Source organism: Alosa pseudoharengus, unplaced genomic scaffold, assembly GCF_046254945.1.
Source record: "Alosa pseudoharengus isolate Yale_2024_CS ecotype anadromous, Long Island Sound unplaced genomic scaffold, YU_APseudo_1.1 YU_APseudo_1.1_scf_12, whole genome shotgun sequence".
NCBI classification, from domain to species: domain Eukaryota; kingdom Metazoa; phylum Chordata; class Actinopteri; order Clupeiformes; family Clupeidae; genus Alosa; species Alosa pseudoharengus.
In genome coordinates, this window is record NW_027468587.1 from 14,631,993 (window position 1) to 14,704,081 (window position 72,089).

Below are 72,089 nucleotides of genomic sequence, written 5' to 3' on the forward strand. Positions count from 1 at the left end.
TGTTACAATCATGTCAAGCCTTAAATGGAAATCACGGATGGAACTCACCTGAGCATGTCTATGGCTTGTGTATGTCTATGGCAATTTGGCCAGTTCAATCTCTCAAATTATTGGAAGCCATCATTCAATGTTGTTCTATATAGGGGGTGTAAATTGGCGGTGATGGTGGGACAATTCAATGCTAGTTGCCGTGGTGACTTGATGAAACTCCATTTGCCACGAGAGATAGAAGGTGCCACCGCACAGCGCAGAGCTACACTGAGCAGATTGTGTTTCACATCACTTCCGAGCTTCCAGTTACGCCTCGCTTCAGATAGGTGTGAGGAGCTCAGATCCATACTGTTTTTTTAAACCAGCCTGGAAAGCAGGTTGGCAGTAGCTGAAAGCCCCTTCTCTTAAAAAAAAAACAAATAGTGAACATCAGCGTCAGGGACGACGAATTGAAAAATGCCTGCATTATGTTTGTAGTAAAGCCAAGCAGATTGCTGTTCTTTTCAGTCTAAGCAAACAGAGGCCATGTACGTGCGAGTTTTTCCATGTTCATACACAGTCGCAGAGTTATTTCACATTATACGTTTTTTTCATGACTCAATCTTATAACTAATTACAACGTTAACGGCAAATGATAAAACATGCTCACAAAAAGCAGGTCTCTGCAGCTGCAAGGTGTCATTAACTAAAGCCCTTCAGTACAGACAGACTCTCACAGAAATACACCCCTGTGAAATGGGCGAAATGAAGTACTCACACGTAAGGTGGGGGGTATGTGAGTGTGTGTGTGTGTTTCCTTTTCTCTCCCAAATGATAGGTGCTTCACGCGACGTGTCTCTTCAGATCTCTCGCTCGTTCCCAGGCGGGGCTGGGGGAATTGTGTTTTGGTAAGAGAATACACAGCTGCAGGCACACACACACACTGGCAGAGGTGAACCATGCAGAAGCCATCTGTGAGTGTGTGGGGTTTTTTTTTTCGGTGTGTGTTGTTGTCTCTGTGTGGGTGTGTTTTTCATTGTGTGTGTGTGTGTGTGTGTGTGTGTGTGTGTGCGTGCGCGAGTGAGTGAGTGTATTTCTCTGTATGTCTGTCTCTGTGTGTGGGTGTTCTTGCCCTAAGGGTGATCTGCAACATGAACAGCCACCATGGATAGCAGCCACATCTGGGCCAGATTCATGCCAGACCTGAGGTAGGACCACCCCCCAGTCTAGGTCCGTGAGAGCGACCCCCCCCCCCACCCACACACACCACAGCCAACATTCTGCTGATACCTCAGCAGTCACATACACTCCTATGCCACCACAGAGTAACACATCGCAAGCTTTAGCAGTGAATATCTAGTCACTTCTAAATACACAACTCATGAAATATACTGTATGCTTTTTTTCAAAAACCTAGACATTTATGGAAATGAATTTACATGAATTATTGACTTTTGTTCACGCATCCAAGTAAATTACATTCTCTGGGGGTGCAGTGTGGCGAGCCAGTGTGTGAGTGAGCAACAGACATCGGCACATTCTCTCCAGGGAGCTTCGCTTTATTGAACATTTAATATTTACCTTAAATAACTGACATTGGGCTTGATGACACATACAGCACAAAAAACAGTAAGAGGCAGTGGTTACCAACTCTGATTCTGTATACAGAAAAATGGCAAAGATGAAAGCTTCAACGCTTTCTCTGCAATGTTCATTTTGTGCATTTTTTTTCCAGCAAAGCTGCTATTCCTGACCCCTCTCAGTCATACTTGAGTGCTTTGAAGTCAGGCATTTCTGGAGATGGTCGTTAGCTGAACTTAATGGTGGTCCATTAAAGTTTATCCATCAGGCCTAATTGTGGGGCCAAGCCATTTGACATGGTACCATATCTTTATAATTGTCTGCTTAATGCTCTGTGGGGAAAAATGTATGACAAAAAACTCCCAGTCGTCTGGAGGATTACGGAGGGGTTGTTGAGATTGTGCGACATTCCTTTGTGCTTCCGATGTCTCCGTTTGAGGATTTAGGTCTGGAGAGGTGTAATTTGTCTGTGATGAGGCATGCTTGTTACGGGTGAGGAATGAGTATGTGTGTGTGTGTGTGTGTGTGTGTGTGTGTATGAAAGAGTAAATCCGTCCAGGCATCATCCCAAAGTCTGTAGTGAGTGACCCTCTCGATCAGTATACACAGTTCCACATTCCTCTCCCAGATCAGAGAGATTCTAGTACCTTTAAGGAAAATTGAGGCAATTCCCTGTTCAGCTAGCAAGTATTATTGAATATAAAAACAAATGGAATACAACTCTGATTCAATGCTGATATCATAAAATTACATGGCAAGTTTTAGAAAATACAGCAACACATCAACAAGCATATCTGTCTTGGGTTGAGACAAAGCTAAAAAAATGGGCAGAAACAAGACTTTTGAGCAAGAGAATGAAGCTATAGCATATATATCTGACATTTCCATCACTACACAGTGTACCAAGTAAGTACACTTCTCATAATAATGTTCAGTAGTCTACTAAACCAACCCTTGTCCAGGATAGTCCCTTACTGATAGAGAAGAAATGTAAGAAAAAAAAATGTTTAAAAACCTCTCACTGATGGCTTTGTCTGCAAATGCCTGTGTCATGACATTCCAATCCATGCAGCACTGAACAACATCAAAAGATGACTAAACACATTAGCAGAGACTTCACATGGTTTTAGGTATGAGTTGCTCTGAGTCACAATCCTCTCTTGAAGCTCAGTTCAAGTCCTGTCTGGTGGAAAAGCGTTTTGGGGAGGGGGGATTGAATACCTCAGAGTCTATGATGGGGAGGGGGTTAGGGGGTCAGGCGGGTATACGGGCAGCCACTTCACACACTGGAGGGGCAGTCATGCAGAGTTTGGGTGTGTGGTCTGAGCTCGAGCCCGGGTGTCAGACATCTGAGTTGAGACTGAGGTTGGCCAGCCGCGGGTCTGAGTTGATCTCATACCTGTAGTGGTAACCCTCCATGTGGTCCCTGCAGGCGTCCCGGATGTTGTAAATCCACCGCTTGATGCCCTTTCTGTTCAGGTAGAGCACCAGCAGAAAGATGACCCCGATTAGTGCCAGCACCATGCCCAGAAAGACATAAGATGTCTCCAGTACCCCCTCCAGGTCTCCATTGAAATTACACGTAAGCTCAGAGGACTGAACCTCTAGCAGTGAATCCCCCATGAAGTAACTCGGGCTATTACAGGTAATGTTTTCCTTATCCAAAACCTGATCGTTTTTCCTCAACCACTCCTGCATGTCCACGATACTGCAATCGCATACCCACGGGTTGCCAGTCAACCGGATCCGTAGGTTGGGGTTGTTGCTGAAGTCGGCAATTGTTCCATTTGATAGCTCCTTCAAAGCGTTTTCCCGTAAATCCAATAGACCTAGGAGGGGGTTTCTCAAAGTCCCGCTGCTTACAGACACGATGGAATTGTTGCGCAAATCCAAAAAAAGTATGTCCAACAGACTAGAGAACATGTCGTCTGGTAGCAAAACCAAGTCGTTGTTTGACAAATCCAGTTTGGAAAGCTTCGGAGTGTTGTGCAATAGACGAGATATTTCACCGGTGTACGAGTAATTGCACAGGGATCTGCTCAGATTTAGCGTAAGCAATGAGTTATCGGCGGCTAACGCGTCTGCACTGAATTCTCGTATCCTGTTGTTGCTGAGGTCAAGCAGACTTAAGTTTGGGATATTATTAAATACCCGAGAATCTATCTCCTCTATACGATTCCCAGTCAAATGGACATTGGTAAGTTGTTTGAGTGGGCTAGGGAAGGAATCCGAGGAGAGACGCATAATGTTATTGCCCGTTACAAACAGTATCTTGGTGTCCTCAGGTAGGGGTTTAGGAATTGCTTTGAGGTCTTGGTTTACGCATTTTACTGTTGTATTGAAACATACGCATTCGCTGGGACAGGCGGAGGACGGAGCGAATCCGATGACATGGAGGACAACCATTACAGATATACTCCACGAACAGAGATTGAGCTGCTTTCCTTCAACTTTTCTTTTAAGCGTCAAATCCAAAAGGCGCATGGTTACCTCTATTCAACAGGCCTAATAGAGAGTATGAACGACTATCGATGCCTGCTGGTGTATTAATTCCAGCCCGTTTTGTGAGCTCAGTTCTGAAGAGTTTGAATGTGTGACTGAACTACATCGAACTCCAGATGAAAACAGTTCTTCCTCCAAGTTTTAAGTGTTGGCGAAGTTCCAAGACATTAGGCTATCAAAGCCTCAAAACGCATACATGCAGGTATAAAAAAAAATCTCAAAAACATTAATACACCAGTCTCAAATTACCTCGTCCAAAGTCGACCCTTTCCTCATCAAGACCGAGAATTTTCCACGAATCGCCGATAAAGACTCTTTTCATTCAGTTGAACACGTCTACGCTGTTTACGCCCGTTTGTAGTGTGCCGTCTCAGAGCAAATTGCTAGCAAATTTCACGGAAGTAAGTTGCGGATCAGTGCACAGCTCCCCCAAACCTGGCATTCCATTGAACGTTCTTTAGTCATTCTCCAAGGCGAGTTCAACATCTCACACTAACGCTCAGTACATCCCTGCGCAGTTTTTTTTTTAAATAAATACTTTCCCCCTCGAAGCCTCAGTGGAAACCACTGCTTGGACCGTACCATTGCAGTTTGTGTGCAAGGGACATTTTGATAGCGCTTAAAAATCACACATAAAGCCAAACCGTTAACCACAGATATGTTGTTAATGTTCAGGGGGGAAAAGTGTTGAAATTGATTTTTATCTTAAGCCTATTTCAACATTATGTTGATGTCATCAGTTTGTGGTGAAAACCCAAACCACCCTAACAGACAAAATCCATTTACTTTAAACATCTGTAAGACTTTGACATGTTGCCTTTACTGTTTACCTTGTATCTACCAAATTAATTATCCTTTCAGAGTCACAATTTGTATATGCTTAAAATGATATTGGCAATTATTGTAGCTTGAATTGGACAGTAAGAGGTCTCAACTGTTGAGAGGGGGGGGGGGCTCATGTGTTTGTACAGTCTTTGCTCTGTAAATGTGTGTGAAAGAATACTTTCCTTTAATTAGAGGCTATCATGGCTAAATCATGAGAACAGGTCAGGAATGGATTTGTTTAGGAATCAGCGGGTAGGCGTATGGCTGAATGAACCTTCAGTGGGTCAGTTGGAACAGTCTTGAGTAGCATAGTACAATGCTATTTTGAGTCATCCTGTGTTTTCCATAATTAATTTTCTTTCCGCTTTTCCCCCTCCTCCACCCAGATAGCAAAATCAGATTGGCGGATAGCGGACCGCTGGTGGTATGCCGCTGGTGGCATGCCACCTGTGGTCCGCTGTTGGACCACCATCTCTTTAAATTTAACTTGTCATGAATATTAGTTAATAAAATGATATATGGAGTATAACTGAACAAATGAAAAATATTTTAGACCAATAGTGGCAAAATATTTTTTTTTTTCAGAGAACTGATGAGCAAAATGCCAGCGGACCGACAGCTATGCCCCCAATGGACTGAAAGTGGTCCGCCAGCCTCTTGCTATCTGGGCAAGATAGTTGAATCTCCATATTGCCCTTTCTAATCTAGGTGTTTTTTTTTTTAATCAAAATCCTCAGCATGCCATCAACAGGACTGTGAGAAACCTCAACAACAGAGGCTGAAACATTTGCTATTCAGACCCTTTTTTGTTCATAATGTGATTTCTCTTCCCCTTTCTTCCCCTTCCATTATGTTAAAGGCATCCTATAAATGTTTACTGTAGTATAACAGCTTCAAAGTAATTTTGATTATAAACTAACATGTAGACATGCAAACCTGCAGTACCTTGAATGTCCATCAGGGGCTGGTTTCGAAAGGCAGGCAGTTTCCATAGACCCCTAGCCTAGAAATCTAGACGCACCCTAGCGGCGGCAAATTAATTTGCTCAGCCTGTACGTCTAGTATCAAACCATAGGGATTTCTATTGGCTGACGCCGTGGACATTATCCAATCACAGCGCTCTATTTTGTTAGAGAGTCTTAAGGCGGGCTTAACAGGATGACGACAGTCCTGCCACGGTGAACAACAAGGAAGGCGAACGAAGAGCGGTTGTTTGAATCGGCGTTGGCGTCAACTTTGGAGGAGTTGGACTTGTGCTTTTCTTTGAAAGTTGAGCAACACAATGCACTTAAGTCATTCCTTTCGAAGAAGGATGTATTTGCCGTTTTGCCGACCGGATACGGTAAAAGTTTGATATATCTGATTGGTCGTAGCGCTGGCCTATTGCATGCCTAGGCAGTTTGAAAGACAATTATCTGCCCGCCCCTTGGATTAAGCGAGGTGAATGGTTCGATTCCAGACTATACATTTCAATGATATAGGATGGCCCGCCAGGCTAATAGACACCATATTAGAGGTACGAAGATTTTCACCTAACCATTACAAAGCCAATTTGAAGGTAAACAAACTTGTAATAGGGGAATCATTCACCTATCAAGCCATACAGCATAGGCATAGCGAGTCGCTAACGAGAGAACCAGCCATGCAACTTCAAGAACAGCGCCCCAAATCATCTTGCGAGAATCATGAAACATTACATTACATTACATTTGGCTGACGCATTTTTAACCAAAGCGACTAACATTACCTTGTCAATAGATATAGCTCTTTGGAGATGTTCCCTTTCGTTAATCCTTCACGTCACAACGAAAGCATTTCTATTGTGTACAGGGGGAACAAGTCACGAGAAGTAGGTTATTTACTAGCCTCGTAAGACCATCCTGATCTCGCGAGCTTCAGGTTTTCACTCGCAGATCAGTCTGGCAACTTTCCGATAGAGAAAATTTGGAGCAGTTCACCAAACGAACGGCCAATCAGCGTTGGTTTTGAGGCGGGTTTAGGTGTGACGCAACGAACAACATAACGGCATCCACAGATGAGATGAGCATAGCTATCGCGCAAGTTTTATTCAAATTAGAAAGTATTCCCAGGTGAAGCTATGAGTCTCAGCCATGCAGCTTGGAGGAATGAACGACACAGACATCCTCCACGGCCGATTCAAGTTCATAATGGAGTAATATACTTTCTTCAGAAGTGTAGGGCCTACCGTGAAAACTTGATGGGAATTGCCGTTGATTAGGTTCATGTCACATACAAATGGTAAGTTAAAAAATCTTAACGTTAGTTACGTTACCTAACTTAATTGTATAAACGAAGACATTAGAAGAACACTTTGTTCATCTAATTGGTTGATTTGGCCCGTCGATAACCAACATAGGTGGTGATAGACAGATGGTTTATCCAATCAGCTAACCAGTATTTCCGCCCCTTCCCAAAAGTTCTCCAACGGATAGTTCCAAGATGGGCATGCAGAGCAAATGTGAAGCATCCATCTGGCGGAGTCAGGTTAGTTATTTACAACTGAAGATTAAAATATAAATATATCGCGAATCTAGGGGGAACGCTACAGTCGGCAAAAAATACCTGAATCTGCATAGTATACCTTTAAAATGTCCAACCTCACAGCAGAAATGGATATACTTACAGGATGGTTCCAAAAACGGTTTTGGGCTCTGGTCATGAAAACTGTGAGTGGGGGAATTCTTTCGTATCACATCTGTTTAAAGGCATCTTATGCAAGTTTACCTTCATAATAACATTTGTAAACAAATCCACGTATCGTGTCCAGGTGGAAGAGGGTCAGCCATAAGTGGTATTTACGACAGATGTGTGAAATACAAACACACACAATTGTAGGGGATAAACAATTGTGATTGGATCCTGGGCTTTTGGTGATTTGGAAACAACCATCAATGGGATCCTTTCCAGATGGACCTGCAGAGCAAATTCTAATTAGTCAAGTTTGTGTGGGTTCACCCAGGCAAGCATTTGGATACCTTTAAATGCTAGATTCAAATTCAATTTTATGTTATATGAATAAGCTGAAAGTTCGAAACAAGAGATATGGCAGATCAATTGCGTCACTTATGGCTGTGTTTGGTATAATCTGTTAGACTTTATTCATCACTTATATTTTTTCGTAAGGTAAAAAGAAATAGACACTGTACTATCCAATAATAACAATACAATAAAACAATTATTGTAACAAACAATGATGTCTGGCATGATGTTTGAGTTGTTCGTCAGCCCATTAGCCTGGTAGCTTACGTCAGCTATGACATGATGGTGCCCATAGGTTCCTATTTAGCTTCAAAACCACTCTTCAGAAAAGCCATGGTTGAAGTCACAGAGGGTTTGTCCACCTATACAGTCTATTACAAACTGAATGACAAATTGATTTGCGCAATAGCCTACTATTTTCATGAAATGTGTAATATTATTGTTAGTTTAGATGCACATGCCCTGAGTGGTATTTATGATAGTTGTGTTATGGTTATGGTTATAATTATGGTTATGGCATTTAGCAGACACTTTTGTCCAAAGCGACATACAAAAAACAACAATACAAGTTTTTTTATAAACCTAAAATTGTTAATGCTAAAATGATGTCATGGCCATGGAGAGAAGTAACCGTATTAGTTGAATAAGAGGCTTGAGGGCATCTGGGGGAGATCCCATGGGGAAAGCATTAAAAAAAAACAAATTGATGTTTTGTTGGATTGGCACTACTACCAAAAGCTGCACTCGAACGCGACACACTGGGCACATTCTCAATTTTCTAGGCAGGGCTACCAGGCGAGTTCCTGTGTTTCTTCAACATCACACAGAACACAGCTTGCTTCCAAACAACTGTTATAACATGGTTATAGATATGTAGTCTGCAAATATTTATCAGCATACTGCACAGCCTCATGAACAGTTTGGTGAAATTGTTCATGAGGCCGTGCAGTATGCTGATACATATTTGCAATATAGCTATAACCATGTTATAACAGTTGTTTGGAAGCAAGCTGTGTTCTGACACCAGCAGTTTGACAGATGATTTTTAATGTGTTTTCTCTGTGCATATTTGAGAAGGCCTACCCAAATACCCCAGCTATGGTTCATTTGAGTTGAGACTAGAATACAGGTATGTAGACAAAACAAAAAAAACATGATCTATTCTAGAGCAGTGTTTCTCAAAGTTTTTCAGACCAAGGACCACTTAACCAATAATAAAAAAAAAAATCACGGACCACCTAGCTAAAAAAATCAGTAGACCTACTTCAATTACCCTCTTCGATTACCTACTTCAATGACCCTGCCTATCCTCCATGGCTAGAATCCAACAATTAGGCCTAGGCCTAGACTGAAAAACTGCCTTCTTTAACAGAACGTGTAGGCCATGTACTTGGCCAGCTCTACTTGGATCAGGTTGATGAGGTGGCACAGTGGTGTCAATCTAACAAAGCGCTTTCAGATATAACCTCCGGAGTACATGCGGAGGTTTGTCAAACGGAGGTCCTACCCTCGGATGATTCAGATATGATGCTAACCTGCGGACCTAATACTGACCTTATATGGACGTATGTGTGAACGACATACATGCACATTACAGAATCTCCGTGTGGTTGTCGAGTGAGGGGTGGGGGCTTGTAGAGTTCACAAGATGCGAGATATGACGCAGACAGTGTTGGGAGTAATGCGTTACAAAGTAACGCGTTACTGTAATTCCACTACTTTTAGTGGTAACGAGCATGTAACGAAGTATTTTTGTAAATCCAGTAAGGCAATTACAATTACTGAAATTTCAAAGAGTTCGTTACTTGCAGCTGTGTTTCCAGCGATTGTGTTTCATGTTTAGATTGCAGATGCATTCTTTACAGTTAATAGGAGCCTCCTCACATTCCTCCTTATTTCGGATTTATGCTAAAACACACAAGAGTGCATTACGCTACAATTTAAATGGGCATCTTAAAAGCCTTTTCCCTTTCGTTTCCATCTCATAAGCTCCACTACAGTAAAAGCGCATTGTTGTTTATCTCCGCTCTTTTTTTAGCTATTGCGCAAAAGCCTCGTTATATCAATTTCTCATTCTTACAACATAGCCACGCCACAACACCAATAGGCTACGGTAGCCTATATATAGCCTTGGCACAAGCAAGCACACGTTTAACTCAAGAGAAAAATGCAGAAACCTCCAAATAGCCTACCGTACATAATCAGCGACTTGAGTTATTTGCACAGTAGGCTATGTTTACATCGGAATTGACGTCCATGGTGTGGATTCATTTGTCTGCGACGGAACATGCAAATTCTCTCTGGAACACCTTATCAGCTGAAGAGTAACCTTCTGCATAGTGCGCGACAATCCCAAACTCTCGGATGCATTAGAACTTATTTCGGTAGGTCAGCACTTGTGCAGCGCAGGCTTTTCCCAAACTGGTGGAGCTTAAAATGCTATATAATACAACTGTGTTTTTATGTACATATATGTATTTTACATCTTACTTTATTATTGTCATTTATCATGTGTAAAGCACATTGAATTGCCACGTGTATGAAATGCGCTATACATAATATATCCCATTATGTGTGTGTGAGCAGACAATAACTGCTTTGAAAATAGGCCATTTAACATTGTTTCACATTACATCCCATTGAACGAATTCCATGTAGCCTACAGAAGGATTGCAATAATAATGATAATAATAACTTATTACTATATTGCAGAAGGCAAGTAGTAGGCAAGGAGTAGGCAGTGTACTGTACATATCTATCAAACCACCTAGATGGTGAGGGTGGCGCAAAACAAGGTCAGGGAGGCCTTCATGCATTGTAGAATGTTTTGTGGTCGGAAAAAGTTTGAGAACTCATGCACAAGGTTATTGATTTGAAGGCCTGTTGAAACTACAATAAATACGTCCAAAAATTAGGTTTATTGTGTGTGTGACTGTTCAGTACTGTTCATATTGACATTTTAAAAGCAGACTTAAAAGTAACTCAAAAGTTACTTTCTCTAGTAACTAATTACTTTTGATAATCAGTAATTGGTAACGTAATTGAATTACTTTTGAAAGAAGTAACTAGTAACTGTAACTAATTACTAATTTTCATTAACTTGCCCAACACTGGACGCAGAATATATGCGGCCGCTGCCTGTCACAGCTGCATTTTGTTTACAACGTGTAGCCTATGCATTATGTAGGCTAAAGAAGACAAATCTCTTGTGCGTAGGCTAATACTTGAAGTAGGCTAGTCAAGTAAGCAAACAGTATTTGTATGTGTGCTTCGAATAAACACATTTATCTGTTTTCAACGTTATGTACCAGAATTACTTGGCTATAACCCCACATCTGGTTTGCGTTGGAGAGAGAGCATGCACAAACTTTATGGTAGGCTACCAGCCAATTCAGTAGGCTAACTCAAGACTGCAAGGCCATCATACAATGTTTTTAAGCAATAAACAAAATACTAACATAACAGTGAAGTTGTTCGTTTTTTCATGGTTTATTTTTTCCAAAAGCATCCTCTCCCCATGTGTCTATTGCTTTTACGTAAGGAGCTTGTAACAAAGTTGGCTTTTCTTCGTTTTCATTTTCTCTAGGCATATAGCCTATGCTCAACAAATATCAGCGAGCTCTGCGAGGTATCAATGAACAGAAAACCTTGTTGGCTAACAATTTATTAAATACTCCTGTTATTGTCGTCAACGACGTCGCTGTAGGCTACTGCCTTTTCAGCGCCTTCTGCTTGGTGATTCAGTCTTTTGAATTCGTTTGGCCTTGCCATGCAGTTGTAGGCTACAACGTCTCTTGCCGTTCCCTTCATGTGTTCTATCAAAATGTTGTATGCCATCATGGACAGTAGCTCCGTGATGTCTGCATCTTTCCAGGTCGGAGATTTTCTGGACAGCATTATGCCACTCCATCATAACACTGGCATTTAAGTCAGATCTAACCACATGGACGCACGAAAGAAACGTCACCAACACGCCCTCTCACTAGGTGTGATCTTAACCGCATGTTCTACGCTTCATTCAGACACAGCACATTTACATAATGTCCGGAAGAAAATACTAGGGGGGGAGTAGTATAAACACCGGGTGAATTCGGACTTCCACATGACCGGTTATGTCGTTCAGATATACGGCCCCACCGTTTAACATCGGCAGAACCTCCGGTCTTACACGTATATCTGAAAGCGCTTACAGCTTGACACTGAATGTCAATAAAACCAAGGAAATGGTAGTGGATTACAGAAGGCAGCAGCAGAACTACAGTTACACCCCACTAATGATCAGCGGGCAACCTGTAGAGAGAGTCACAAGTTTTAAATACCTTGGTGTCCCCAATACTAAAGACTTGGACTGTTAACACTCAATATGTTCTGAAGAAGTCCAGACAACGACTCTACTTCCTTTGTCAGCTAAGGAAATTCAAAGTTTCTACATCCATCATGAAGGCCTTCTACACTTCAGCGGTTGAGAGTGTTCTAGCTGGTAGCATCATCACCTGGTATGGGAACTCCACAGTTAGAGATTGTATACTCTGCAGAGTAGTGCGCTCAGCTGAACATACTAACTCAACTCCCTGCTCTACAAGATATCTATTCCAGAAGAGTACTCCTAAGAGCCCAAAAGATTCTGAAGGACTCTTCTCATCCTAACAATGGATTATTCCTACCGCTGAAATCAAGAAGACGCCTATGTAGTCACAAAGCCAGAACTGAGAGACTCAGGAGAAGTTATTATCCCCAGGCCATCCGAACTCTGAACTCACACTATACTGACTTTGCACACATTCACTCCTCAGCACTCTCAAACATTTCCCAACCCTGAACTCACACTATACTGACTTTGCACTCATTCATTCCTAGCACTCATGGACCCCCCCCCCCCACACACACACACACACACACATACACCTACATGACTTTTAGCACTTTTACATCCCTCTCCCTATGCTATTATGAATTATGAGTTATTGTGAACTATGAATTATTTTCTTATTTCATCACACGTCAAAACACACACACACACACACACACACACACACACACACACACACACACACACACACACACACAAACACATACACACATATCTGACTTTCTCCAACTTTTGCACATCTCCATAGAACTTTTTATTTATTATTTTTGATTTCTCCTCCATCTATCTACCCATTTCCTTGATTGCCTAGTCTTTCTGCCCCCCCCACCCCCATCCCCAACACACACACAAAAAACACACACACTTACATCATCACTGTCATCACCTCACATACATACAGCACACTGCTTGCTACAGTAAGCCTCATCTACATACTTGCTGCACACTGCCCCCCCCTACATACACAGCACATTGTCTTCAGGATATTCTCCAACACACATCCTCTACATACTTACAGCACACTGCCCCCACCTACCCACACACACACTACACACACACACACACACAGTCACTGCTCCACTCCCCTCCCGCCCACACACACATCTTCACTGTCATCACTCACATACATCATACATACAGTACTCTGCTTGCAATAGTAAGTCCCTTCACCATACTTGCATACCTTACACTGCCCCCCCCCCCCCCCCCCCCAATACACAGCACATTGTCTCATGAGGAAGCTTCTCCAACACACATATTGCACACTGCCCTCTCCCCACATACACAGCACACTATCCCATCTCCCTTGTCATCCCCCCAATACACACACCAAGACCCCTGGCAGTTGGGTTAGCCCCTTGAGCCGTGGATCTGCCCAAGGTTTCTTCCTTAGTAAGGGAGTTTTTCCTTGCCCCTGTTGCTCTTGGGTGCTCCTTGTTGGTCCCCCCCCCCCCCCCAAATCCCAATCCTCCCCCACCTTTTTTAATGCAGCCCTTGCCACTTAATCTACTAAACCCCTCTTCTACTGCACCCCCCCCCCCCCATAAGTGCACAAATAGGCTGACACCAGACATAATTTCACTGCATTTCTTACATCCAGTAACTATATGCATGTGACAATAAACTTCCTTGTATCCTTGTATGTAAGCTTGCAACCTCTAGACTGCCCTGCTGAAAAATTATGTTTTTGCATGATTTTTGATGGTTTCGCTGGTTTGACCAGCTTGATGTAGACCAGCTTAAGATGTTTTTTGGCGGTTAAGCTGGTTGGACCAGCCTATGATGGCTGGTTTTGCTGTCATACCAGCATGTTCAGCTTGATAAGATGGTCCAGCATGACCAGCAGGTGGCCCAACCAGCTACCATGAAAAACCATCAAGAGCTGGTATGACTATGAGGTCATCTTAGACCAGCGAAACCCAGCTTTTTTAGATTTTTTTTTCAACAGGGAAATTTGAAAGTGAAGATTTGAGACAAAATGACGTCAAATCAGAAATTGGCAAGGTTTTTATCACAGCCGCACAAGCCGCCTGTGCCATCTAATGGGCGGGTGCCGCGAACGAAATGTAGCCTATTATTAAAACACACACGCGCATAAACACTGCAAAAAACAATAATACAAATACATAATTTGGCTACTTTTTCTTCCCTTTAATGATCTTCATCAGGGCTCACAGTTTAGCCTACTGGGCTTGGGAGAAAAGATGACCCACTGACCAAGTTGCTTTAAAACTACGTAATATCTTGTAACACTAGCGTCCAATCATCATACGGATTGGATCATGCTTCCACCAATAGGAGATTCTCTTACTAACACGTTCCTCTCCTGTTTTAGCCTTATTACCTAATAACAGGTTTCCAGCTAGTCTGCCAATTTTATCGGAAATTGACTACTATTCATTTAACGATGAAAGTCTGGAATTGCATCGCTGAGACGATCTCAAATAACTCCGTCATCTTCATCTAGCGGCAGGTGAGAAAGTGAAATATGACCAGCGGAGACTGTTCTGTGGCTGGGCTGGGCTGGGCTGCTGCTGGCTCAGCGCTGCAGCGATGATCATGTGTCATAGATTCACATAGACTTTCCTCTGTAGTTTATTAGTTGTTGGCTGGTTGAAGTAAACATAGAAAAGATACATCTGTTCTCAGATTTTATGGTGTGGGGCATTATTTAGATCATTCGTTTTTTTGTTTTTTTTACGTGCTGTTGCTGGACTAGGATGTAGGGGTTCGCTAGCTAGCTAACGTCACGTAACGTAACGTAACGTAAGCTAGCCGTGATAGCGTTAACTCAGATCCTTACCTTTCATACCTTTTCAGATTGCAGTGTTTCAATATTAGCCTCAAAACCTACCATACACACTGTGTCGCAATAGCACGGCAATTATAATATATCCTAATTATTGGTTTCCTGTGTGGGCAGCTGTAGCAACTTGTGCTGCTGCAGTGCCTGTACTACATGTATCAAGTGTTTTGTAATCTAGCTATGACAGACGTGTCAAGTTTGTGAAACCAGGGGGCCAGCTACCACCTGGTACTGATGGCTATGTGCAGATATAACGCAGTGTTGTGAATAGCTGGCACTCCTACTAACGTTAGTGTAATGTAGACGACACATTCATACTTCGGGTTAGGTAACAGCAGTCAGATATTTCTGGTGCCCCTAGTTCAAATGGATGACCTGACTCTTGACCTCCGAACAACTCTGATCACCAGTACGAGTAGGCAGCTGGTGTTCTGCAGCGCATTACATTTATTCCACGAGTGGAAATGAAGTAGGCCTAAGTAAACAGCACTCGATCATTCGAATCTTGCAAATTGTTGTCAATGCTTGGCTGCTCTCTAAAGCTCAAAGGAAGTTACATTCATCATGTTGTTCTGGCACTTAATGACTTTGGAGAGGTGTGTGAGCATGTCATGTCAAGTAGAACATGATCTGTCCCCAAAGAGGCAATTGGTTGTGCAACGGTAGTAACACAAGATCAGAAACATATGCAATCAGACCATGCAAATACAACACAATTAAATACTGTATGAATAGGCAAATACACATAAACTTGTGCTGTGGGTGCTGACATATTTTACATATCTATTAAATCGATAGAAAGTGGGTGTGTCCTATGGCCCTTGACATAAGGCCTCTCTGTGTGTTTCACGTGCCTTTGGTTTCTAAATGTTCTGCATTGCTCATCTTCTACTTTTCTCTGCAGGTACCTCATACAATTATGGAGGCTTAAAAACGTGGTGTGTTTTGGGGGGAAGGGGAACTTTCCCCTTCAGCTAGAAGGACTGTTTTTTAATGGACATTGCAAGAGGGGTTGTAAACAGTGTTGCCTTTTTCCATGTAAAGAAATCATAGAATATTTTTTGAAAGATAATATATTTGTAAAAATTGTAAAAAGTGCTTATATATTTATATTTATATATAGTGTAATTATTGTATTTATACCTCTGTTTGTGCCAAAGGGTTGTAGTGTGTGTGTAACTGTCATGGTGGACTGACAGAAGGTGTGTTTCTGTGCCCTGGGGTTGCTAGGGTGCAGTGGAATCCCAACACAAGCACAATTCTAGCACCCCGAAAAAACACAAATTAGCCACCTTTGAAGTGTTACCTTTTTTTTTTAAATCTTTGCATTTCTATACCTTAAGCACAACCTGAGGCAGCAGGCAACACTGAGAGGGGTTCACAGAGAGGGGGGGGGGGACTGAAGTAGGCGGGGGGGCCTGAAGGTACCAGGTGGTTTGTTCTTGGGAGAAAGTTTGACCTTTGTGTTTGGGCATCACAATGAGCGTGGTGGCGTCACCCGACTGCACCCCTAAATGCCGCTCCGCTCAGCACGCGGACGAGGTGGTCGCGGCCATGACAGGTGGCTCAGAGGAGGGGCGTCTTTGCACCTTCCTGATGGCCCACTGCCACAATGCAGCCACGCTGCGCGATGGGTTTGGACGCACGGCGCTGCACCTGGCTGCCTCGCTGGGCAAGCGTGCTCTGCTAGAGTGGCTGCTGGACAGCAAGAGCGCCGACCTGCTGGCCAAGGACAAGGAATCCGGCTGGACCGCCCTGCATCGCAGCGCATTCTATGGCCACATCCACTGCCTCATGGCCTTGGTCAAGGTGAGCTATGCAGAACACAGTGGTGGAACCTCTGACCTCAGAAAGTAAAGAAAGTCCTTCCACATATTTGTTCCAAACCATTCACTAAACTAGCTGATTCAGCAACTCTTCAGCCAGGTAGATCAGTTAATTAGTGAAATCACCTGTGTTGCGTGTACAGGTAGAACCGATACATGGGTAGGTCTTTTAATCTGTAGTTTTCCTCCCTTGCCAAAATATGCTTGAGGGTAGCATCTCTTATCCCTGTTCTTCCCATTTACATTCCTTTAGAATACACTACTGTCCAAAGGGCACATATGATGTGGCAGTTTTTTTGTGCTTTCTGAACCTGTGACCTTTATGATGTTAGCGTCTCTTGCCCTACTTGTCAAGGCTCTGGAACACTTTCAGTAGTCTGGGATATACTTTTCTGCCTTCTCAGCAGTTTAAAGTTTGGACTTAACATCACCTGGTTAAACTGCCTGAAATTCTTATGTGTTGCTTTTGCAATATAGAAATATTGCACCAGTCGTCTAACCACAGTTAGGCAATTTCAGTACATATTTTTGTTTGTGATGATATATGTATACCATTGTTAAATTGCCTCTTATTGTGAAAGATTTTTCTTGTGTAGCTTTTTACACGCACCAGCTAAAACCTTGACATTTACTCGCAAGTCAAGTTGTTCAGAATTACCATTCACCAGAGCAACCATTCTGACATTTGTTTAGTCACAGACAGCTACTTGCCTTACAATAGCAGCCGCGCTCTCCGACTTTTAAATGTATCACTGGTGGTGGCATGGGGAACATTTAAGGGGAATGTGACAACTTATCCTGTGTGCATTTTGCCATTGCAGCATGGTGGACCACTCTCCATCCAGGATAAGGAAGGCCTGTCTGTTCTGGATCTAACCATGAAGGACAGGCCGGCTCATGTGGTCTTCAGAAACACAGGTGGGTGTTCCGCTCTGTGTGCTAGGTGGTTCCTTGTTTAAATAAAATGATTCAAATAATAACATAAAATGTAACTATATTGGTAGATTGATCCAGAAATTGATGGCAAGATAAATCGTTGACAAATGAACAGGCTGATAGTTGCACTTAGGCTTGTTTTTAGCTACATAGCTTTTTATGCACAATCAAGAGCTCTTGTGTTAAACAACACCGGATTGAAATGCATTAACCATTTCGTTTGACTATTCTTTCCTTTCCTTTTATTTCCTTCCATTTCATCTCTTTTCTGTGTTTTCTTTCTTAAGAAATGTTCTCAGCTGACCTTCTTTGCAGGACTATATATCATGTCTCTCCAGTCTTCCTTTGCAGTCACCGCTTGGTCAAGGTGAAAAAAGCTGTTGCTGTTACATGTTCACTCCAAGCTCTGTTTTCCCCTCCAGATCCCACTGAGGTATACACCTGGGGGAACAACGCTAACTTCACCCTGGGGCATGGCAACCATGAGAGCAGGCACCACCCGGAGATCGTGGATCTGTTTGCGAGGACTGGGGTCTACATCAAACAGGTGACTGCTGTGCCAATAGGCTCCCTGTGGTTCGTGCCCGAGGGGCGGGGCCGAATGCCTTATGTAACAGGCTGAAACCCTGACTTAGTATTGCTGAGTCCACTGCTTATCTCGCATGCTGGTGGAGTCGGAGTTGTAGTGCTTTCCTGTCAAAGCATGAAGCCTCGTAGGCTCACACACACTGTTGTAGTATATAGTGGTTGAGGTTTTAACATGAAAAACAAACAAATATTTGATTGACTCTGGTTTTGTCAGATAGCAGGTGTTACACACAATGCACTTTATCCAAAACATCTGCCACACACACACACACACACACACACACACACACACACACACACACACACACACACACACACACACACACACACACACACATGTTTACACACACCTGCTCACCTGAGAAAAGTGTCCCTTAGGGCCTAGGGCACAGAGGTCTATTTCAGCGGGGCTGGTAAAGAAAATAATCTGTTAACGGTGGCAACAGTTGCTATGACTGCTTTTCCTCTCCGTGTGTGTGTGTGGGGGGGGGGGGGTTTGTGTCTGTGCCGTGCGTGAACTTTAGAGGGCTCTAGCAACCTCTCCAAACAATCACCCCTCCCCCCTCCATTCCCCCACCTTGACCAGAGTATAGCTAGGTCAGAGTGACCCTTAAGGGAAAGTCTGTTTGTGTTTGTGTGTGTGTGTGTGTACACATTTTCCCCAGGAGGGGTAACGTGATCGACTGTCAGTGACAATGCGATATTGTCCTTGGTCCAGTATGGATTTGGGGATTTTGAGCTGGAGAGACCACGGCTTAATCTCCAGAGAGTGAGTGGATGAATGGGGCGGTGAGCACAGCATGAGGACCGTGGGTTGCTCGAGTTTCACACAGTGGTTCAGTGCCAAGGCCCCCCACCCATCCTCACACACACACACACACACACACACACACACACGCACACACGCGCGCACACACACACACGCACGCACGCACGCACGCACGCACACACGCGCGCGCGTGCTGATCCCACCCCCCAGAGAGGCATCTCACTCACTCGGTCTGCTCTACGGTTTCATCTTGGCTGGATATATGCTGTTAGTGTGATTAAACTTACTGGCACGCTCTTTTCCACTGTGTGTGTGTGTGTGTGTGTGTGTATGTGTGTGTGTGTTTGTGTGTGCGTGTGTGTCACTGTCACTGTCACTGTGTCTCTGTGGATGCAAGTAGCTTGGATATTGGTATCCAGTAGTTTATGTTTCAGCAGACTTCTACTCATCACCACTACACTGTCTGTGAACTCTGCCTCACACTTGGTTTGTGTTGTCTCTGCACCAGCTGTGGGTGGGTGTGGGTGTGTGTGGTTGCGTGGTTGCTGAGGAGCAGTTTTGTTCTATCTGCCCAAATTCCTGTTGAAAGTTGAAAGTGTCCCCTTTGTTTCTGTGTTGGTTTTTACAAAGGTCTCCTTGCTGATGAATAGGGATTCCAATAGCAATGTGTGTGTGCTTGTGTGTGTGTGTGTGTGTGTGTGTGTGTGTGTGTGTGTGTGTGTGTGTGTGGCAGGATCACATATCACCAACCTCTCACCAACCTCTTGATGTGTCCTATGCTGAAAGGAAAAGGCCATTGTTGCTCTGGCAAGGGCTACTGTGCAGATGCTTAGAGTTAAATATTAATCTCAAAATAACACACATTAATTAAATAAAACTACCTGTGTGTGTGTGTGTGTGTGTGTGTGTGTGTGTGTGTGTGTGAGAGTGTGTTATGTGCTTCCTGAGTAGGCTCTTGGCACACAGTAATGATCCTGATCCTGCATAGCTGTCATATGTGGTGTGTTGAGGCTTGAAGGGGCTGCATGTTGCATTAGTGATGATGTTTTCCCCAGCCTCGCCACTTGCACTTGCACCACAGCACAAACAACCTGTGTGTGTGTGTGTGTGTGTGTGTGTGTGTGTGTGTGTGTGTGTGTGTGTGTTTGGAGGGGGGGGGGGGTCTTTCACTGCTCCCCTGCTGTTGGCACAGGAGCAGGTGGGTCAGACAGAGGGCAGTGGGGAGAGATAGATGAAGGTCTGATGGAAGGAGATGAAACACGCATGTTCTTTTAGTGCTGCAGGTCTGTTTGTGACCCGGTTTTGTCCCAGGTTAAAGTGCCATCCCCTGGGAAATAATAATAAAGTTACTTTGTGTGTGTTTGTGTGTGTGTGTTAAACTAGAATAAACTAGATTTATGTCTGTCCCTGAAGGTCTGAATGACTTTTATGTCTCTGTCTGTGTGCAAAAAGAGTTCTCTGTGTATGTGTGTCTGAAGTTTTAACACGCCTCTCTCTGTGTGTGTGTGTGTGTGTGTGTGTGTGTGTGTGTGTGTGTGTGTGTGTGTGTGTGTGTGTGTGTTTTTGTCTTTCAGGTGGTGTTGTGTAAGTTCCACTCAGTATTCCTGTCTCAGACAGGTAAAGTGTTCACCTGTGGACACGGGCAGGGCGGACGTCTAGGACACGGGGATGAGCAGACCTATCTGGTGGGTGGATTCCTTCAGACATTCTGGTTTGTGTCTGTGTCTGTGTGAGTGAGCGTGGCATGCAATGTAGTTCTAAGAAGCATCATTTCTTCATTGAACTGCAGCAGATGCTGTGAAATGTTCTGTGTTACTATAGCTGATCCACACCCTAAATGACCCTCAGTCCTGTCCAGTCTCACCTGTGAGGCCGTGTCCTTTGGCTTGTATCCCACAGTGCCCCATTTCATAACGTACCCTCCACTCTCTGCACATCTCTCACACCCCACCACTCTCCCATTTAACCCACGCAAAGGCCTTTCTCACCTCCCACCTGCTTCATATCACTGATCTCATGTTCATGTTCTCACCTGTTTCTAACCCTCCCTGTACCCCAACCATGCGCCTTGGATGGTGGTGGGCCTCCTGTGTGACTTCTGTGTGCAGCAGTCTTACCTGTATCAGGTTCACCTGTCTTAACACCTCACCTGTGTCCAACCCTGCCTCCTCCAGGTCCCCCGCATGGTGGAGGGGCTCCTTTGTGACTACGTGTCCCAGGTGGCGGCGGCGCGAGATCACACGGTGGTGCTGACGGAGGAGGGGAACGTCTACACCTTCGGCCTCAACCGCTTCCACCAGCTGGGCCTCAACCCACCCCCTGCAGCCAGCCTGGTACCCAAACATGTAAGGAGGAGGAGGATGATGATGATGATGATGATGATGATTTTTTATTTTTAAACTTCTCTGGATTATGAGTGTGTGTGTGTGTGTGTGTGTGTGTGTGTGTGTGTGTGTGTGTGTGGCTCAGGGGCTACAATTTACAAATACAACTTGCCAACCAGTGATTTCCCTAATAAACACCCCATAGCTAGTGCAGTAGGTAGGGCCTAGCAGGTACAGCTAGCCTCAAAATACATCAATCAAACACAAATCGTTGTTAACTGCGCATGCAATGCAAATGTTGATGGGTCTTTCCCTCGCTCTCTCTCTCTCTCTCTCTCTCTCTCTCTCTCTCTCTCTCTCTCTGTTCATAGGTGTCATCTAAGACTCTGAAAGGGAGGTATGTCATTGGTGTTGCCGCCGGAAGGTTCCACACGGTCATGTGGACCCATGATGCGGTCTACACTGTGGGACTGAACGGGGGGCAGCTTGGTAAGTCTAGTCCAGACCACACTAGATCAGACCAGACCAGAGGTGCATGTTCCTAAAGTATCGTTGAACAACTACCATCATGACATGATAGACAGTTTTAACATTCAACAACGATACACAGTATTGGTTGGATTTGGAAAACATAATCCTGATCTATATCAAATTAGTTTTTACCTAAGCCAGTCCACACACCAGTCAGCACTTGATGGTTAAGACCAGTACACACCATGTAGTCTAGGCCAGTTCAGACCGGTTTCAGACCAGATTTCCCAGACCAGTCAGCAGCAAATAGTTTAGTTCGATCCAGATCAATCCAGGCCAGATAGTTTTTCCCAGTTCAGACCAGATTATCTAGATTAATTCAGACTACATAGTGTAGTCCAGTTCAGATCAGTTAGACTGCTCCACAATTTCATGTGTTGACCTATCGACCCTTGACCTGTAGGCTATTTGCTGGATCCCAACGGCGAGAAGTGTGTGACCTCGCCCCGCCAGGTGTCTGCTTTGCACTATAAGGATGTCAGTATCTCCATGGTAGCGGCCAGTAATGGTGCCACGGTGTGTGTGACGGTGAAGGGCGATGTTTACCTGCTGGCTGACTACCAGTGCAAGAAGCTGGCCTCTAAGTAAGTGTGTCGGAGTCAGGCATATTTTTAAGTTTTTGAAGTAACTCAATGTAGGAATACCACTTTTGTCAATGTTCAACATACTGGGTGCCCACTTAGTGCTTTTGTATAAAAACTGACAAAAAGGGTCATGCTCCTTACCGCGACAACAACGCTACATAGTGCAACACCAGGCATTCTGGGTGCGTATCGGCAATGCCAGACTCAAACATGAATCATCAAAATGAGTTTGAAGTTGTTATTTTAAGATAAAAGATCTACACTTTGTTGCTTTAAAGTTAGAACCTAGACATAATGGGGTGCTGTTTAGTATTAGGGCTTAAAAGTGGGGTAAGCGATTGCGCATGACATCACATATGTTTATGTTTATGTTTGATAAGGCACATTTAAAATACAGTTTACACTGACTAAATTTAAGTTAGTTTTAAATTTAAAACTATAGTGATTGAGCAGACGCTTTTGTTCAAAACTACGCACATTATATTTTAACCAAGGACCAAACGGAACACCAGATAGGTAGCTCTACCCTCCCTTCAGTATTCCCGGAGAAACTCCACACAGGGATTTGTTATTGTTTGTGGGACAGTTTCCAATTTTCGGAGCCTGGGTTGCCTACAGACCTTTTTTGGTTGTACAGTGTACTCATCTGATGGGCAGCTAGCGGATTGTGAGGAGATGTTCGCTGAATGTGTACGTGAATGCGTACGATCGCTGACTGCATCTTTAAAGTTCTCAGGCACAGCGCTGGAATTCAGGTGTAGGTCAGGCTATTTAAGATATGAAAGTAGAGCATTATATATAGATCTATCGGCGAAGAACATTTATGATGACCTCAGGCACAAAACTGTTCTTTGCTTTAGGCCCTGCAGTATGCTTTTAGAGTTAGAGCCTTGTCATAGTGGGAAACTAAATAGTCTTCTCTGTTCTTTTGTGACCAGTGTAGTACTGTTGTTTGTTTGATCTTGAGTACATTTGAGTGATGATTCTTTAGGACTTCCAGTAAAGTCAAGTCTGTAAGAACAACCACTTCTATTTGACAAGTTTCTATAATTTGCTTTCTTAATGGTCTGTTCTTCACTTCGTTCCTAGTTTGGTGCCTCAGTAACAGGCCTCACCACAGACGTTCAGTTTGAGATGTATGCCTGGTTATTAGGATTGTTATGACCATGAGGTGTTGGTGGTGTTTATCCTGCTGGGTCCAGGCATGCTCTGTTATTCTGAATGGCCTTGTGACCCAGTGATTGTATTTTATTTTCTGTTCAGGCAACTCAACATTAAGAAGGTTCTGGTGACCGGCGGGACTCTGGACCATCGCGTGGACCCCCAGTTGCTTAACGAGAACGGGGGAGAGAAGGCCGCCATCTTAGCCTTGGACGAGGCTGGACGGGTGAGTAACAATGTTTTCTTCTCTTTTTAGCTACGAAAGGCATGAAGAAATCTCAAACTTTAAGCCCATCAGACTTTGTTAGGGTTTGTTAAAGACTTTGACCACAGTGATGTCTCCTCTATTTTCTATTCATTTTATGGTTACATTTATGCTGTACAGGATATTTCTATGCTGATGAGTTGTGTGCGTGTGTGTGTGTGATGTGTAATATAAGTTCTCTCTCTCTCTCTCTCTCTCTCTCTCTCTTTCTCTTTCTTTCTTTCTTTCTCTCTCTCTCTCAGGTGTTCTGCTGGCGTTCCGTGGGCGGAGCCCTGAGGCAGTGCAGGTGGGCGTACGGCCGCCAGGTGTTCATGTCCGACATCGCCCTCAGCAAGAGCAACATGATGTTCGTAACGCAGGAAGGAGAGGGCTTCAGTGGCCAGTGGCTCGGGGAGTACAAGAAGATCACAGACAAGAAAGGTACACAGAACACAATATTTAGAATGCTATCGTAGGAGGACAGCGGAATCACATCTATAGGCTCCTGGGCAACAAAGACTGAAGTGGATATCACATATGCAGCTTTCTGGACAAAGACATCACGGTAAAGACAGGTACCGTTGACACATCTGTGGGTATGTGCGTAGGAGAACTCCCAATAATAAAGATCAAAGCACATTGTGTCTGCACAGGCAAGAAAGATGCAAAGCACAAGAGCCCTTTTTTAAGTTCCTTTCATTGGACAGACACACAAACCCACACACACATAGAAAAAGATAAAAGCATAAAACCTGCGTGTAAGGAACACTACTGACTAATCAAGTAGTTCAGTTCTCACTCTGAACAGTGTAGCACATGAACCACATCAGCTTGCATTGTAGCAGGAAGGAACAACCTCACCACAGGACTTTAACTTCCCCTTCCTCATCATCTTATGCCATCCTCACACCAGAAGACTGAAACTATTTGAAAGGACAGTCTCAGACCCTCACACATCTAAAGACAAGTCATAGAGTTTTTAAGTCACAGACTAGTCGCAGACTATGATTTTGCAGCGTCTAGGGATCTTGCAGGGTCACTGTTTACTGGACTGCAACTAGATTCCTTAAATTATTTCCCATCGTGAATAGATATCAACAGGATATCAAATGATATCCTGCTCATATCAAAGACATATTTTAATGTTTCTGCAGCATTGTTTCATGTGTGACATCCCTAATCGTTATAGAGTTGTTCTATAACTTGGAATAGCCGACTAATAATTTATACAAAACTAAATCATATAGGCTACAGCTGTTGCCTACGTGCCTACTGGTCAGGGTTCGGCAACCCTCCGGTTACAAGTCCGAAGACCTAACCAGTAGGACACAGCTGCCCCTAGTAGCTATAGTAGTCTGCTAAATAGTAGCTATAGTTGAGCTAGTTGAACTAGAGTTGTATATTTAGAAGGGTGAAGTCACTATGTCCATCTCCTTGCCCAAACAGACCCGACCGGGGCGGTGGAGGTGTGTGGCCACACGGAAGGTGGAGGGGTGTATGAACGCATCCGTCTGGAAAAGCTTCCCTACGTCCACCGAGCCGTCAGCATTACGGTCGACTCCAAGGGACGCAACTTTGCCGTCCTACAGTCTGACCCTAAGACCAGGTACCAAATACTGACCGACAGTCGATAGTTGAATAGCCACTGGCCATTGCAAGGACAATATCACTAAACTCACAAGACAGTAAAATAACACATTGGCTTGTTGTACAGGTTGAATTGTGTTTTGAATGGTTAAATGTGCATCATAAATGTCCTTGATTTGATTTAAACCACATTGAGATATTCTGGACAGGAATCCCTCTCCTTGTTTTCTTGGCCTCCGTACCATCATCTGTATATAGCCTTGGGTTAAACTTGTTTTTTGGTTTGAGCCATGTAGTTTTTTATACCACCCTTCACCGTTTGACAACATAGTCAAATGTCTTCAACTCTTTGTCATGTGGGGTGGTGAAGTCACTATTGTGTTTTACACTATTGCATTTGTGTTCCCCTCCTGTGTTCCAGTCTGTATGAGATTCCTACCGTCTCCATGTCCACGTTCTCCGATCACCTGCGCGCGCTCCGTGCCGAGGCAGACGAGATGGACAGCATCCACGATGTCACGCTGCAGGCCGGTGACCGCACCTTCCCCGCCCACAAGTACATTCTGTCCGTGCGCTCCGACTTCTTCCGGAAGCTTCTGTTCCGTGAGGGCAGCCAGGGTGACGACGGCGGCGGCGGAGAGGACTGGGACGACGAGGAGGAGGTGCGTCGGAGCGAAGACGCGTCCGGCTGCGACCTGCTCGTCCTGGAGAAGGTCCCGGCGGAGCTGCTGGAGCAGGCGCTGCAGTTCGTCTACGCGGACACGTGCGAGATGCTGACCCACGGCGCCCGGCCCAGCGTCCCACGCGTCAACGCCACCAACAGCGCCAGGAAGCCGGGCCACAACCAGCAGAAGCAGAACCAGCAGAACCAGCAGGAGCAGCTGATCCACAGCCTGCAGGAGCTGGGCCTGGGGGACAGCCTGCGGGGACGCTCGGCGCTGGAGGTGTACCGCTCGCTGCCGCCCCCTACCCACGTGGAGGGGGATAACAGGGACAAAGAGAAGCCCAAGGGGAAAGGCCCCAAGCCTGGCAAGAAGGGCAGCAAGGGCGGTGGTGGGAGCGAAGCGGGTGGTCCCAGCCCAGTGAAGATGCTGCAGGCACTGGCTAAAAGACTGGGTCTGGGCAGCCTCTCCAACAGGTGAACAGTCTACAGTGGGTGGTGACTGGATGTAGCTTTGAGCTTCTGGGAAGGCGAAGATATACAGTATGCATGTATCTGTTGTGTTTATGGGAATTAGCTGAATATTTGGAAAAGAGTGTTGAGCCTGTCGGTATTACAGTGATAACCGATTCAGTTGCTTTTAGCATAAAATTGGATTTCAATCCGATTACACAATTTTTACATGACCTATTTTAATCGGAGTAATCAGTATATTAGACTGAAATCTGTTTGTATGTAACTACACTGACTGATTAGGGCAGCTTATTTTCCTAGATATACATCTTTGGAGAGGTGGCTTTAAGGTTTTGTGGTCTCACAGCTATGGTATTGTACGGTATGTCATGGGTATGTTTGTTGAGTAAGCCAGCAATTGAACATAGATGTTGTTTATTGGCAGGTTGGAAGGTGTGAAATTTGAGAATGGCACAGTCACTGTGACGGCCAAGAAGACGGGCAGCAGACCAAAGTTCAACCAGAAGAAATGGTAGGTGTCGTGCAGTAGAGTAATCCACGTTCACTGCGCTGTCAGTCTAGTATGGGTGCCCTTTATGGAAGGTGCCAGCAACACCAAGGTCATGGGTTTAACACAATGCTAAAGAAAATGTAAGTGTAAATGTAGCATTGGCATTGTCTACCACGTACGGGCCCTGTGCCCATGTGGGAACCGGGTTCGAGTCTGACCTGAGGTCATTTCTGTAGCCAATCCCCATCTTTCTTTCACCCACTTCTTGTTCACTCTCTCCTGTCCTGTCAAATAAGGCAAGAAATCCCCTAAATCATAGCTTCAAATACTACTAAATACCCAAAAGTAACTTCTATGTGAGCGTAATGTAAATTGTAAATGTAGATGTCGGTGAGCACCAGACTATGCAGATGAGGGTGGCACTGGCAGCTCTCTCTCAGCTTCTCCCTGTGGCTTTATGTCTGTAACTCTCAGCTCTCCTGTAAAGAGGTTGTTGGGAGCTGTCTACTGTAGTCAGCACAGCTGCTCAGAGTCTGACACGAGCGACCTTTCAAGGACGCCTCCTCCCTGCTTCCAAATGCCAGCTAGATGTTTTTTAGAGCAGTTTGGTCCCGCTCTCTTCTGTTGTGTCCTTAGTAGAGTTGACTAAAGACAGTGAGCAGTGTGTGATTTCTTCTATCTCCTGTCCGTTCTCATCATTACACGTTATGAACACTAGCATCAATTGGTAGCCTAACTTCACTTTATGAAACTTGTTTTCATATAAGATGTACTGTGTAACCATTAGTAGTAAATTAAGAACAGACCACTTAAGCAGATCACTTAATGTCTCTTTATTGAACCACCATTTTTCATAGGAGAAGTATGATGTAGTTCTAACCATTATTTAATTGAACAAAGTGCAGAGTGCTTAAGGACAGTTGATGGTCGTGTTATTCACCTCTGTGTGTATGCAGGTTGGATGAAGTGTTTATTTGGTTCTGATTTCTCTGTGTCTTGATTCTGTGTTTACAGCACCTACCTGTGTGATGTCACACTTCGAGCTGAGGATGGCAAAGAATTCCCCTGCCACAAATGTGTCCTGTGTGCACGATTGGGTAAGAAAACTAACGGCTAGACTAGAGAAGTGCCATTGTACTTTTCAGTATTCACTGATAATGATAATCATCTTGAGAGGTTGTGTAGACATCAGTGTTGGGCAAGTTACTTCAAAATCGTAATGTACTATGCATTACTTATTACTGTCATTTAAAAGTAATATGTTACATTATAATATTACTGTCTCTGAATTGTAAGGCATTACACTACTATTGCATTACTTTTAAGTTACTTTCACCAAAATATCTAGAAATATGGATTTGCCATTCTAAATGCAATTTATTACGCTCAATGCAGCTTGCTCTTCCAATGGAGGGAGATGTGGTATAGCATAATGACTGAGCTAGGCTTAAGGCAACAGTAGAATGCAATAGGCGCAGTGCTCATAATGCAATACAAGGAACAATCATAGTCAGAATGTTAAAAACCGACAAAAGGTCAAAGTCTGGTTAATTGTGATAGAAATACTGTAACTCATTAAAATCAATAGAGAGCCTACTATATTGTAAATCAAAGCTTAAAGGAACCGTATGTAAGATTGTGGCCAAAACGGTTACTACAATCACTTTCAAATTACTGTAGAGCGGTGTATCCCCTTCCCCTCCCCTCTGACTGGCAGAGTTGGCAACCGAATGACGAAACACTACTGACTTTGTGATTAGTAGATAGGTGGAGGGTGGCGCATTAGGCCAAAACACAACATGACAACATCAACATCAGTTGAGGGCTGCAACTTCACTTTTTAAATGACAATATCCTGGCCAGACTACTGTTGTCAGTGATATAAGTATTTGAAATGAACATGATTTCTTAATGTCTAGTGACATATCAGGGCAATTTTATGATTAATTGAAATACAATTTTTACATACGGTTCCTTTAATAAAGACATGTCAAGATGGTGGCCTGCTGGCCATTTCGGTGCCCTAAGTGAGTGGCTTTGAGTGAGTGACATTTAAATGATAACTCAAACACCTAAAGTAAAATAAAAGGCCTATTATTTACAGACCATTACTGTGTATTTTTAAACATTAATTTCTGAAGAAATGCTGTTTTACTTATAAATGGTGCACTGTCACTTTAAGAGCATTGATCTTTACTTGTCATAATGCCCTTTTGCCAGCTCTTGTTTACAAGCCTTATTTGTTTGAGTTACATTGATAGCACAATATTAACAATAATATGCACAATGTTAAGTTGTTTTAAGCAACCTTCATTGCTTTGGAAATGGAAGTATGCAATGACATGTTGCTTCACATTTCGTTTTGCGAATACAAGTGAATTATGAGCCTGGTATCCACCTAGCTATCTGAATGGAATGCGTTTCAGTCGACTCAGCATATCATGTGCTTCATGTAGCCTAAATGCTTGGAAAACGAATGATTGAAGACCCACCAATTCTAGTACTACGTGGTGATTGAGAGAACCCAAAAGGTATCAAACTTGCATGTAACATCGTGTTAGTGCATTTTGACATTGTAAACGTTATTAATGAAGAGTGAAACGCAGTTTGCAGTAAAGCTACTATTCATTGGTTACATTTGGGTGCCCCCTCTGTCCTTTGGTGCACAACGCAAAGTGCGTGATGCGCGTGGTGGGAGCGGTGGCACTGCCAGGCTACACAATCTTTTTCTGCATTTCTATCCCTTTATTCTCTTCAATTTAAGTTCACAGCACAAAGCTGACATGCACAACAGCATAGTTTGTGTTTTATCAAGAATCAAAAAGATTAGCGTGGCACTACTTTAGATGTTTCATTAATTTAGGCTACTTGTGCTATTTCGCGAGCTGAGAGATCTTTCGGTATCGCACACAAAGTGCTTAACTATGTTCTTCATAGCCTTGTCTCTGACAAGCTGAAAATAATGAGCGTAGGCTTATGTCCATCCCGCAAATAGAGTCCGCCTGCGAGTCTGCTGCAGCCACAGTCATATTCAACCAGTATCAGGAGATAACGTTCTACTATTTTGCGCGGATTTTTTCTCCTCTGTTGTGGTGTTTGCGAATATGTATCAAAACAAAACAAGCGCTTAATTTTGGGTTAAACTGCATTGTAACGCGCGTTACTGAAGTTTGTACCGAGTAAATATTACCCGATTTTTTTTTTTGTAATGCCTTACATTACCGCGTTACCGCAAACAGCAATATATTACAGTAATTACATTACTTTTGTAACGCATTACTCCCAACACTGGTAGACATCACACTTGCAGGGAGGCAAGTCAATAAGATTAATTCTGCTTTAACATTTTAGGTCCCATTATAATCCCTTTTCATAATGAAGTGTGCATCTATTCTGATCAAAATCACATATTCATTTTATATGAATGTCTTTTTTATTTATTATTATTATATTTTGTATTTTTTTCTGACAGAATATTTCAACAGTATGCTTGGAAACCCCTGGATTGAGGTATGTTATGCCCATACACACAATGTGTTAAGATGTACCGTTTTGCTGTGTAAATTCAGTGAAGGTTACTGCTGACCTGGGGCCGTATTCACAAAGCCTTTTATCTTACCACTAGGAGTACTCTTAAATCGCACTAAAAGATTTTAGCTAGGAGTTTTCTCTTAAAAGTTATTCACAAAGCCTTTCAGACCTACCTTTAGTAAGGAAAAATGACAACTCCTAAACTAAGAGTGAGCCTTCGTTGCTATGGATGACGTCATTACTCATGCACGAGCTTGACTGAAGTGACCACCTTGATTGGCTGATGATTGTAACGCGGGAATGATTCCAAACACCTCCCTTACGATGATGAGTGACAGGTGACAGGTCTGAGAATGCGTGCGCTACACAGGTAGTGCGAAGGACGGAAGATGATGAATAAACTGATCTGAATAAAAAGGCCTAGCCTAAATGAATAAAGAGTAAGGCAAAACAAATAGCCTAGTGGCCTAATTAAACATGCGGATTGATGCAGTACCTTTACAACATTATTAAATGAACCTGTCACCATAGCCTATGCCCACGTTTGCAAAGAGGAGAACATTTTAATTTGATTCACAATGAAATGTTACATTTAATTTATATGTTGACAATGAGTAGTTTTGGTTGTTGTTGGTGGCGTTATTGCATCCCTTTTTTGCCTACAATGCAAAATTGTTCCCTCGTGATTGGAAGCTCCTGTAGCCGCATGCGCATTTCAAAACATCGCAACGTGAAATGCCACAAAAAGGGTTTGTGAATAGATCTTAGTGAGTTAGGAGTCCTCTCGACTTCTTTTAAGCTGTCCCAGACTTAGGTGCTACTTTTTAGGTCTAAAATGCTTTGTGAATTACTTTTAGTGAGTCCTAAAGTTAGGAGTAACACGCCCATTATTTTTAGGAGTTGCTCCTAAATTCGCCAGTTAGGAGCCACTTTTAGCCTTAAAATTCTTTGTGAATACGGCCCCTGAACTGAGATACCAGTTTTGTAGATTAGAGTACATTTTAATGAATGGTTTGATGTGTTTGCCTGCCCCCTGTAGGCCACAAGCTGTACTGCGCTGGATATGCCCACCAGCTCTGAGGTTCTGCAGGTCATCTTAGAGTATGTTTACACAGACGACTCACCAACTGTCAAAGGTAACATTTGTCTGCGTGAGCTAAATCACAGTAAATGTAGTACTTAACAGTAATACTTGAGAATAGAACAGAACTATGGTATAATGTTGGCTTTGTTGACTGGCACTCTCTCTCGCTGCTTTCGCCCTCTCTCTGCTTCTCATGATCTTTTCATCTTTTTATCGTTCTGTCTCTATCCCTCACTCAATCTCTCCGTCTCTGTCTGATATCTCTCTCAGAGTCCCTGAAGGTGGAGTTTGTGTGTAACGTGCTGGTGGTGGCGGACCAGCTCCTCATCCCCCGACTGAAGGAGATGTGTGAGGTGGCCATCACTGAGAACCGTGAGTCTGCACGGCCTGTTGTCTTTCTCTCCCAGGGCTCTACAGTGCGCCCATTTCACTCGCATATGCGAGTAAAAATGATGACGTGCGAGTGCAAAAAAATATTTAGGCGCACTGGTGCGAATGACTTCTAACCATGTCAATGTTTGTCTACAAAATACACCGCAACATCGAGAAACAGTACTGGTGCAAACCATAGAATCACGTCGCGAATGCAGCATAAAACTACACCTCCCATCAACGTTAGCAGTTTCGCGTTGGGACTCGATAGTAGTAGTCGCTTCTATGAAATCCATGAGCGCGCAGAGAAAGCGGAAAGTTAGACTAGCCAGCCAAGATGAAAAGATTGAAGAAATTAGTTCTTCCGCCTTCTATCCACCGAATTAATCGGATATAGGAGGAACAGGATAAGATTCTGAGAATGCAGTGAGAGAAGGAAAGGTAACCTAACATGCTTTTTAGCCCAGTTGACGTATTGGCTGCAATATGCAAAATATAGCTGTAGCGAACAGGCATAAAAGTAGCTTCCCATAATACTCCCATTTTATTCAAAGGTAGAACGCTACTGACAACTCCAGGCTTCCACGCATGCTTGTTTGTTTACACCGAATACAAGCTTAAGTGCAAAACGAGTGTAGGCCTAACGTTTGGCTACTGCCCCCATCAATGCAGATATTTCAAATAAAAAAATAAAAGTATAAAAATATATATATATCCTTGATTAGACTATGTTTTGTGGAAGAGAAAATTGACTGTTTTAGTAGTAGTATTAGGCAGTATGCAGTCAGATAGGTCACATGGGCATATTTGGATTAGCTACAGGTGGATTCACAAATAAATAAATTAGCCTACATTTGGCAGGATACTTGATATACAGGCTAAATGCAAATATGGCAATGTATTATTATTTTACATTAACAAAATGTAGGAAAATAAAACAGACTGAAAATAAAGTAGGCACTGATCTTTAAAATCCTGTTTCCTGTAGCCTAAATGTTGTCAGTCATTCTTAATATTCGCAATTGGTGCACTGGCATGTTTAACTGTTAGCTGCAGTGTAATGTTAGATTATGTGTAAGTTAAGTACAGAACTGACTGTGCTCCCAAATTTTTGTCTGTGCTCCTAAATTTTTTAACTTGGGGGCACAAGTGCTCCTGGAAATTTTTTTTAGTGTAGAGCCCTGTCTCCCCCCACCCTGTGCCACCTTGTGCCCCTATGGTGCCCTTTACCAGTGACAGCCTTCTGTTTCATTGTGAATGAATGGGCAGAGAGTGTTTAGTGAGTGTTGGTGAAAGTTGTGTGGAATTCAGACTGGAAGAGATTAGCAGAAATGCAGTAGCAATGAGAGACCATGAAATGTTAATGCAATTCAGCGACTTGTAGCGATGCCAGGCTAAAGATCCGTTAGCGTAGACTAGAGAATAGCATTACATGACTAAGTGAAACTAATTTCAAATGTTTAAGATGACAAGCGATGGGCAACAAACAAATGGCCTTATGTGTGAAAGATGCTTGAGGGTTCCTTCTCCCCCCGTGCCCATAGTGACCCTGAAGAACGCTGCGGAGCTGCTGGAGTTTGCGTCCATGTACAACGCTGACCAGCTGAAGCTCTCCTGCCAGCAGTTCATCGTGCTCAACATGGCTGCCCTGCTCGAGTCAAGGTGAGCACGGGTATTATCTACAATGAAAATGAAAATGTGTGTGTGTGTTTGTGCTTTGTTCTTCTGTCTTGTGTATTGATTGTGTGTGTGTATGTGTGTGTGTGTGTGTGTGTGTGTGTGTGTGTGTGTGTGTGTGTGTGTGTGTGTGTGTGTGTGTGTGTGTGTGTGTGTGTGTGTTTTTCAGGGCGTTGGATGTTCTGAGTGAAGATGTGTTGGTAGAGCTGTCTTCAGCCTACAGGAGAATGGTAAGGTTACTTTCACACACACACACACACACACACACACACACACACACACACACACACACACAGACACACACACACACACACACACACACATTCACAACTGGTTGGTGATTTGGAATCTGTGACATATGAATGACTTCTCTTTGTAGATCCCAGCCATGCAGAAGCGCCTGATCACTCCTTACCCCAACGCCCCGGACCTGAGTGGGTACGAGGACCGAGACCTCCTCTCCTCTCTGGGCCCCAGCAACGACACCAACCACTCCTGCAAGTAAGGAAGAGTCATCGACATCTACATTTATGCATTTGGCGGACGCCTTTATCCAACTTACAGCAATGGAATAACATTTATGCTTTTAACATTTAGCAATTTAACATTGAAGCTAAAGAGCTGCAGTTGTAGAATTAGGATAACATTTAGGCTATTAACATTTACACATTTTTTTCTATATTTACGCCATTCTACAGGAAGGTGAACAAAAAAAATATGGGGCTCTAATTTCAGTCTGCAGCATGCACACACTGAGCTGGTGTTTTGTGTTATTAAAATGATCCCTGTTCCTCTGTTCGTTCAGTGAGAGTCTGCTGAAGAAAGCCAAGCTCAAGGCCAAGCGGAAGCCAAGGCGCCGCAGCGACAGCTCCGGCGGCTACACCCTGTCTGATATCATCCATAGCCCGCCTCCTTCAGGTACCAAACCCCCTCCACTCCTTCTGACACGCTCAAGCCTATCCAGTCCTAGCCTCACTTTTGAAATGCCTTATTTGGATAAGCCAATGAGATGAAGTCATCACAACAATATCCATTAAGTTGATCATTAAAGGTTCTACCAAATATTTGTTGCAACCATTATTGCAACCATGTAAACCAGCTGATTCGGATTAGCACAGCCCCTCATCCAGATAGACCTTATAGGCTTAATAGTAAAATCACATGTGTAGAGTGTCCCAACAGAACCAATGCATGCAGATTTTCTTTTCTGATGCCTAGATGGCCAACTTTGGGTTTTAATCATCTAGCAGGAAAACATGAGCACAAACACATGATGATGCACACATACCATCCCTGTACTCATTAGATAGATAGATAGATAGATAGATACTTTATTGATCCCCAGGGGAAATTCAAAAACTCAGCAAGGTCATTCAGGGTGCCGAGATTCACACATAGAATATAGATAAACAAACATGGAAATGACCTCTCTTTTATTAAGTACCAGTGTCTATTAAGTGAATACACTGATAATGACTGTCCCCCATCATTTTTGGGCTTCTTATGCTTTTAATGAGACCGTGGAGAATGACAGGAAGCGAGTGGGAGAGAGAGTCGGGGTGGGCCAGTCGCGCCACGGCCGGGGCCAGACTGTCCCCCATGCTTACCCTGTTTCTTATAGAAGTTTACTTTGTATTCCCTCTGCTTTCCCAGCAGCCACTGTTTCTACATGGCTGCACAATGGGAAAATAAGTCGGTACTGCGAATGGCTCTGTGCTCCGAGGTCACAGATGCAAGACTGACAAAGAAAATTGGCTTCCACAAGCCAGCGCTTTAGTGTATCAGCAAAAAATTATTTCTGTGCTTTTTTTTTTCTTTTCTGCACCATAACAAATATCTTTAGAAAAAGAAAAGATTACAGACACCAACTGATCGGTTGTGTTGTGCTGCTGTTGCTGTTGTGTGGCACAGGGGAGAAGTGTTTGTCCTCGGGGGTGTTCTTCGGGCACCTGGGACCCCCAGGGAAGGCTAACTCTGTGGAGTCGCTGCATGAGGTGGCCACCTCGGATTCCGAGGGCAGCTACATGGGGGTGGGCAGCCCGCGAGACCTGCAGTCCCCCATACCCCTGACCCGACCGGAAACACTGGTAGGACACACACACACACTCACACACACAGAGAGAGACCTATGTCATATTAGGCCGAAAGCTATCATGTGGCGTGTGGTGTAGGAGCATTGAGCTGACCCAGCAATGCCTGTGCATAGGGTCTTGCTCATACAATTGAATTAGCAGATCAATTTTGCCAAATTATTAAATAATCTTGATTTATACTTTAGACTTTAGACTTGTAGGTAACACATGGGCAGATAAATCAAAGTTTAGGTGGGACAATTTGGTTAAACTGTGTCCTGGTCAGGAGGAGAAATGCGGCCCCCCTTGGATGAGGACTCCCCCCAACACCCCCCATCTGAGGAATGGGGGCCCCGCCCCACTGGCAAGCTCCGCCCCTGAGCCCATACCTGTGGTCAAATCCAGGTAAGCCTCAGCAGCATCCTGTGCTGAGCTACGGTTCTCTCAGTACAGATGGCATCTGTTATCCGCAGAGCTGAATTTGTGCCAGAACTAGCCAATTAAGCACAAAATAAAGTGGTGGATCTTAGTGTCTGTTTATGTGACGCCTCCCAATGGAATTATGGGATCATTTAATCCTAAAGTGTGTGTGTGTGTGTGTGTTCGTGTTCTCCCCAGCACTGTCCGTCAGACTCCTCCTGTGGTGGACCTTAGGATTATTATGGAGATGGAGGCCAACTCCATGAATCAAGGAGCCACCCCTAAAAGCCCTGGATCGTGAGTATTTGTTTTTTTCTGTGTGTGTGTGTGTGTGTGTGTGTGTGTGTGTTTTGCTGTATGAAACGATGTAGACTGAGATGCATTGAATGTTATTTTCTCATGTGGCTGAATATCTTAAAGCGGCAGATTTTTTTGATCATATTCACTGAAACCAACACTATGCTCCGACAGAACAACATAAATCAGCCGGTTCTACCTCCACCTAGAGCCTGTTATTTGTTTTGCAAAAAATCCACAGCTCCCGGTTCTTCTGGTCCAATCAGAGCAGGGCTGTGTGAGATCTCACTGTCAATCACAGTTTGACTAGCACAAACTCGATGAGAGGGTGCTCGGTGGTACTCGGGGAGGGGCATGAGAGTTGTAAACATTCAACATTTTGGTCCCCTCAATCTGCTTTAAATCTTAAATATCTTGTCTCTCACTTTATAATCTAGACCAGTGGTTCTCAACCTTTTTTCAGTGATGTACCCCCTGTGAAATATTTTTTCAGCCAATTACCCCCTAACCAGCGCAAAGCATTTTTAGTTGAGAAAAAAAGACTTAAAACAGAGCACTGTGCCATCAGTGTCTAATTTATTAAACTTTGGAACTAATAAACACATACACATACACATACAACTTATATTTTCCTGAAATATTTATTAAATAATTGTTTTTTAAGTATTTTTGCATGGATTCTACTTTTTAAATACATGTATATTTTAACCCTTAGTTTTTAGGGCATTTTCACTACCTTTATTCATAAGGATTTATTCGAGTCTAGGCTATCCAGATCTGCCATCATTTCATGTATTAGTACTAGCATTGATTTTATTTTGATTTTTAAAGAATTAAAATATAAAAAGCGTATTATAAAAAATCTTTTGACATGTATCTCACCACAGCAAGCTCATAGCTCTACATGCATTTCATGTGTGTGTAGGGCAGACTGTCCTGAATCTGGCAATATCATTGCCACGGTGGAGGGATTCTCTGGGGCTGAGCAATTTACAGACATATGTGGTGTGCGCCTTACAGAAATAAATGCCATTTTTTTTATTTAGTGATTAAAAATGACATTTCTGCGCTCCATATCTGGAACACGAACTGATCTGACCCGACTTGACCCGAGTTTACGTGTGTGTGCCAGTCTGCACTCATGATTCTCTACAACTTTTTACTGCGTTGCCATGAACAAAGTAAAGGCAAAAAAGGTGTTTCTCGAACAAATTGGGATGCAATGTGAGCCTTGAATTGAATGCCATGCAGGAATTTGCTAGGATCTCAAAACCCGATTATGAACATTCTTTGCCATAGAGAAACACACAATAGTGTGTATTATAAACATGCTTTGCCACAAAAACAGACAAAAACGTGAGGTAAGTCGAGCTATATAAAGTTATTATTTTGCTGTCACTTCGTCTGTTTTATAACCCAGAAGGAAGTCCTTGGTATCATGATAGCTCTGTGTCTCCTCTTTCATCTGACTTGCGTGGCATATCTATCCGATCACAGGTCCACGAGTAATTCAAACGAGAGTAATGTGTGTTTTTTGACACACTTTGCGTAATCGGCTTCTAAGGGTTAAAATCTCACGTACCCCCTGGAGTGCCTTCACGTACCCCCAGGGGTACGCGTACCCCCATTTGAGAACCACTGATCTAGACAACCATATATGCAGCTTTAATCTGTCAAGCCTAAAGCCTCGTCTCACTCACTCACTCACACTCTTTCTCTCTGATGGACAGGTGGGGTAATGGAACCAAGGCGTCGCCCCTCCCAGCGAAGCTCTCTCAGAAGCAGAGGAAGCTGATGGCCAAGGAGGGAGGCCAGGAGAGGGCTGCCGTTGTTCGGTCGCCCCCAACCCCCGTGGTCACCCCCTCCAAACCGGCCAAAGCTTGGTATATATATAAGTATATATACTCTTTTGATCCCGTGAGGGAAATTTGGTCTCTGCATTTATCCCAATCCGTAAATTAGTGAAACACACACACAGCACACAATGTAGTGTGTGGTGAGGTGAAGCACACACTAATCCCGGCGCATTGAGCTGCCTGCATCAACAGCAGCGCTCGGGGAGCAGTGAGGGGTTAGGTGCCTTGCTCAAGGGCACTTTAGCCTACTGGTTGGGGTTCGAACCGGCAACCCTCCGGTTACAGGTCCGAAGTGCTAACCAGTAGGCCACGTCAGTGGTGCTCAGCGAATGGATGTGTATTTTAATACAGGCTCTGGTGGTGCTGCTGTGCATCTCACTCTCGCACATGTAACAGAGGTCGTAATTCGTCCGCCGCTCACGGCCCTCGAACCCGCTACCTCAACACACACCGGCATGGGAGTCGGAACGCTCTAACCACCGAGCTAAAAGCCCAGGCTCCCAACTCAGCGGTTAGAAGCGTTCTTAAGGTTAGGGCTGTGAGGATTTACACGTGCAACTAGCACGCTAGCTCAGTTCGCCTCCGTTACACACATGTCCTTGCTTTCAAATTTACCCCCACAATGAATCTCTTTTTCACCCCCCCCCCCCCCCACACACACACACACACACACACCCACACACACCAGGCACCTCCATACACACACTATATTCCTTTTTGATTACTACTTTTTTTTATTTATTCTTTAAAATTGAGCTGGCTCTTGAACACAAGGAATTTCATTACTTATAATTCCTTTTATAAGTACATGACAATAAACTACTTGAACTTCAACTTGAACTTCAACCGTTTTTGTATCGCTATTTGTATAAAACCTTTCTCTCATTAATAATGCACACAGCTCACACAACCACATCTCACATCTTACTGGTCCTGCAGGGCAGCTTATGAGCTCATAAGCTGAAATTGTCAAGGTCAGGTCAGAGAAATTGTTCTCTGACACTGGATTGGAATCGAAGCCTAGTGTCAATAAAACGTATTTTGCCTCAACAGTATGGATTTGACCTCAGCTCGGCAGGGAGGGGGAGAGAATAGCGAGCTAGCTCTCTGTTTTGTTTGAACGTCAACAGAAGTCACGTTGCCCAACATTGCTTAGAGCACCTTTAAGAGATCATGTCTGGAATTTTACGTGTGGATGGGTAGCACGCTTAAAAGCACGTCTGCACTTCTGTTGAAGTGACTAAAGCATTTGTAACCGCTCCCTCCTTTATGACTCGATCCAAATCCAGCTTTCTCAGACGCACTGTCTATCTCCTTGTCCCTGACCTGACGTCTGCTGTTGGGGGTCATCTTCATGTGCTGTTGGAGGTCATCTTCATGTGCTGTTGGAGGTCATCTTCATGTGCTGTTGGGGGTCATCTTCATGTGCTGTTGGAGGTCATCTTCATGTGCTGTTGGAGGTCATCTTCATGTCTTTGCTCCCAGGGCGACAGCGGTCCAGTCTCCACCAGCGCTGCGGTCCTTCCGGGACGTCCTGGAAGAGGAAGCGAAGCGGGTCAAGACCCCTCCAGCTGCCCCAGTGGCTGTTGGGAATCCGGGGCCCGCAGTGGGGTCAGTGCCAGGAGCCAAGAGGGTGACCTTCAAGTGTGCGGAGAGCAGTGAGACAGACAAACCTGCAGGGTAGGACAACACACACACACACACACATATGCGCACTCGCACATCATACAGGCACACAGACACTCACACACATGCACACATCATGCACATACACACATTCACATTGCCCAGACATACACATATCATACACACGCACACATCACACAGACACAAACACACAGTCACTACAATACTCATTTTAACACTTACATACTCACGGTGGCACCCACATATGTATACAGTCATACCCATATGCACATACGCACATATGAACACACACTCAGTATCTGTCTCAGACACACACACACTATCTCTGCACACACATTCACAACCCACAACACTGGGAGTGAGTGTGTCAATACTTCATTAATGCAGAGGGGACCACTCATTGCAAGCACATGGCTCTATTGTATTTTGGCCATGAGGGGGCACTGTTGTGCCAATCTCAAACGTATGACAATAACAGAGTTGTTTACCCTTGTTTTATTTCATTTTATCCCAGATTGATCAACAATCAGCATAGGTTCATAGTGTCTTGTGTCAGACTGTTTTATAAGTTTTAGTAGTTTGGGTTTATGGTCAGACTAATTGGGGCCATGGCGTGCTGTGTGTGTGAGATCATCTCAATGCACTGTGCTTGTGTGTGTGTGTGTGTGTGTATGTGTGTGCGTGTGCTTTTGCGTCTGCTGCAAAGAAAATGCCATTTTTTTACTGGCTAGTCTGTATACATCATTACAAAACGACATTACTGGTGTCTGCTACAGATTAAGGTTCATAGAATGAGGAATTTGTGAAACTGCTACTCACTCAGTAGGCCAGCTCCAAATTGCCTGCCTGTGTGTGTGTGTGTGTGTGTGTGTGTCTGTCTGTCTGTTTGTCTATGTGTCCATATTCTAAAAAAAAAAGGCAAAATGTACTAGTCGAGTTTGTGTCAGCTTCGCAGAGACACAGTCACCGTGACCTGCTCTGTCTGTGTCTTATGGGGTGTGTGTGTGTGTGTGTGTGTGTGTGTGTGTGTGTGTGCGTGTGTGCGTGTGCGCGCTAGTGCAGAGACCACTCAGCATTGAACCTCTGGACTGATAGAAATTACTCTCATCAGATTCTGCACGGGTGGCTGGCTGGTGTTTTCAGCCAAGCAGAGAAAAGAGAGTGTTAGAATTTAAGAGTGAATTTAGTGCTCTGTGCGCTGTAGCTATCTAGCTGTGCAGAAAGATGCTGTGCTATTGGTGCTGACCTAGAATGACACTTGTGGCTCCTATGATTAAAGGAGTAGTTTGTATTCTTTTGAGTACTAATAAAATACAATTAAAAATACATATGGATATGAACAAAAGTAAAAAGGGAAAAAAATTAATTTATCGGCCATATGGCTTTGCTTAGTAACAGAAGCTCCAGAAGTTCGAGTGTGGAGAGGATGTGATGACTGGGGCTGTGACGTTTCCCCTGACCCCTGACCCGTGCGTGCTTGTGCCCCCTCACTCACTGGCACTTCCTGTCTCTTCCCATCAGGCCGTGGGTGCGGAGCGGGGTGGGCAGCCCACCGGCGGGGGCGGCCGTGACTTTCGCGGCCATTGTGGAGGAGGAGAGGAAACAGGAGGCGGCGTTGATCCGCAGCCGGGAGAAACCGCTGGCTCTCATACAGGTACAATCCCGCCTGGCTGGCTCCACCTCCTTCCCCTTGTCCTCCTTCATCCCTCTCTCTCTCTGCGCTCCTCATCTGTTTTCATGTTCTCTCTTTATGCTTTTCACTGTTTCCTCTCTTTCACTTTTATCTTTCTTCCTCCTCTTTTTTTCCCTACCCTTCCTGACTTTTCCATGACTTTTGTCTACCCCTCCTGACTTTCCATGTACTCATTATTTCTTCTCACATCATGCTGCTAAGATGGTTTTGACTTCCTGTGGGTGGTTTTGACTTCCTGTCTTAAATGCACCCTTAACTAAATATGCTCTCTTCCGTTTTCCTAGGGTTAGGGTTAGGGCTAGGGCTAACCCTGGGGGGGGGTGTAGGTAATCGCCTACAGAGGGCCACTCAGACTATGGCAGAAGTGCCGTTCGTCATGTTATGAGGTTATGTGCCATCAAAAATGATTTTGGAAACGCTATGATAAGGTCAAAAAACTGGTAAGAGTGCCTTTAAATCTCTGTGTGTGTTCCCTCCTGTTTACTTTCCGTTTGTGTTTTCAGATTGAGGAGCGAGCCATTCAAGACCTGTTGCTTCACTATCGAGCCGCCAACCACCCTGATGAGCTGATTGTGGTGGAGAGGGCTCCCCTGGGTCCTATTGCCACCCCTACCTGGAACAAACACTAGCACAAACACCGGCACTGTGTACAATTAACACAGAGAAATGTTGACAAGATAACCCCCTCTGTGACCTCCATAAACTCAGTGTTGCACCTCATGTTGTGGATGAAGTGTGACAGACAACAGTCTGGCTTTTTTTCTTTTCTGTTTTTTCCTCCTTTTTTTCCTCATGTCATTTTTTTGCTAACCCTGCTGCTTCATATCCTGTTTGCACAACAGGAGGAATACAGTGAGGAAAGATAGATGGCAAATGACCTGACCATCCTTTATTGGCGTTTAGTAAAACTTAACAAAAGTGATGGTGTATGTGAAGTTGTGTGTCTTCGGAAGGATGGCTGTCTCATGATGCACACAGAGCAGTCTTGAAGCTGCCAAAGATGAACTGGAAATGAGTTGGTAACGGGTTCCATGGAACAAAGCTTTACTGGCCATGCAGTGGGGAAGACAGGGTGCCTCAGCAGGAAAGTCCCAGGCTTTACCTCGGGCCTGGTGGAAATAGCTAAACCACTGGCGGGCTTGGATGAGTTGAGGTATCACACATGCATATCTGAATCCAAATCTAGGACAGCTAGGGTGGGGCTGGGGACATTTTAATGTGATCCGCAGTTGAAGTAGTAGTGCTAGTCAGCTGGTGCTGATGCATATTGCAGTAGAACAGTCAGTGGTCGTGATTCTGCCAAGTTGTTTGATGCACAGTAAGAACCAGACTCATGCCGGAGTCCCATAGCTGGGAAGTGTGCCTTTCTGCCTTGTCGACCAATTATCTGTTACACTCGCACAAAAAACCCATACAATAGATACAGTATACATAGAAAGGATTAGTCCCTGCCCTGCAGTGGATTGATCTGAAGCAGATGTCATTTGTATGCCTTTTTTTCTGTCTTGGCTAACTTTTGCGTTTGGTACCATTTCAGCAGTTTGATTGCTCAAGACTTATCACTCATCTTAACAGTGGCATGCAATAAAAAAATCATCTGAATGAAGAAATATTCTTGTATTCTTTGGCCTTGTGCAACCACACTTGGTGGACGAAGTACACTAACTGCATACTTGAGTGAAAGTAGAGATACCTTGTGTAAAATATTACTCCAGTAAAAGTTGGAAGTATTCACTTTAAATTTCCACTCGAGTAGAATTATAAAAGTATTTGCCTTCAATGTGCTTAAGTATTAAAAGTAAAAATACCTTGATGGATTATGGTTATAATGTCCTTTTATCATTTTCACATCAAAACTCCTGCTCAATCAACTGATTTTAGGTGAAAATACTAATGGCACTCTTGGCACACCAATATTTAAATAGTGTCTGACATTTGTCTATTAAAAAGATCATAAGCACAGAACAGCAATCCATTCCCATTAGGTAAGACCAGTTATGAAATAACCGCATTAGAGATCAATTATTTCATTTTACATTTATTTGTAACTTAGAAAATTGTATGGTGCCTTGGCAGGCAGAGAAGACACTAATAAAATGAGTCGTTCTTCTTTTCCACTATTACAAAAAGTTTGTGCAAATAAGGCCAAGGGTGTTCAGGCAAGTCAGTGTCAGCCGTTTCTTCCATAATTTCATTGATGATTCATTCATTGATTAATTTATTCCAGTTTATTGAAACAATCTGATAGTAGCCTACAAAGACACAGATACCTTCACATAGTAAGCTAAGTAAACATAGGAAGAATCAACAGAAAATATACATAAATGAAGAGTTAAATTATAATTAAAAAATAAGATAGAAATAAAGGACTATATTTAAAAGTCCCCACATTTGAAACCATAAAGCATCCTCAAAATGCTGCAGCAGGCTTGTGACTAATTCAACGTGGAGCGCAATGGTCCAACAAGTCTCAACAAAACCAAAAGGCGTTCAGAGCAAATAGTTCGCTGAGCCCTGATTGGTCATGTGCTTAGGTAGCGCTTAGGTGCACTCGCTTTGGTAAAAAGGAAAGACAGGTTTCACTAAATGTAATGGAGTAACAAGTAAGAATTTCCACTTTGAGATGTAGTGGAGTCAAAGTATAAAGTCAGCCCCTTCTCAATGTCCAGCAGGCCTGGCGCACAGTTGCCTCCATCTGTGCAAGAGTAGAGTGGATGCACGCATCTGCAACTTGACCGCAACACCAAAGAGCCAGGCAGGTGTGGCAGTCAGAGTGCATACTCAATCGTAATTCGTGTGGTAAAGCATTTCTGCAGCGTCCTATACCTCTTGCCTGCCCAGAGTCCAGTCATCAGTACCCCAGATAGTTTGCAAATCATCCCATTATCGGTTACATATTACATTATAAACTTATTTGCCCTATGCTAGGCTACATTAAAATATTTGTTGTTGCGCATTCCTCAAAACAAGACGATGGGAGAACCACATAAAATTCAAACATCTAGCCTATATGTTCAGCAATTAAGCCACATCTGTAGCCTACACATAACGCAGCCTACACGCCACATGCAGCTTCGAAACCTAATGAAACTACTGTATCTAAGCCAGATAAAAGTAGTACATACGTATCCAAATATGTTTGAAATATTAATGTGTGATATGTGTTTGAAAATTAATAAGTAAGGGATAATGTAGAACGCCGGTCATTGTCGGGAGATAGGTCCCGACAGGGCGAACCGGACCCCGACGCGCAGCGGAGGGGTCTTGTTCCGCCCTGAAGGGACCTATCTCCCGACAATGACCGGCGTTCTATACATTATCCCGCTTATTACACGGCTACTTAACAAAACGACACAATAAACTCCCCACGATATTAGCCTACATAGCCTAGGCTATAGCCTATTTGTTACCGTTTCATCATGGCTTTTGCTCAGAAACAAATAGTTCGCAACAACACACGCTGAACTTGAATCAAACATTCTTTAGAACACAGCTGATCAACCGTCTTTCACTTTTAAATGAAGTTCCGATCCTTGCGTAGTGATATGAAAGAATTGACTTAGAAGCACAAAGTCCATTTTGCTTGACAGCGGTCTGTTATACTAGAAGGGCTCTGGTTATACTTAGCAACGGTCTGTTATTCAGAATTAGCAGACCGCCGAACGTTGGGAAGGCCCATTCAAGTGAATGGAGCATTCAGCAGCATTATGAAGAGCCGTGTAATAATGTGTTTTAATTTCAATTAACCGTCTAGCCTATAGGCCTACTATTAGGCTACGTGTTTTATAAGCACTAGTGCAGTGCCCGTTCAAACATGCCATTCCTGAAGAAAACCCGTAGCTCAATTACATGCCCACAGGTATGCCTGCTTTAAAAATAGGATGATAGGGAAACATCATTCCAGCTAAGCATTCAATAATGAATACTGAATATTATAATATATATGCCTATAATTAATGTGGCCTCTAATAAATTTAGGCATGGCTGCATGTGACATTTCTACAGATCAGAATGACATAATGACAACTGTTTTGAGTTAAGGCTAAATGTGTATAGCTTACTGAATAACTTCCTAATGCTATTCGAAGCTTGCACATACTTTTATTTTGAGTGGTCACTACATACCCGTGTTTAATGGCGTGATAAGTGCCGTCGCTCAGTCTGCAACTTGTCTAACGTTAGCTATGTGGCATTAGCCTATCGCTCGTTTCAATTTGGGACCTTGCAGTCGGAATTGTCGTTTTAGTCAAAGTCTATTGAAAGTCCAAAGTAGCCTGGGCTATTCGAGTGGTCACTACATACCCGTGTTTGTTGGCGTGTTGTTGCAAGTAATCATTTTATGCAAGCAAACTGCATACAGGGAGTCTGTATTGTTGAGGTCAGGCATGATAATCATCTTGCATCTTAACCCACAAGCGGTTCCCGAGTAATCTGTTTAAATTGCGACTGACTATCATCAAAGTGAGACCTAGCAGAGCCCGTTCTCTGGAGTCTGGACCTAGCTACTGTCAGTACACGACCATGAGGTGGAGCTCCCCTTAAACTGGTCCCCTTGGAAACAGTGCAGTGCAGCGATAAACGTCCTACGTAAATAAGCATATTTTGAAATATGCATTCAAAAATCTTCAAAATCGAGAGTGCACACCTTTGTGCCACGCGCGAGCCACATACGAAATCTTAGGTCAGTCTGACAAACGGTCAGCGAGATATGCGTGCCACAGACACACACACACACACACAGACGCTTCTTGCTTTATAGATAGATAGATAGATAGATAGATGTATGAACTGTCTCTTCAGAACTAAATTTAAAATTAAAACCGTTGTGTTACTTAAACAATCTGCAAATTTCCACGTTGGAATCAATTGTTATTGAACTAATCACGTTAGCTTGCCTGTTGTTATTGCTCTTTCTTTCTTCACTAATATTAAGCCAATATTAAGCCAAGAGACGTCGTCCCATAAATTCATAGAGCCTCGCATCTCCAATCAGTCAACAGCTTATTATTGCACCAAGCATGATGTGTTTGTTTTTGCATTCCTGTATGATAATCATTTAACAATCAATCGTTTGTACTTTTTATATTAAGCCCATAACATGTCTGCAATGCATCTAAATACTGCAAGACAGAAATGTTTCATGCTTTGCTACACAACTATAACGTAACTGTTCCTCTGATGACAAAAAATAATAATCTCTGATATGGTCACGGCGCCCTCTGTAGACTTGTCAGCCTGCTGTAGGCCTACAATATACGTCACTGCACAAGTACGACACATTCATAATGTGAGTAAAATTACATGTAATGACGTTTAAAGTGTACTCAGTGTTAAAAACAACAACACAAAACTGGTGATGTGTGCATAAGCCTATATGTTCAATGTATGGAGTCCATTCATACGGAGTCCATGTAAATAGGCTGTGTTTAGATAGATAGATAGATAGATAGATAGATAGATAGATACTCAGGGGTGAAAGTAGTTTTTATTTCTTGGTGGTACCATGATATAGAGTTATAATGCGCGCGCAGAGGGCGCGCCGAAAATTTCACTTAGCCTAATTATTTATTATTTATTTATTTGTTTATTTACTGTATTATAGTCTACTTATCAAGCATTCACTAGGACTTCTTATCACTCTAATATCACTCTTTAACCCACCTGTATCTGTTTTTGATCATGAATAAATTGCACACTTAATTTCAACATTTATTTATTTATTTAGCCTATCTACTCTGCTCGCTCCCACTTCCAATCGTTTGTTTTATATAGGCTACTGTATATCATGAAACACGTTTCTTTGAGTCATGCCTTTTTATTTGGGAGACTGCAACATACTTCTGTCCGCTAAAACACTTTCATTATTGCTGCGCAAGATCTGGTTAAGCCGTACACGCGCTGTCTGTCTCTTGTCTCTCCAGCAAAACACTGCACACATAAAACCAGAATAGGCTATTAAACATCAACATATTTTAACATAACATACTTTAGCCTGTATGTTTTTTTTTATTTGGGAGACTTTCCAAGAAACGTCCGTCTGCTAAAACACTTTGGATACCAGTGCACGTTGGCGCAATTACTGTAGGCTACTGTACGCGCGCTATAGCTTGCTCGTTATCTGTCCAGCTGCACGGGAGGTTTAGACACAATTCAGATACAGTTCAGAACGATGTATATGAAATATATTTTGGGGGAAACGTGTTGCTTCTGGTAGTTTTACGTTAGCAGTTGTGTTGTCATGCTGAAAGTGCTATATTTTTCAGCGACAGTATAGTTTTCTTTCCGGTACGGCGTACCCTCTCCAAATATTTTAGTGGTACTCCGTACCGGCCAGTACCGGCTTACTTTCACCCCTGTAGATACTTTATTGATCCCCAAGGGGAAATTCAAGTTTACAGCTTTTCGGAGGCAGTGTGATAGAGATGCCATCAAGGGTTGGGAGTTATAGTTGTCTTTTACAATCTTTACAACTCCAGCATCTATCTGGGCCAGACGAGCTTTCGCCAACATCCACCCCAAAAAATAACACTTGCTGTGCTTTCTGCATGCAGCAGAGCCAAGCCAATGCAGTTATTGGGCCATGTGAGATTATCTGAGATGTGCTGGGGGTAAAGGCAAAGCATGTTATCGTCCTGCCTGAGTTGTCAGGACAGTGTGAGTAATTCCACCCTGCTACAGTAGCCTAGATCTGCTGGTGCTGATCAGTGCACCCTCTGGTGGCTTGTCAGAGAACAACAGAGAACAATGGGGTTTCGGCGAAAATTAAATAATATTTTTATGATAAATACCGAAAAATTGGTAACGCTCCACGATATTGCGTGTCATCCTTGCGCAGGGGCATGCTAATCTTCTCTGTATCGTTCCAATTTTAGTACATGTGCTGCCGTAGCAAGCACAACTACACTTGGTGTTCGCTGTGTACTTATGCCTGATGAGAGAGGATCAGCTAACTGCCGGTGTTCCATTTGAGACGTGTTCTTCAACACAAACATTTTAATTGCGTCATTGGAGATATTTCTATCGATTTAGTCTTTGAATATAACATATAACTTATAACACGCATTATACATGGTTTTATATCTAAACTGACAAAATAGGCTCGAGCCGCAGTGTTGCATTATGGGTAATGCAGACATGTTTATCGCCTAGCGGTTATTGATTCCAACACCAGATCCGACAAGCCACTCAAGCCCCCACGAACATCAGACAGAAAGAACAAGACCACACCTATAAGAGTAAATATTTGAAAATTAAGCTGCGTCTGTGATCAGCTCACTCTTTAGTTGAGTTGCACTCGTCATCCGACAGGTGGCGTCCCGTAGCCGATGCGTTAGAGCCATACACGGCTGTATGGAGTTTACAGTAATTTGTGCAAGTCAAAGACCAAATTTAAAACTCGCAAACAAATTATTTGTGTAATTGCAAAATAAAGCTGACTTTTTGGATAACTTTTTGGACTCTTTGGATAACCCTCAGATTATTCCTCAGTGACACATTTTTTTGTTTAGGCTACTGCTTTGGAGTTGCGCTTCTTGCTCTCGCGTTTACGCTGCCTGTTTTTTTTTACTTGCAGTTCTGGCACAAATTTCATATGCCGACAGAAGCCACGCAACTGCAGGTGGCAGTATTTCAGCAGCCCGCCACCACGGATCTCCTCCAGATTGCGCGTGCAGATCACCTGGTGGCACAGGTCAGGATGGCGCCGAAGTTGCCGTAGACATGGGGTTCTCCGAGCAAGTTTGTAGAACTGCAGCAGCGAGTCGAGCTTGAACTGGAAGGAGTCCATGCTGAACTCAAACTGCCGCCTCAGTAAGTCCACAAACATCACCTCCACGTTTTTCTCGGTTCTGCATGTTACAGTATGCTGATTCCAGCCTGCACACATCTGTACTCACACAACTGGTTTACAGTAATACAACTAAGGGAAGGGTTCCCTCAAAGCTAAAGACAAGTCTATCAAGAGTTCAGCAACAGTTTGAATCTGTGTGCACCTGAATATTTTAGCATTAATTACAGTGTAGTAGACTACAGTAAATCAGTAAATATAAACCCTTTCTTTCTCTCTGACCAAGATTAATCAAAAGACAGAGGACTCACAATAAAATATAAACAGTTTTAACCAAAACATATATTTATTGAAATTACTCACCATTACTTATCAAAACAACATAATTTTATTTATAGTTGTAAAATAACATTTCATAATGAAACCCCCCATCTCCTGAAAATTTGTATCTGTGTGTGTGTGTGTGTGTGTGTGTGTGTGTGTGTGTGTGCGCGTGCGTGTGTGCGACAGTGCGTGCATGTGTGTGTGTGTGTGTGTGTGTGCGTATGGGTGTGTGTGTGTATGTGTGTGTGTGTGTGTGTGTGTGTGTGTTTATGTGTGTGTGTGTATGCTTGTGATGTTTTTGCACATGCTCAATGCATATGTTTATGTAGAGAGTACACACGGTTTGATATGAGTAAAGCAGAGTTGTGGAGGGCCCATTCACTGCACCCTGTTCTGTAACAGAATCTTAAAAAGATAGATTCAATTAAAAGTTTCATTGTGTGATAAATAGCGCTGAATGTTGCTCCATTAGCCATTTTACTGAGTAGTGCTAAACATATGAAAAACATAATTATGAGATCCAATATAGATTTTTTACATTATGCAAACATGTCAGAAAGTACACTGATTACTTTAATTATTGAATAAGAACATGAAATGTTGCCATGACTTGCCTTCCTGAGAGCAGTTCAGCAAATAGCCAGTAGAGAGCAGCATTGGTCTGTCAGATTATTATTAGAAGCCAGTCCTCTATCATGTTTCTCATTTCTCCTCATCATTATCCAGTACTGTTGACTTTGCACTGGCTTCCTGTTAAAATAGAATCCAGTATAAAATGGCATTGACTTTTTTTAAAGCATCAAATGGATGTGCTCCAGTTTATGTACCAAACATGCTGAACCTATACACCTCATCATGACATCCCAAGCGCGCCTGGACATACCACGTTCACATCCCTCACAGAAAGGTCCATGCCCCGCGCCTTTGGAACAGATCTCGAATCAACATCTTCTGTGACTGTTTTTAAATCATTGCTAAAAACCCGTCTGTTCCGACTTGCGTTTAACAGCCATTGAGCCTGTAGGAACTGGATGGAGATCCTATTTTTATTATTTCTGTATATCTGTTTTTGTCAGCTGTATCAGATGTAGTTGATGTTGGAACCACCGATTAAACTCTTTCTTTCTTTTATTGTGAAGCACTTTGGATAATTGTGTTATAAATTACATTTACTTATTTTACTTAATGCATTATGAGTGGAAGGAGATTCAGAGAAGAGAAAACCTGCCAGCTAGCAGGTTATGTTCACAGAGTCAGTTATGGTGGTAAAGTCTCTTGGAGTGGAAATCCCATGTTTCCCTCATTTCAGGGTTAACAAACTCAGATTTTTTAAAAACAAAATCCACTTTCTGGAATAGAAAAAACAAAATGATTCCACTGTAGCATAACTTTACAACAAGTACGAAAATTACAACAAAAAAACAACCTATTTAAAAAAAAAAGGCTTTGTCGCCAATTCAACATTTTAAATTGGCTGCAAACACGCTGATGGAGGTCCATCGGTATTGATGGTGCGATGTAGTGCACACCACACCGATTTGGGCTACAGGCACTCATCAACCGGCCCAGTGTTATCAGATTGTGTAATCCCAATTTGCCCTCCTGAAAGTAATTCTGACAACAGCCAGTGGAGTGCAGCATTGGTCTCCCAGATTATCCTTGTAGAGATCAGTCCCCTATTGGCTTTCCCCTTTTTCCTCTATCTTATCATTACATATGGAAATAGCAATATTGACTGGGCTGGTGCTACTCTGTAAGAGACTAATGCATCATCATCACTGATATCATATTGGGATATATCCCTGCATTATGTATAGGTGGCGTAAGTGATAAAATAGATTAACAAGTGACGTGCTTTGGATTATGAATGAGTGTTGTACTATATGTACATGAATAAATGCCACAAAAAAAACATACAGTACACAACCAACCCCCCCCCCCCCCACACACACACACACACACAAACACACACACACATGTCAATGAAACATATTCCACATACAACATTCTCCTATATTAACCATATAATTAAGGCAGTGAATCATTAAGTAATGTGCTGTGTATTCATTTTTAAGATCATTAATGGGAAGGCTCCCCCTTCACTCAGCACTTTTATACAGCAAAAGTCATCTAGCAGCAGAACCACAAGGTCTGCCCTAAGAGGGGACTGTGTAGTCCCCCTTAGGTCCAGTTCCTTTGGCCAATTATGTTTTTCTGTGAGAGCCTCTAAACTATGGAATCAATTGCCAGTGGACATTAGAAACTCCACCTCTCACCATACATTCACACACCATCTTAAGGACTGTCTTTTGAGCATACAAAAATGTGAGCACTTCTCATAATACATTAATGTTGGTCTGCCTCTATAGTTTAGCTGTCCTGTAACCCATGGTGTATGTATGATATAGATGGATAGGTGGTTACTTGATTGATCCCTTAAGGGTTATATGGCTGTATGGTTATATGTCTTATGTTTTAAATGTTTTATTGGAGCTAGTAATATGGCATTATGTTTTATTGCTGTATGGCAATTGCTATGTGACTTAATATGTTGTTTTTTAGCCACCATGTGCCTAGTATAACATCTTGCCAATGGACTACAGTTGAAAATTAGCCTGCTGGCTAACACTGGCACATTTACAGAAATGTTGATCTATGTGCACTGTCCTTTAAATAAATAAATAAAATAAATAAAAAGTGTACATTGCATCTACCAGACATGCAAACTCTGTCAGTTCTGCATTGTAAGCAGCCCAACTCTCTCCATTCCAGTTGGCCAGAGAACAAACAGGACGTTGCTTCTCCACATGCATGCAGCATGGGCATTACAGAGTCATCAGAAGTGGCATGAGGGACATATGGCGAGAGGAGACATATTTGAAAGGAGCCAGCCTGCAATATGGCAGGCTGCACACACACGCACACACACCCTTGTACTGACGTCAGGAGAGTCTAAATCTAGAGGGAGGAGAATGCAGGGGGAAAGGGAGAGAAAATGAAACTGTTGAAGCTGTTTGAGAGAGAAAAGTAGAAAGATGAGAAAATGAAATCCATCTAGAAAAGTGGCCTTTTGTGTACTAGTCTAAGGACTTGCAGTGCCGTAGCATGGGCATGGCGACCTGGCCAGGAGCCACCTGCTGTCTTCAGCTGGCTATCACGGCTGAGTGTGAGGGATGGAATCTGGAATACATTACCTTGTTCTTATAAAGGTCCTCAGTTCTCCCCCCCCTCTCTCTGGGGCTCCTTGTGTCCCTGTTTTACTTTCTCTCCTCTCCCTCCAATGGTTTCCTCTTCCTCTGGCATCCTTTTCCTCTACATCATTTGGCAGGCCTGTCCTTACCTCTCATCCCTCGCCCATATGACACTGCTTGGCTTTTCTGTTACGGTTACCTAGGTGGGCTTAACATAATGATTGATGGCAGAGTTGCAACGGTTTGGCTTGAATTCCCTGCTACTTGAAAACAAATAAGATGGATGTTGCTGTTGGCGAACAGTGTGACACGAGTTAAGCTTTTATTAAGTTGGGAAACGTTTGAACTAGCCAACTAGCTCCGCTGGTGGGAAACGCATGGGACTCATAGCGCTGCCGCTATCCTATTGCGTGCAGAGGGAATTTGAAAGACAACTGATTATCCCGCCCCTCGGACTGAGCACTGCGAACGGTGAGTGCCCAGACCCTACATTTTAATGTGGGTCTGGCTCGTCAGGCTATTAGCCTGGTTCTTACCGTCTGTGACTACGTTTCTCTACGTCATACAGTCTGGAACAAAGTAATAATAATCTGTCTCCGTAATGGGCGGATGCTTATTTCGAGGTTTAAAATCATTGGAGTTCCCTTAACCAATCAGCAACGTTTGGTAATGACGTATGCTGTGTGCCAGAGTTCAGGCTCTTACGCTTACCACTTCCGCTTCAGGCTCTGCTTCCCACTTCTGCTCTCAGTAGTAAACAGACCGCTGGCTAGTATGTAGGCTACCTGACCGCCAGGGCAGTCTCTTTGTAGTGGATATATCCCTAACTTGCGCCAGCCACAGACCGAGAGTTGTATACCAAAAGCGTCATGTCACCGAGATTATATCAGCTCTTGTCACACACCAGTTTTCCTCTTATCTCTTCTCGCCGCTTATCAGACAAATGTTGTTCTACGCAGCCCGGTGACTTCGTCGGAGCTACGGAGCTTACTTCGTCCTACACGGGCTGTTCAGACTTCACTCTTGGATAAGTTGGATTGTACTGACGACCTACCTGTTATTTAACCTGGAGCTTGCTCAGTTAAACTAACAGTTGTTCGGCATAAAACAACGCAGCCTCACCTTGAGCCATGCTCGGTGACTCGCTAATGTTACTGTCCACAAGCACGGTAGCCTCGCCTGGAGCCCAGCTCAGCCACAGGCTAGCCTCTGTCAAACACAAACACGGAGCGGTTTACCTTGAGCCCAGCTCGGTAACCGCTAGTCCCAGTCAAGCATAATCACAGCAGCCTTGCCTTGGGCCCCACTCGGTAACCGGCTAGCTCACGTCAAGACACACCGCCTCGCCTTGAGCCCCGCTCGGTAGGCTAGCTAGTAGCTAACATTCCATTCCTATAGGCCTATGCCGCATTGATTTTGTAAAGGTAATTTGAGAGTAGGGGGGAGAATAACGAGCAGCAAACGTTTATTTGAAAACATGAAAAGTAGTGATGCATGTAGTACACTTGTGCGTTTAGGTTTAGTTATCACCATCTGATAAATCAAACTTTTCCCAAAGCCAGTTGGAAGGAGAGCTACAACGTCCTTGCCATTTATAAAATTGACAAGACAAGCCTCTTGCTCCTGCTTTAATTGCGTGATGCCCTCGAGAGTTGCGACAACTTTGCGGGTAGCTTCTAGCGTCTCTTCCTCCATTGCCATTGTTGCTGTGCTGTTGAACTACAAGCTTATCGCTGGACTACAAGCAACTCGGCAGGCAAGTTCTACGTCATCACTCAACTGTTCGCTGATTGGCACGATCGTACGCGAGCCGCATACTGTGGGTTGGGCCAGACTACGTGCGAGGCTGAAATCAAATTTTGGCCGGAAGTACGTAGGATGGTAACACCAGGCTATCAGGCTATATGATCTCAGTAGCCAATCAAATTTCTCCACTGACGTCGGTGTTTCTGAGGCAATGTGTTGATGCTTAGTACAAGGTACCTTTTTGAAATGATATATGAACATTAGATTCTCTTTTTTCGAACAAACACACTAAACAAACAGACAGCCGCCAGAGAATATGGAGCAGCTCGCTCAATTTTACAGAAAGTGTATTGGATTAAAATCTCTTATGGACAGTTTACCTCAGTGCTGTCTCACCTTTGATCTATCATCTGTATATGGAATTGCAAGTGTTACTGGATGGTATTTCTCCTATGCAGTATGATATCTTGATATCATTATTTTATGTAAGTCTTAAAGTCTAGGTGAATATCAGATGCATTCTGTCTCATATACTCCCATACACTGCTTACATCATTTGGCTCTCCTCCTGTTATGGATGCCTTGTTTTAATGTTTACCTAAGACTTTTTCTAGATATTCTACACCCTACCCCCTTTCCTCCATTTTGTAAGCCTCAATTACCTCCTCTGTGTCCAGTCTATGTTGTGCAATCGTGTGTCAGTCCAAGAGAGGGGGAACAGTTTCAGCTCCAGTTCCTTCCAATGCCAAGTCAGTCAGCTGCTTCTTTCGCCTGGCGGTTACAATTATCTCAGTGGAGACACGGCAGGTGGGAGCAGTGTAGCACTCTGGTTGCTTGGGTTCCAATTGTACATTGTCAGAAAAAGAAAAAAGTCTTTTGTGATTTCTGTGGAAAGTAAATGGCTCTGCATAAATTTTTTTCCCATTCTAAGAGGTTGATGTTAAAATCTGTTTTTGAACCGACAATTAGTTCAATCCAAGTTGCTATAGAGCTGCCAGCCTCAAGTTGAACTTTTGAAGTCCTCTGTGGACATTATTATCACCCTCTTTTGAAGAGACTTTAAAAGGGGCCTAAACACCTGGACCTTTCTGTAATGCAGACTTGTCGACCTTTGTAGCCAGCTATGCCTGTATGTTAATTTTGGGTCAAGAAGATTGGCTGGGTAGATATGATGCAACATGCTCTTAAAATTTCTGCAACATTCTAAAAATCCACTAGACTATATTACGGACAAGAAATATCCAGTAGCCTACTTTAACAAAGCAATAACGCATTCCTCTAATTCAGTGGTTCCCAAACTTTTTCCCCACGTATCACCACCTACATCCTGTCTCTGCTCGCGTACCCCAACCATCCGACACATAAAATCGTAACGCATTCTATAGACGCATTCCAGACATCATGTTTAATTAGCCACCCCACATGATAACAAATAACAAAATCAAAATCAAAATGTCTAACTGGTCTATGAGCTCTCACACTAAAAAAACAGTGTGGAGAACAACATTATGAAACACAAAAAAACAAAGAAAACATAGGCTTATTTAAAAAAAAAAAAAAATTAACATGCACCTTTCCGACATTGCCCTTTTTATCTTGCGTACCCCCTAATGGAAGCTTGCGTATCACCAGTGGTACATGTACCACATTTTGGGAATCCCTGCTCTAATTTAACAAAGCAATAATCTATTCCTTTAACTATAATATATTACTCTCATACTCTCAGATGTGCTCCTTGGGACTTGGACCTGATTAAAAAATAGATATTTTCTTGACTCCTTCCCAGAACAATCCTGTATCCTGTATTTTTTCTGACTCAAACAATGTCAACAGCATCAGTGCTTACATAAGATCCACTGACACAGGGACTCTCTAACGATAGCTATTTATGTCAGATATGAGATTAATTGCCTGGCCTACTTGCCTGATGCTAACGAACTCTCAGCACTGCAGGAAACTTAGCTGCAGATTGTTTATGGCGGGACACTTAATTGCTGTGTTGAAATGATGGAAGTTGAAACGAAGGCCAGTACATTTGACTGGTTGTTCATTAAGCTACTCTGACAAGTGCTGAACACAGACTGATGTTAAACGGATTCGGCATATTTTTCATTTATTTCAGCCAGTGTTTTTCCAACTCAGTATTAATCTCGGTCACTCCTGTCTGCCTATACAATAACAACAAAATTACCCAAGAATACGCTTTTCAGATACAATGCATAACAAATAAAGATACCTCTTTGGGGTATTTGAATGCACATGGATAGATCAAAACCATTTGACTTAAATAGGTTTTCCATCCCAGCAACTATTCAGTGTTGGTGCACTTACGTGCATGGGGACTTTGCAGTATGGTGGGATTTTGTACAGTGTGCATATGATGATTGAAGTCACACAGACTCCAACTCTTTCTCCCAGGTACTGTGTGTGTGTCCTCCCCCAAACAGGAAAGCGGGGTGGGGGTCTTCTGTCCATTACCCACCCCCAGCCATGCCATTCAGGTAACCCCGGGAGAGGTTCAGAAGTGGAGGCTATTTTTACCCCACTTATTCACCTACCCCATTTATGCAGCTTCTCTGTCCGCCTCCTCCCCAACCCCCCCAGACTCCCCCAGACCCACCACGTCCCTGGGCTGCTTCTGCTCACAGTCCGTTCACTGAGCCGCTCTCTTTCTCATCTTCATCATTTACTTCACTCTTCTCTTCCTCTTCCTCTGTTTCATTTCCGCTATATGCTGCTTGGACATCTCGAGTTTCTCCCCATGTGTCTGGCTCTGTTGTGTGACACATCGAGGGCATCCCCTGGTCAATAATGGATGGGTCTGTTTAGCTCCATGGAGCATCAAGACGTCTTTAGATACCGCTCCAGTCTTTTGTTTGACACATGCTGTGTGTGGTGGGGGCTCTATGATTTAGGGTTTATTTTGGATTAGTGAATGCAGTAAACTTGTATTCTGTTAGAATTCACTCCATCATAAGATTCAGAGCTAGAGTCAGATGTCACTGTTATGAATGTACTGTATGTGTTCATCAGTACTTTTGTGTTGTGGAGCTACTGAGCAGACTGAGAGGACTCTTTGCACTTCAGCAGGCTGTGTGGTGGGTTGCCTGTCTTCTCATCACAGCGCTATTCTGGGAGCCTGCTAATTTGCACCAGGCTTGGAGAGGAAGCCTGAGAAATAGGACATGAACACATGCTTAATTATTCACTGCTGGAATTTTCAGCAATGGAACACTTTTTTTTTTAAGTTCGGGATTCTGTGTTCTGCAAGATAAATGTCAACAACAATATTGATTTTGACATTTCTGTAGCTACTAGATGGTATTTAAAAGGATCCGTTTTTATGATCAGCACAAAATTGGTATAATGTCTCACTGTGTAGTGAGTGAACTGGGTAGTGGATGGTATGTTAAGCTAATGAAGCTAATTTATCAATTGAGGGAGTCAGTTCTGGGAAAATAAACTTGCATGTAATACTGTTGCAGTAGAGAAGGAAATTGAGTAGTGAAAGGCAACCTCAGGTTGTTTAGTTGTGAAATAATATTGAGCTAGCAATGAACACACACACACACACACACACACACACCTCCATTGCAATTATTGTACACTAAGGCGTCATCAATGATTACTGCAAACAGACAAACATTAGAGTTTACTCTAGCACCTAGCAGAAATTAATTTTCAATATCACGTTATTAGCATGGGGAAGTCATTTCCCAAACTATGGAAAATACCAGCACCTTTGAAGCCCCTAATGGATCAGCCAGGCCATCATGTTTCTTTTGAACAGCTGCTACACTGATATTACATGGCGGAGTGTCTGGTGCTGATCAAACCCATTGTGTCCTAATGGAAAATTTTCATTGGTGGAGAGACTGTGAAATTTGTCGGGATCAAAGGCTGAGACGACCTGAGAAAACTCAGGGAAATGCTTCAGGATAAACTCTGTCTGTATCCCAATGATCGGTGATGAAACAGGATTCACTCAATTCACTCAATTCATGAAAGTTGAAGTTGGAGAGTACCATTCACAACCAGAAAGTGCAAGAAAGTACAACTTGAACTGGAAAGTTACAGTTAGAAATGTAGATTTTTCTACTCCACCACTGCTTATTTAACAAAGTAACAAAATGTAATGAGCACGGGTTGGCAACATATCGAGAGTGATATTGTAATATTTCTACTTGTGATACATTATTGGAACAGACACCAAATATTGATTTATTTTTTTAGAGTAGTTCAAAACTACTTGACTTACATAATCTTTTTGGTTCTTCAGAAAATCATTATTCATTCAAGTCATTAAATTCGCAGAGGGAGTTTGGAACTTGGTAAATTAGCACATTGTATGCTTGAAATACTTTAAATGGCAAATGGCAACAACAACAAAAAATTCCATCAAAGTATTTTATTTTCATTTTTATATATCGATTAATAACAACTGATATCGACTCAAGTTGCTTTGCTGAGCTTGAAGCCCCTAGAGCAGAGCAAGTGCTGATGCGATAGCAAGGGTAAACAGGGAGAACCAGAGAAGCAATACATTCGGTATGTCCGTCAGGATAAAATGTTCACATAGGCTACATGCTGCATACAAAATACTGTACATCAAGGATACACAGACAGAGAGACATACATGTAGAGAGTAGCCAGTATTGGTTGGAGGACATGTTAGTGGATAGTCCATACTGTGAGCTCATAAGGTGACTTTTTATAATGATAAGCAGAGCTATGAAGCAGAAAATAATTTCAATAATTGCACTTCCATTACAAAAGTCAAAGGGCTGACACAAAATATGTATATAAGATGTATCATCATTTGCAGAGTATAATTGTGCATAACAGTTTGGTGGAAATATGTAGAATGAAAGTGAAAGGCTTCTGCAAGTAGATCAGATGGAAAGACTAGATGGAAAGAGTAGCATAAATACCCAGACTAACACGCTCAACACCTTAATGTAGTCTCAACTGAGTGCTAAATCCTCCTGAGTGTCAAAATAAACTTTATGAATAAAGGCTATAGCACTCACAGTTCTTTCTAAAACTTTTTTAATCACCCCACCGATTTCACTGATGGGCTGATTAAAAAAGTTTTAAAAAGGACTGTGAGTGCTGCCTTTATACTGCAATAGCATCACATAGAGAAGATGGAGGAGAATAAAAAGGCCAAGTAAGTGGAGGAAGCTAGATTACCTTGGATGTAATTATCTTATGACAGTTATTACAAAGTGTACAGAGAACGACTTCAACTTCTCAAGCGTCAACGTTGAATTACAAAACACTAGGTAGATTCCTCCAGTAGCCTAAATTCGGTTTGCTGCTGACGTGCATGGGTAAATGTAAGTTGCTAGCAGACGTCTAGCTTGTTGAAAATGTGCTATTTTACAACCTTCATGTATTAACGTGTTTTGTTCTTTCATAGCTCATGACTGAGTCATAGTCATGTCTTCATACATTTAATTACCGGCTACTTACCTGCTACTTACCCACTGAGGCTAGTAAAGTGGACCTTGGTTAGTTAGCAAGATAATTCTCTATTTAAATCATTTATTATTAGGGACCGTTCGTTATTTATAAACGGGGTCACCGGAGGAAAATAGGGGAGGGCCATGTATTTTTATTCTTTGTTGAGGGGAGGGTCACCTAACTTTTTTTTGTCTAGGAGGGAGGGTCACCCATCTTTTGTATTAATGAAAACAGCAAAAAATCAAAGTGGCTTGTTTGATTGTTGATTTCTGTCGCCATATAACGTTCTCTTTCGTTCCACAGCTCTGTCAACATTGAACAATGAAAATGAGGGAGATTTCCCGGGTTTCTCACACAAAATACGGAAAATGTCAACATTCGTCCCTATTAACATTGGAAGGGTTGGAGCAACAAAGAAGCCTACTTTATTAACGCCTAACAGCCTATATCCATTTGGTCAACTTTATCCAGCCCTAAAAAAAGCTAAATTTAACCTCGGTTTACTTGTAGTTTACAGTGTAGCCTAACTTTAAACAGTGTGCATGCTTAACATAAAGCATACTTGTGCTTCATTCATCCACACATCCAGCTCCTAACTTTTTGACAAGCATTTCTACCAATTGACCTTGTTCCTGCCCATCTCTAGCTTTGCTGTCTCCATCCTTTCTGTTTTTGTTGTTTGCAAAAAAATATATAGTATTTATTGGTAACCAGCAACAAGTGCAATTTGTTCATCGCTGTCATTCTCTCTCCTGCCAACAAACATGTGTTACGTTCCAAGTAGCAGTGCGTAATTCTGCTTCATAAAGTTGAACAAATACATTTGGTCATATAAATAGCCAGTTTATGGTCTACAGTGTAGTTGGTAAGTTATGGTAGGCCAACTTGGAGTGAATATACAGGGGGAATTCTTTGTCTAGCTGAGTAGCCTGGCAGGTGCGCACGTTAGGCCGAACACTGCAAGCGGTAATGAATCGTGCTCTCACGACAACCACGTCGTTAACTTAAATAGGCCTATTTAACATCACTCTGAGTTCGCATTCAAGCAAGCAAAACGATGATTTGAATACATCTGTTTCACTGGAAGGGCAAGGGGTAACAACAGGACAACACAGAGACAGGCCAGAATGCAGGACTAATGTAATGAGAGTATTACAGTAATATGGGATATTCTACGGGAAAATATTAAAACGGCAAGACAGCGGGAAACGTTAAAATGATAAACCCGGAAAAAGTTGGCATGTTAGGTATTTTTCGGTCCCTGTGATTATTTGTGAAATTGTGCAAACGGCCTTTTTAAGTCATTTGAGAAGGAAGGAGTGTAGCAAGCTCCCAAATTGACGCTTGTCTGAGAAATTGAGTTTTGGATAATGTTCAGCTTCGGCAGCTTTACAATGACTGAGGAAGCCTAGAGACGAGTCCATAGCAACAAGTTCATGTGTTGAATTTGTTATTACCCAGTGTGCTTTGTTGAATGGTCTCAATGCTTTATTGTTTTATTTCATGTGAATACTTAGGCTACTAGAGGAGTAACTTTTCAAGTAGGCTAATGTAGTTGCAGGAAGTGTGCATTAAGTTTCCATGCGTATTGTGTTTCCACAACAATGTTAGTGAGTAAATCTACTGAAATGGCCACCATCTTGGTGAAGTGTGATGTGTAAGATCAGAAAGCAGAGGTTGGTTTTAGGGCGGTAGCATAATATGATGTGTTTTCACAGCGCGTAATAGCGTGGGCGAAAGACATCTTCAATTGGCCGGGGAGGGTCATGTCATTTTTGAAAATGCTGCTGGAGGGTCGTTGAAAATTATGTAGCAGGCAGGGTAGGGTCATGCAACTTTTGATCGGAGCACTCAAAATCCCTCCGGTGATCCCGTTTATAAATAACGAACGGTCCCTTATTATTTTACATTGTGGTGAGGTAAAATCGATTGTCATTTCCAAGGAGATGAACTCCAGTCCATAGCCTAGGTGTCCATTCTCATTTTTTCTTGAATAAATTATTGTGCTCTTTTGAAATTAGTTTGGCACAGATCCTGTGTTGTTTTTATATTATGCACAAGAGGGTCTGATGTAGCTAAGCCTACATAACATCAGTGAAACCTGTGAAAAACATAAAAAGAGCCAAGTAGCCTAGGCTAAATAGTAGGCTACATGCTAGTATTTGAATTTGTTTTTAATGTTAGTATTGTTTTTACATTTTGGTTATCGGATTCTTGTAGGTTACTGCTCTGTAGTTCTTCTGTGGTAGTATGTTTTTTCATAGTATGCTCCTTAATCACATTAAAGATTGCTCAGGTTTCACATATCTCTAGGCAAGGCTTTGAACTGGTTCATGGAACAAAAACGAAAACCAGAAACTTTTGCCATTTTGCTAGGAACAGAAACGAAACCAGAAACTTTATGATTATTTTATGTTCCGGAACAGAAATGATTTTTTAAAATAGTGGTAACCGGTTAATACCGGTTCTTTTTTTGTTCCTGGGAAAGTTCTTCAGTGAAATGGTGAGGGTCACCACCTGTCATTCAATGAATGCATGGAGAGTGCAGACAGACAGAGCTTGCCACTAGCAGGCAATCAAAAGGCCTATAAGTCTCCAAATCTCAATGATTTCATTTCACTTGTTTTCTTTTTTACTAGGCCGTGACGAACATTGTTGGAAAAACCTAGCATTAACATTAAGGCTACAGCTTTAATTTATTTGGATAAACATAATAGTCCTCATTTTGGCATGTAGACAATGGGAAGGCATCCAAGAATCCAATATTACAGTACCCACCAAAAATGTTTTTGTTTGACCAGGAAACTATTTAGGCTAAAGGCTATATGAAGACACTGGTGCAGCTTGTATAAAGCAGAGGCCTAGTGTTTGTTTGCTGTAGGATAGAGTCTAAAAGACAATATTGTGACTATTAATAGCCGTTTTGAAAGCATACGTATATTTTTTTCCGACAGCTGACATGGAACGTTATTAACTGGTTCTGGAACAATATTTTTTTGTTCTAACCGGTTCGGGAACGTCAATTTTAGGGTGGGAACCAAAACCAGAAACGTTAAAATACTGTTTCTGTTCAGAACGAACCAATTGACAAAAAAATCTGGTTCAAAGCCCTGTCTCTAGGCAATTGTGTTGATTTGACACTGACTACCATAGACTATAATGGAAAATTGGTTTCTGTTTATACAGTAGGCTATAATAGAGGGTTGGATCCAGGTCTTATGAAATCTAAAAATAAACCAAATCAATATGTTATGAAATAGGCAATAGGCTTCTTGTAAATGTATTACTTTTACTAGTAATTAGAATGGTATTTCAGTGCACTTAACTTCTAACTTTTGAGAGTTGATCAAAACAGTTCTCTTTTGGATATAATAACAATGAGATATTCTGTAGCCAACTGATTATCAGTTTGTCGCATGTTTACACCTTGTATGTGTGTTGCACAACACATGTTGCACTTGGCGATCACAATGGGGATTGATATGGTAGTGGACCATGATGGTCATAGAAGAAGTGAAGGAGCAGTACCCCCCAATTATGGTGGGGTAATTCGCACTCTGACAACAGACCCTCACACAAATGGATAATAATACCGGAAGTCAAGTTGACAAACTTTCCTCGCAGCTTGCAATTCATGCAGCTTTGTTTCAATGCATTCTGAAACAGCATCAATGCACTGCTTTATAAGAAACACAACGGCGAGAGCCACATTACTCTGTATGAAAAAGTAATTTTCAACATAACAGCACCCAAAGAAAGTTAAAGTTATACAGCCGATTCATATGCATCAACAACACAGCACAGAAAGACCGAGAGAAAGAGCAGAGGAGGCAGGAGGAGAGGTTGCTCAATGCTCAGTATGGTGTATTGTATGTGTGATGGGCCACATCTTCATGGAGGCCTATTATTCTTCACTAGGATGCACTAAAAAAGCAAAAGGGCTCTGACTTTTATTTTACTTTTTGAGATGCTTGAGATTACAAGGAGGACCGGCACCCTGGGAACACAAGGGTCTTGGTTGGCAGTAAGGGTCATTAAATTCCCAGAGGGGGAATTTTGGGCCATTTAGCACCTTGTATGCTTAAATTGAAATACTTCATCAATTCTACTTTTGACAGGGAGCCAATGTAGAGTGGCAAGAGAGTGAGATATATTTTGTAGTTGCAGTATGTGAGCAATAGCGTTTTGTATCAGTTAAAGGCTCTTTAGTGAGTTGTTGCAAGTGAGAGCATTTCAGTAGTCAAGCTGTGAAATAGCAAATGTGTGGATTAGTATTTCTGCATCTTGAAAGGAGGGGACTTTTTTCAATCATTTTGATTTTGACATATTTGGCTAAACCTTTTGACTAATGGTAAAAACGTTTTTTTAACTTAAATTACACTTTAAAGTAAAGTACAATAAAGTGAATCACAACGATGGGTTCGGGCATTGACTCTGGGCCAACTAATTATCAGGCAGCAATGCTACTGCTGTTCCATACCGCCCACTTTGTTGGATGGAATTACAGCACTTTGGGCCCTATTTTTGCGACACAAAACCTGGCGCAAAGCAGACTATTATCCCGACCAAAGTTTATTCCTACCTTAGTCTCGGATCTTTCACCATGCGCTGTAGTTTTATTAAAGGGACACCAGGCAACGTTTTCGTGTTAAAGGAGAATTCCGGTGTGATATTGACCTAAAGTGTATTGAAACATGATACCGAGTGTGAGCGTATGTCTCATAGCCCATCTCGGCTTGTCCCCTGCACTCCAAAATCTGGCGCTAGTTAGCCGATGCTACCAACAGCTTTTTAAATGGTGGTGCTTCGGCATCGGGCTAGCCATGCAAATAAATCACTGTTTTACACCATTTACGAGGCTCAATGTATCTCCACACTTCATTGGTAGACTTCCGAGGGCCCTGACATTTTAAACGAGACATTGAGACATTGAGTAGCAGCAACTGGAATCCATGCATTTCCACTGAATTATTTTTGGAATCTGATCCCTTATCATACCTGTTCATTCTTACTCGTCGCTGTCAGGGCTCTGTAGGCCCTTTAATTAATCATCTTCGTAAGTCGGTATATGGTTAAATGACTCATTACTGGGCGAATGAAGGCTCTCTCGCCCGCCCCTACTGCCTGTAGGAAGAATATCCCACTTGCAAGTTCGGTGTATCCTACCCGCCGACCGAAGCAGGATCAGTTTACAGCACAGAGGCAGGCTAACGAAACGCTAGAGATTGTTGCAAACATGTGTATAATGGCAGAGCGGGCGAAGAAGCAGCGAAAACCCTTGACGGAAGACGCAAAGAAAAGGAAAAGAGCTTCAGACCAAGCGAGGGGGAGTTTCGTAGAGAAAAAGGTGTCCCTTTAAGCTTTGCGCCCAGGGGTGTGGCAGAAGGTGTGTTCTGGCGCACGATCCAAAATTGCTATCTTACACTTTGCTATCTTATCATTACGCCACTGACCAAGAGAAACCTGGTCAGAAATCCTTGGCGAGTTGTTTATGTTATCTTAAGAGACCATTATCAACAGTGATATGGGCGGGTGCACAACGCACCCTGCTTCTCTCATCCCCAGGAACGTGCACCAGCGTATATTCAGTCAAAACATTACAAACTGGATGTACCGCAGAGCGGTACAAAATATGACCGCCACCCAGTCCAGCACATTTTTTCCACAAAAAGAAATCACGCTGAAAGGCCTATATGATTCTAACTGTCTCACTAAATTGCATTATCCACACTCAATTCTCACTGGTATCTGCTAGACAACAAGTACCAAAACATGATTAGTTCATAGATTTCACATGTAAAATTCATTTTATACAACCCCACCTCCATCTTGCCTGTTCATAATTATGAGAAATTCTTGATTGTTTGTGTTATGTTTATGTTATGTGTGTGTGTGTGTGTGTGTGTGTGTGTGTGTGTGTGTGTGTGTGTGTGTGTGTGTGTGTGTGTGTGTGTGTGTGTGTGTGTGTGCGTGCGTGCCTGCGTATGTGCCTGTGCATGGAAGCGTACATATGTCTACTGTGTGAGTATGTGTCATACGCAGTGCCGGCCCAAGCCTTTTGGGGGCCCTAAGCAGAATTTGATTTGGGGGCCCCCTCCCACAACGCAGTCACCTGTGCTTGGCGATAATTGACAACTTCACACTATAATGTCATATTATAAATTAATACAGTGAGGTTATGTATTAATACAGCGACTGATTATGAACTACTGTCCCCCTGGACACAGATGCATAAGGACCCTCTCCCCCTACCCTGTTTGTGCAAATGTGGGTACAAACGGGTGTGTGTGTGTGTGGGGGGGGGGGGGGGGGGGGGTTAGATGTGATTTCCTTTCTTCTGGTGCATTTTTGGGATGGTCAGCTGGAGAAGGGCAGTACCTAAATTTGTTCAGATTCATAGCCTTTTGCTTTTTGACTTATTGGTAGTGAATTCACACAACTACTTGGGGTTCAGGGTCCCTTGACCTCTTGGGCTCGGTAGGCTCATTCAGTAATCCATCCTTTCTCACATGCCAAAAATGTTTTGAGGCTCCAATCTAGACTTCTGGCCCCATGTGCTTGGTAAACCAATGTATTAATATAGTTGTTATTTACACCAACCCTGTCACCTTTTAATCTTAGAGGGTACTAAAATCACAGATTTATTTGAAACATTCATATTCAAAGTGAAGCACTAAGGGTGGTTTACTGAAGTTGAATTGACAAATAACAAAATACAACAGCATTTGTATTTGTTGTAAACAAGTACATCAGTTTAATGACTTGTTTTTCAACAGATTTGCTGAACAAATCCGCAAATGTGCATTAAATGAGCAATTTTCAACTACAAAATAAAAACAAAATAGACAAACATTAATAATCAAAAATAAAATGTCCCAAAAAATAGATAATTATTCCTACTTCGTTCCTGGTTTTTAGGCATCTGCAACTCTGCAGTGGACGAACCTGCAATGATTAAATAAATACATAAATAAAAAAAAATAAAAACGATGTTAAATGTGTCGTGTCATATTAACAGGCTATGTAACCATTTGCCATCAAGAAAACCTCACCTTCTGGTAGGTAGAGTTAGGTAGAGGTAGAGATGTGCTCCAAAGGACTTCAACAGTGTCTCTGAAAAAAAAAAAAATATTGCATAAGTGCATAGTTGATCGAGCAGAATGAGTTTATTTTGCTATCATTACTTACACTCAAATAACAAGCAATTCCACATGTAACAATTCATATTCTATTGGCAAATGAGGCATAATCAAAAGAGTATACTTAATTGCAGTATGGTGAACGCTTAACATGGTGATCTACTGCAGCCTAAATATTAGGGTAGCACCGCTACATCACTTGCCACTATCTTAATCAAATGTAAGTTTATTTTCATCACAGAAGTCTCCCCACCCAACATGGTATATTTTCTCAAACACTACCATCTCTCTCCAAAGATCTTAGAGCAGAGCGCACTGCTGTTCCATCTTTGCCTATGAAGCTGGAACATTACTGATGCCCAGAGTCGCGCTAGTCAGTGGGTTGGGTTGGGACTGGGAGCCTGGGCTTAGTCTGTTGTTGCTATCAGACTTACCACTATGTCACATATTATAGAGCAGTAATAAACTATCAACACTTTCAGGTACGAAATCAGAAACAATCCCTCTGTGGTAAATTTGCCTTCAGCTACGTTTTCATGTAGCTACTGTAGTGCTAATGTCCACTTCAGTCAGCTAGCTAACTTTAATTTACGACATAATAAGCCCACCTAGAGCAAGGGTACATGCTTGATTGAACATCCAAAACAATCCCAATATCCTTGACATCTGAAATACATCTAGATAAATATATATTAATGGGAGACATTTCTCTGTTGATGGCGGAGATTTAGCTCTGGTTTATATTAGATCATGACAGCTAGCTAGCTACCTCAAGCACAAAACATACTGTAAATAATCATGCAAAACATACCTGTATCTTGCTCGTTTTTCTCCTCCTCTGTCATTTTCTTCGTTCTGTTTTCGGCACCAGAGAGATACGTCCTTTTTTGTGACTTGTCTTAACATTACCGTCTCTTCCGATTGTTGAACTTGATGCAGTGTCTGCACGAATTGTATATGCACCCGAGGTGTCTACTTTATGCGCGTGACTCAAAGGCTGGCAGACACAGTAGCAGTAGGCAGGCATATTGATCATGAAATCATAATTTTCTTGATTTGAATGATAATTGTTTCATTTATTCATTCATTGATGTCACTTGTTTACGTTATTTATTAGGAAAAAAAAGGAGGCCCCAAGCAGCCGCTTAGTTCGCTTATGCCTCGGGCCGGCCCTGGTCATACGTATGATTACTGTGAATGTGTGTGTGTGTGTGTATCTGTTTGTGCACATGTGTGCACATGAACTGGGTTAACATGACCCCTGGAGGCAAATATACGGAAAAAATGGTCCTCCTAAACCTTACGGTTCTCGAGATATTCACAGAAAACTGTGTCTGCCCTACCCTCCTTTCGGGGGGTGCAGTCCAGCGGGGGGGCTACAGATCAAAACGAAAAACGATGGTTCCATGCTATCCATATGGGGTTACATGCCCACCAAGTTTCGTCTACCCCGGTCTTTCAGTGTCCCGGGAATCTGACAGAAATTTGGACATGCGACGCTGCGCGGCGGTCATAATTACACAATTACAATGGGAAACATAATTATAATAAAGATATTATGAAATAAATCTCACAATGAGAAGTTATTCACCATCATTTGCAAATTGGTAATGACGGATAAAAGGCGGATAAAAGAGGTCAGAGGCACATATGAAGCACAGCTGAAGACGCACTCGAGATGTAAGCAGCAACTCCTCTGCAGGATAAATTAATGTCCTTAGGTTTTTTATTCAGTCATTCAAACATTATTGGGGTAAGTGTTGCATGTTTTTGATGGTAACCCATTGTCAGTCAGTAGTAAAAGTAATTACCGGTAACTGTTTTGTCACACCACTTGAAGTTAGTTTCACTTTGCCAATGAGTAGAATATAATAGACGAGTGCAGATGCGTGAATAGGCTACACTCAGCTAGGTTTAAAGCATGGTTTAGTGGTATGGTCTCGCGTGCAAGTAGATTCCTTGAAATGCGCCAGTGTCTATCAAAATACCGATGCGCTGAAGTTGTGCTGCTTGCTGTTAAAGGGAATGACAGATGTCATTCTCATTGGTTTAAATGTTACGCCCAAAACACACCCATGACTGATTAAGAAACATAGGAACGCCTTGTTACGCCATCCACCCGACGTTTGATAACAAAACCACTCCCAATGTGGACTGGACAACCCACTAAATTTAATTAAGCTATTCGCTAATGACCATGTGTTTTAGATCGCTAAAATAGGGGCCTATGTGTACGTTGTTTATATTTTGTGAATGGCATCCCTTCTGCCCATGTTTTGATATACCAACAGTTTTTGTAGATTCTGTATGACATCTATGACCGTTAATGTGCTACATGACAGTGATTGTATAATTTGTATAAGACCTACATATTAATATATGAGATGTCATTCATACAGATAGGGCCCTATCATGACATTCTAAAGTGCATCGTCACTCGTCAAAAGTCTATTCAAATTTAGAAGGATGTCCAGTTCACATTGGGAGGGGTTTCGTTATCAAAAGTGGAGCGCATGGCGCAACAAGGTGTTCCTAGGTTTTTTAATCAGTCATATGGGTGTGTTTGGGGCGTAACATCATTTTAAACCAATGAGAATGACATCTGGCATTCAGTGGCGGTTCTAGTATTTTTCTGAGACAGGGGCCATAAAGGGGCCACATCATACACTGAGGGGCCAAGAACCGGTCAACATCCATACACAGAAAATCCCTTGTTCAGTAAGGCAGAGGCACGTTGTCTACGTGATATGCAGGACTATACGCAGTATACCCAAAGTCCTTTTAGGCAAGTCGATCCACTCGACGGCCATATTGCAACGCTTTTTGGGCACTCATCGGGCATCCTATTCGGCAGAAATGTGCGTGCGCAAGGCTTCATGACACCAATCTTGCTCCAGCGGCGAGTTCACAACACATGATTGGCATGATGTCTTCACAACACACCATATGATTGGCTCAATGTATTCACATCACACCACATGATTGGCTCAATGTATTCACATGTTGACGTTTTGCCGAGGAAGGGGTGGGATATGTGTAGACAACTACCCCCATGCATTTCTATGGAGGATTTTTTGAGTGCTGTGTCTCCTCATTAGAAAGTCTCTGGTATACCCACTTAAAAAGCATCACCATTTTTAGTATACCCACTAAAACAGACAAGGATAGGTATTAATATTTGGGGTTGATCACAGTATACCCACTACAGCTAACTAGACTACACCACAGCAGTAAGGTGCATACATTTCACCAGTCTTACCTTGTTCAAATACTTGAATGCTAAATGCTAAAAAACAAAAAAGCCAATACAATTCTTAACAATTTTCCCATTTATGTATAATGTGCATTGAAAACACAATATAAAACTAAAATATAATAGACACTTCAGTGGAAATACATTGATATTTTAAACAGAAATCATACATCATCATACACACATTTTTCGTTCAATTAAACAAGTTTTACTTTTAACTGTTTCCCCTTTTGTTGATAAGAGAAACCACTTTCACTGCCAGTTTGCGTACATTAAAACAAACAAACAAACACACACACACACACACACACACACAGCATGTGAGCCACAACTACATCATATTTACACAATTTTTTCAACAACTTATTTGGAATGGTCTTTGAAGCTACCGTCTTGCTTCCAGTTAGAAAAGCCTGATTCTGATTTGAAGACTGACGATGGGTCATTTGAAAGCGAAAATTACGGAAGGGGTAGCAAAACACTAAACATGGAATATTCCATTTGAAGTCTTTGTATCAGAAGTCATTGAGTGGCCTCTTCCTATTTCCGTGCTGCATCTTGCGGAATACCAGTTTAGGAGCGGTTGCACAGAACCATCTGCTCTAGAATGGGAAATGTCTGGAGAGAAGAAAATGAAACAAGTTTGAGTAACTTAATTGTTATTAACTTTCATAACCCACTGTCAACCTGGCGTTTCTAAAATTAATGACAAAATATGCTCACTGTAGTGGCAATAGGAAATAGCATCATACCATTAGAAGCAGCTATGCTTGGTGACTGGTGGTTCTGAAGACTGTGGGTTGAAGTCACCAGCTCCTGCGCCATCCCAGTCTGTAGGTGAAACACAAATGCATGTTTCACAAAATCCATGCTTGTATTCAGCATGTCGTCTGGCAACTGTAAAACCAGTTATTATTTTTTTTAAATTATATAAAGCGTGAGTGAATAGAGTAGAAAATGTAACCAATTTATCTCAATGAAACTCTCCTTGTCCTAACACTTTGAGACAGAATTCATGTGAAGCCCATGAATCAAGTAAACTCAGAATAGTGGTTAATAACTTTGCAATGATAGCTCACATTAACTACAAAAATGTAGCGTTAGCTATTAGGCATGTATTCTCATGTTCATGTTAGCAGCTGCCAAACGTTTTCCTCAAGCAAAACGGACCCCAAACAAACAGAATGTCCATTTCTCTGCATTTCATATAACACCATTTCAAACACTTCATACATTACCTTTCCATACATAAAATCTATCAGCATGCTAACAAACAATCAAACCTCAACTCAAGTAACCTAACGTTA

The 72,089-nt window shown here is 42.6% G+C and overlaps 2 protein-coding genes and 1 non-coding gene across 3 annotated transcripts; 1 reads left to right on the top strand and 2 right to left on the bottom strand.

Annotated features, from left to right (window-relative positions):
- Positions 1 to 1,518: 1,518 nt before the first annotated feature.
- On the bottom strand, positions 1,519 to 4,582 carry tpbg (trophoblast glycoprotein). Its single transcript, XM_076280207.1, has one exon. It carries the CDS (start codon positions 4,033 to 4,035, stop codon positions 2,893 to 2,895), a length of 1,143 nt encoding a protein of 380 aa, XP_076136322.1. The 5' UTR covers positions 4,036 to 4,582; the 3' UTR covers positions 1,519 to 2,892.
- Positions 4,583 to 14,552: 9,970 nt separating this feature from the next.
- On the top strand, positions 14,553 to 43,569 carry ibtk (inhibitor of Bruton agammaglobulinemia tyrosine kinase). The gene is made up of 28 exons (XM_076280208.1): positions 14,553 to 14,720; positions 15,958 to 16,862; positions 17,701 to 17,797; positions 18,238 to 18,362; positions 20,747 to 20,857; positions 21,347 to 21,517; positions 21,868 to 21,985; positions 22,431 to 22,611; positions 23,875 to 23,998; positions 24,280 to 24,457; positions 25,463 to 25,622; positions 26,025 to 26,741; positions 27,163 to 27,249; positions 28,243 to 28,325; positions 30,701 to 30,738; positions 31,799 to 31,895; positions 32,114 to 32,215; positions 33,760 to 33,877; positions 34,062 to 34,122; positions 34,272 to 34,393; positions 34,698 to 34,810; positions 35,804 to 35,979; positions 36,251 to 36,369; positions 36,583 to 36,681; positions 38,412 to 38,564; positions 40,023 to 40,217; positions 41,706 to 41,838; positions 42,381 to 43,569. The coding sequence occupies exons 2-28, from the start codon at positions 16,533 to 16,535 to the stop codon at positions 42,504 to 42,506; spliced, it is 4,134 nt and encodes a 1,377-aa protein (XP_076136323.1). The 5' UTR covers positions 14,553 to 14,720; positions 15,958 to 16,532; the 3' UTR covers positions 42,507 to 43,569.
- Positions 43,570 to 48,667: 5,098 nt separating this feature from the next.
- On the bottom strand, positions 48,668 to 48,773 carry LOC143119718 (U6 spliceosomal RNA). The gene has a single exon (XR_012986321.1). It is a non-coding gene; the product is annotated as a U6 spliceosomal RNA (small nuclear RNA).
- Positions 48,774 to 72,089: the final 23,316 nt, after the last annotated feature.

Excerpts from the sequence above, each read along its gene's own strand:
- tpbg (XM_076280207.1), bottom strand. The coding sequence starts at position 4,035 with ATGCGCCTTTTGGATTTGACGCTTAAAAGAAAAGTTGAAGGAAAGCAG.
- ibtk (XM_076280208.1), top strand. The coding sequence starts at position 16,533 with ATGAGCGTGGTGGCGTCACCCGACTGCACCCCTAAATGCCGCTCCGCT. Across the intron at positions 24,458-25,462 it reads GAAGATCACAGACAAGAAAG|ACCCGACCGGGGCGGTGGAG; the intron begins GTACACAGAACA and ends TTGCCCAAACAG. Across the intron at positions 38,565-40,022 it reads TCCAAACCGGCCAAAGCTTG|GGCGACAGCGGTCCAGTCTC; the intron begins GTATATATATAA and ends CTTTGCTCCCAG.